Source organism: Rhinopithecus roxellana, chromosome 15 (assembly GCF_007565055.1).
Source record: "Rhinopithecus roxellana isolate Shanxi Qingling chromosome 15, ASM756505v1, whole genome shotgun sequence".
Lineage (NCBI taxonomy): Eukaryota > Metazoa > Chordata > Mammalia > Primates > Cercopithecidae > Rhinopithecus > Rhinopithecus roxellana.
The window spans coordinates 85,007,137-85,079,225 of NC_044563.1; the positions used below are offsets into that span (position 1 = coordinate 85,007,137).

Below are 72,089 nucleotides of genomic sequence, written 5' to 3' on the forward strand. Positions count from 1 at the left end.
GGAATCTGATATCCACAGGTTACTACTGAAACCCCAAGATACATTCCATCTCAAGGGAAAATAGTTAATACGGTTAGTCCTATCCCTTTTGTGGGAATAGAAAATAGAGGGGCTCTGATAACCTGTCATCTTCTGGGAACATGAGAAAATGCATAAATATTTTCATTATACCCCTTAATAGAATTTTCATCAGCCTAAAGCTTTTACTTGCATCCTTCTAAATAGATACTTCCTACTAACCCTGTGAACCAGAAGAAAAGACTTGAGCCCGGTAAGTAGAAAACTGCTGGCAATTAACAAGAAGAAAAACCCTACACTGCTACACTGGCTCTTTGATTTTTTTTTTTTTTTTTTTTTGAGACGGAGTCCCTCTCTGTCGCCCAGGCTGGAATGCAGTGGCCGGATCTCAGCTCACTGCAAGCTCCGCCTCCCGGGTTTACGCCATTCTCCTGCCTCAGCCTCCTGAGTAGCTGGGACTACAGGCGCCCGCCACCTCGCCCGGCTAGTTTTTTGTATTTTTTAGTAGAGACGGGGTTTCACCGTGTTAGCCAGGATGGTCTCGATCTCCTGACCTTGTGATCCACCCGTCTCGGCCTCCCAAAGTGCTGGGATTACAGGCTTGAGCCACCGCGCCCAGCCGGCTCTTTGATTTTGTAAAATAACAGAGCCTTTACTTTAATCAATGTTCAAATAGAGGTTGTGTCCTAGAGGACATGGCCCTGGGAGAAATAGGTTTTTATGACATCAATGATTCTATTATAAGGAGATAAATAATGGTAAGAGAATATTGATTTCACGTGTAGACCAGCTAATGTGACCAGTGGTGCAAAAGGGAACTCAGAAGAAAAGAGGGACTGGGTGTTGTGGTGCATCCCTTTAATCCCAGCACTTTGGGAGGTTGAGGTGGGTGGATTGCACCAGATCAGGAGTTGGAGACTAGCCTGGGCCACATAGTGAGACCTCGTCTCTAAAAAAAATACAACAATTTTCTAGGCATAGTGATACATATCTGTAGCCCCAGCTACTTGGGAGGCTGAGATGGGAGGATTGCTTGAGCCTGGGAGGCAGAGGCTGCAGTGAGCTAAAAGAGCTCTTTGGGTAGAAGAAATGAGATCAGAGTAGGATTTGACTGAACCAACAAACCTTAGTTTGGATGTTTTCTTGTGGCTTTCCTTCATAGTTTTAATAACTAGTTATTAATTTTTCTCACCTTTAAATGTATTCCCTGTAACCCCGGTGAAATGTGCTTCCTGTCTGGAGGCAGTGAATCAGTGCTCCAAGAAGCTGAGCTGCAAATTAGCATAAATTATAGAGACATTTTCTTTTTTTCACAGTTTGTTTTAGTCTACTACTTTTTAGACCACAAGAGATCATGTGACCACCAATTTAGGGAGGACTTCATGAAGACTCCGCTGCTATGTGTTATCCCCATAAACTGCATGCCAGTAGGAGTTCAGTCTGAATCAGACCAGGAGATGTAACTTGGAACAGACTTTCATTCAGAGGATTGACTTTTGGCAGTGAGAGCTAGTCACATGTCTCCTAGGAAAATATAATACGCCAACTTCAGCTAATTAATGACTGTCAGGGACAAAATTAAGGGAGGGAAGCTCACCTATGTAAAGCTTTGACTAGGGACTTGGCAGATGTCACTAAATCCGCTTGGGTTGATCTGCTCTTCCTTATGAAGAAGGCTACAGATCCTCACCAAACAATAATACAGAGCTGGCGTGATATTGCACAAAATCCACTCTTTCCTTAAAAGCTTTTTGAAGGACTTTGTAAATTTGTTGGGGAAGGTAAGACCCAAACCATGGCTTATGTTCTGGGGTGCCTCTCTAATGTTGCGGTTCCTGGTATCATGCCCCTGATTCTTTCCTTTTCAAAAGTACTCTATAAAATAGGTCACACTAGCAAAGTTAAAAGTCAAAGAGTGTTTTCAGTGCAAAAGCTGCCTTCAAGAGTGGGCTCTGTTTAGTACAAAGCTGGAGATTCTCACAGATGAGGTCCAAGCACTGGCAAGCCAGAACTGAAAACACTGGGGTAAAACTTCTTTTATTATTCTTTATTTCATCTTTAGAAGGTATGAATCTGCTCTGCTAGACTTTGCCTAGGACTAATTCCCTTGGTGTTTTCTGTTATGAAGGCATTGTCAGACTCACGGATAGGTAAAGTGGTCTCCTTTACTAACATCAGAGATCCTCCAGAGTTTAGGACATTGACTTTCAAGTCATAAATTATGCTCTGAACTCACTGCTCTCTGCTTGAGTCAGAGTAATGTTGTTCACTTGTCCCTTGTGTTTTCTGATACATACATTTTCTCATATTAACGTTCCAGTAAACATGCGCTCTGAACTATATTCCAATCCCTATGAAATGAAGTTCTACCAAAACACACAGCATTGGAATCTGCCTTTTCTTTTTTCTTCCCTTTTTGTTGATTTTTCTTTTGTTTTATGCACATTCTTCAGTTTATCAGACCCATTGTCTGAAACATATTTGCTCTATAAAAGTCAGTTGCTCCCCTTTTCTCAGAGCTCATCGTCATCCAGCTTGATATTTTAAATATTTTTATTATTCTCTCTCTCCCTTCCGTGTCTCCCTACTCCTTCTCCTTATACTTGTTTTTTTCCTGTCTTTAAAACCTGAGTCTATCCTTAATAATCTGCATTGAAAAAGAAAAATGGTTAATTATGTTTAATCATATGAAATTGCTGACCTACAAAAATAAAACCATTTCATAGATTTATTAGTAAATATCTAAAGAAATGAGGAGTCTGATGTCAAAGAGAAGGGCAAATGAGGGGTCTGAGGCCAAGAGAAGGGTCAGTTTTAGAGGTGCCAGCTCTTCCTGGGACAGGAGGTGCTTCAGTGTGGTTACACTGGATGTGACAGTTGCAGCCCCCAACAATGTTCAACACTGGCAGTGAACTGTAGGTTTCGCAGCCCATTCTGACAGCTGGTTTGTATTCAGGGCTCAAGAATCAGTGGATCCCAGACTGAAGAGACCATGTATAACTTGAGTTGTTATAACCCCAGTTCCTTTGTCTTTGTTGGAATACCTGGCCTGGAGAAGTTCCACATGTGGATTGGGATTCCCTTTTGTGTCATCTATGTTGTGGCTGTTGTGGGCAATTGCATCCTTCTCTACCTCATTGCAGTTGAGCACAGCCTTCATGAGCCCATGTTTTTCTTCCTCTCTATGCTGGCCACCACAGACCTCATCTTGTCCACTGTCACGGTGCCCAAACTACTCAGTAACTTCTGGATTGGCTCCCAAGAAATAACCTTTTCTGGTTGTCTAACTCAGATGTTCTTCCTCCACTTCAGCTTTGTGGTGGACTCAGCCATTCTGCTGGCTGTGGCATTTGATCGCTATGTGGCCATCTGCTTCCCCTTGAGATATAGCGCCATCCTGACTCCGCAAGTGATCATCAAGCTTATGGTGAGCATTGTTGTGAGAAGCTTCTCCATCATCCTACCACACGTTTTCCTGCTAAAACGGTTACCCTTTTGCAGGACACATATCATCCCTCACACCTACTGTGAGCACATAGGTGTTGCTCAGCTTTCATCTGCAGACATCTCCATCAACATCTGGTATGGGTTTGCTGTACCTCTCATGACTGTCATCTCAGATGTTATCTTCATTGCTGTTTCCTATGCCTTCATCCTTTGTGCTGTATTCCAACTCTCATCCCAGGGTGCCCGCCAAAAAGCCCTCAGCACCTGTGGTTCCCATGTCTGTGTCATCCTCATGTTTTACACCCCTGCCTTCTTCTCCATCCTTGCTCATCGCTTTGGGCAAAGTGTCCCTCAAAATGTGCTTATCCTGTTTGCCAACCTCTATGTGGCCATCCCTCCTGCTCTAAATCCTATTGTTTATGGAATGAAGACAAAGCAGACACAGGACAAATTTATTCTCCTCTTCTCTTTGAAGAAGTCACAATGAGTGGACACTGAAGGAGAAATGTATGTAAAATTGATCTGGTGAAATTTTGTGTAACATGGGACAACATGAAGATAAAGCTATAACTCTTATTAATTTGAAATTTCAGCATTCTACCTATGTGCAAAGTATAGGCAAGAGGGAGAGGGGAGAGAGAAAAATCTTACAAACTTCTAGAAAATAGAGGACTTTTTTTTTTTTTTTTTTTTTTTTTGAGACGGAGTCTCGCTCTGTCACCCAGGCTGGAGTGCAGTGGCCGGATCTCAGCTCACTGCCAGCTCCGCCTCCCGGGTTTACGCCATTCTCCTGCCTCAGCCTCCCGAGTAGCTGGGATTACAGGCGCCCGCCACCTCACCCAGCTAGTTTTTTTGTATTTTTTTAGTAGAGACGGGGTTTCACCGTGTTCGCCAAGATGGTCTCGATCTCCTGACCTCGTGATCCACCCGTCTCGGCCTCCCAAAGTGCTGGGATTACAGGCTTGAGCCACCGCGCCCGGCCAATAGAGGACTTCTTTGGTTTAGTTTTTTTCACCACTTTGTGAAGAAGCTGACGACGAATACAGTAGAGCACTAAAACTAAAGCTTGTATCTTTCCTAATGCTAATCTTAATATATTTGAAGGATGCATATTTTCTAACATGGAAATTCACCCCCGTGTTTCTCAGCTTGTGAATTAAAGGTAAAGCCTCTTGCCTTCCCTTGTTAAGTAGTTATCAATCCTCTCTACTATAATTCTCAAACATATGGCTTCACACTTCTTCAGTCCAGATTCTATACATTATTAATGATTCCTTCTGTGCCCTTTACTTTCTCCCCGTATCCATCTCTTATTATATAAAGTTGCTTATATTTTGTATATTTAATTGTATGTTCCAAGAAAATTCCAACCTTGGCTTTTCATAACCCTAGACCTGTATTTTATAAGTTTTATATATTTAATTAAGAAAATAATTATGAGAGGGTAATATTAGTTAATTTGGTTTACAGATGAAGAAGCCAAAACATAAAGATTGCAGAAAGGTAATTAATAATCCAGGTCTGAATGATTCCAGACTCTAAACTCCTTAGCCAATAACTTTCTGAGTATCTACTCACAAAAATGGTTTTCAAGCTCCTTAAACTTAATTTCTCCAAAATTTACATAGAAACGTACTATCTTCCTCTCTCTAAAAAAAATAAAAATAAAAATAAAAATAAAAAAACTCTTTCTTTTCTGTCTTCCTAAATGACACTATCAAAAACAGAAATTTCCAAGCAAGAAATCTATCATTTATTCTTTATTTCTCCTAAATTACTCTCAAAGAAAATTAAGTCAACATTAGGTTTATTATTTGAGTTTGAGGTGGTTATAAATTATTCCAGTGGATACATTCATAACATTCTTACCTTTATTATGGCTGTTCAGCTTGACTGGGCTCTAATCTATTATCTGTCTCTCCGAAAGTATTCCAAAATCTTTTTGAAGGTGTTCCAATCTTGCTCCATCCAATCCATTCTCTCTATAAAAGCCAGAGTGATCATTTTACAATTCACATATGATTATGACACTTTGTACCTTGAAACTCTTCAATGGTTCCATTGTCCTCAGGGTCGTGCATAAGTACTGTCCTTCCTTAGGGTCATTGTAGGGAATGCAAGACTTGAATGAAAAGAGCAACCTTCTGTAAAACTAACAGCTTTGCACTTTATTTACATTTATTTATATTTTATTTATGTTTGTTTACACTTTATTTGCACTCCCCTGACTCTTAGAGTGAATAATTCCAGAAATGATGTTTTTCTTTTATGTTATCATACTCAGTGTCCTGTTTTTGTTTTTGTTTTGTTTTACATAAAATAAAACTTGGTGTGGGTGGAGAATGTGTTGGGTGGAGTTGGATAGGATTCATTCAAGCTCCTGTTAGGAAACTATCCCAAGATAACAACACCTATTTCTTAAGATCTCCACTGCAAAAGAAGACATACATTGAATCAAGATGAACATATTAAATTACTTGAGAGGAAGAAGTAAAGAGTAAAATGGGCATTCTGAGATAAGATCCTGTGTGTATGTGAGTGTATGGTATGTGTGTGTGTGTGGTATATGTTGATATTTTCTTTGCTTCTGCAATGCCCTGTAGCCAGAAAAGACACATGTAGAGGCTGCTTTATTTATGCCACTATTAAAAATTGGCATATTTATTTGCTTATATCTTTATCTGTCCACAGCTATGTTATTGATGCAGAATTTTTCTCAGCCACTTTTGCCAGCTGGAGACCTCTGGATGGTGATGCCCCTGCCCAGGCCTTTCTCAGGCCAAGGTTTGCCAGAGAAGATGCCCTATACATTCAGTCTGCTGGGCCATTCCCGGCCTATACTCTGGTGCAAATCCCACAGTGGTTGTGACTGTGCACTCAGTCCCTGGCAGGAGAGGGTGGGTGAGCGAGAAAGTGTGGGATCTGGCCAGCTGTTCTGAGTGCCAGCACAGTAGCAGGGTCTGTGCAGGGCTTGCAGCCAGACCAGGGACCAGGAGTGTCACAAGCCACTCTTGTGGTGGACTTTGGCATCCAGACAAAGGGAATGTGGTGGCACCTAGGCAAGGGTGTCCATGACCCTGAAGCCTCAGAGGGGATGTTATAGTGTGCTAATTAGCTCTTTTAGTACTGTTATCTGCAGCGTGATGAATGGCAGCACTTTAACAGCTCTGTCAGCCCCTTACTTTGCTCCAGCCCACGGCTCTGGGTCTGGTTTGGCCCTGCTACTGCTTCCTGTTGCATGGGGTGGCTGCCCTCTGCCAGCAGAGGGCAGAGGGCCACAGTTCTTACAGCCTCCAGTATACCTGCATTCAGTGGGTCCCAAGTTCTTGTACCATGTCCGAGAAGAATGAGATCACACTGACAATAAATGGGTGAAGAGGTCAGGGAAGAATTTTACTGAGCAACAAAATAGCTCTCAGCAGAACAGGGATGTAAGGGTGGTCTCCCACCAGAAGTCACATGGTTTCTCTTTCTGTGTGGCTGGATCTGAGGCTTTTATGGGCTCAGAATGGGGAGTGCATGCTGATTGGTTTGTGAGTATGCAGAAAAGGCTAAAACAAAAGCACCACTCAAAGGTGGGCACAACAGTGTAAAAAACTAATTAGGGAAGGGAAGGTATATGTAAAATAGGTGAAGGGTGAGGATCAATCAGAGGAAAGTGTGCCATATGGAAAGAGAGGTTCTCAATCCAGTTGTGGATTTACCCAGGATTTTTAGCTTGGCTTTCAGGCTTTAAGCTGTCTTTGATTTGAAGGTAGGGTTTCACCAGGGACCTGCCCCTGTCAACCTAGGATTTGTCTGCCTCCTGCTGCCATCATTATGAGCTCCTCGAAGGCAGAAACTTAGTCTTAGGCACCTTCTTACACCCTGTCCAATGAAAATACCTGCCAAACCATGTGATTTCAATATGTTTCATACATAGTCAAACTTTATCAGAAATGTATTCCTTCAGGCTGTCATCCCTTTTTCTTTCTTCCTTCTCTAACCAGCTTCAATTCCAGAATGCATTGAGTCATTGTCTTATGTCCTAAACTCCCCTGTCTCTTCTACACACTCAGTTGAAAAAGTATTCCTAGAATCTTGTAAAGTTAGTTCTGTGTTTTGGAGAAGATGGCAAAAGTGACCACAAACTGTTACTACTGCAAGTGAATTACAATAGTACAGCTGTCATACTTGCCTAGTTTCAGCTTCTCAAATAAACTGAATGTTTCCTTGCTTCTTCTCTTTACTATTCTTTGCTTGACAACTCATGTTTAGGCTTCAGTTAAAATTCCTTCCTCAGATATTCCTTCTTTAATCCTGCACACTAGATTAGTATCACTTGCATACGTTTTCGTGACACAATGTACTTTTTATTTTAGACTATTCACAACTTGAATAAGGTGATAACTTATATTCTTAGTTTTTAATGTTTATCCCTTCCATTAGGTCATTGAAAACCAGTTTGGTGCCCACCTTGTTTATCACTGTTTTCTCATCCCCTGTAAAGTTTTTAGCACATATAAGTGCTCAATAAGTGCTTGCTGAATAAATGGGTTGAAACAAATGAGTTTTAATTAATTCATGAAATCTCTATTTTCCATGGTAAGAATCTGCCTGAATTTGTAACTCAGCCTAATCAGAAAGATAATTCTGAAGAGTCAACGAGAAAGGTTTATTTTCTTCATAGAAAGTTGATAATTGTTATTCCACTTATTCCTTGGTCCTTGTCTGTAATCATTTCCAAGTAATTTTATTTTTCACAGATGTGGAAACTAGTTTTCAAAACAGTTAAGTATTTTTCTGTAGCACAAGTGAAGGGATAAGGAAAACAAGGAAAAAATTCTAGATTTTTTTGCCACTTGACTTGGAAATTAGATTCCTCATTGGACTTATGGGAGGCTGTGTTTAGAGTTTTCCTAAGTACTCATGTTGGATCTATAATTTTTAGTCCTGTATGTAATTTGTGTTAGAGATTTACTCCACACCAATAGACTACTAATCTGTACTCTAAATAATGGATTAAAAACAAAGTTGATGTTGATTCAGCACCGAAGAAAGAGAATTATCAAGCAAGTCTGGCCATTGAGGAAAGTATCAGAAAAGGGAGGCCTCTGAATACCTGGGGGGATGGCAGCCTCAATGAGAAATATTTTCAGGATTTTGTCATCTAAGATTAGAGGGGGTTTCCTTTTAATTCAACAGGCATTTATTCATTACCCACTATGAAGTAATCTCTTCCAAAGATTGAGAAAATAAAACATTCCCTGCACAAGAAGTTTTAGGAGCTCTAGCCCAAGTCCAGGGACATGACAAACCTAACTCTTGCAAAGTTTCTTTATCAAGTTGCTGATAGAGCTAGATAAAAACCTTGCTGAGATTCAGTATGCTACTGTTGTGGCTCAGAACATGATAACCCAAAGTATGGTATCTTGGCACCCTGAGTGCTTTGAACTGAAGGAGATCAGGATTGGAAGGGCCTCCCAAGCAAGAAGTCTTCTCTCACTTTCTCCCACCCTCTTTTCTCCCTCTCTCATTCTCCCTCAAAGCAGGTCATGGAAACTAGACTGACTTACTTGTTCCCCAAGGCAGGTCATAGAAACTAGAACTCATCTCCCTCAAATCAAGCCGTAAAACCTAGAGAAGTCACTGTCTGATCTACCTCCACTGATAGTCTATAGACCCATATTCCAGAGGGTCTTGCCCCATAACTGGAGTGAAGGAGGGAAAGGGCTTCTCTACACAGAGAAGCCAAGAAGAATATGAACAAACAGGTCTTGCTAAGTTCTCCTTAGTTTGTTACCATTAGATCATACCCTTTTAGTCCAATCACATTTCTACACAGCCCTCCATGTTTCTTTGAACCTAAGCATTAGAAAAAACCCTGGGTTTGGGGGTTTTTATATTTGATGTCTCCTGTGTCATGTAAAACTTTGATTAAATAAATTTATTATACTTTTGTTAATCAGTCTTTTATCATAGGGGTGTTGGCCATGGACCTTGGAATAGACGAGGAAAGGGTATAACACCTTTTTACCATCACACTACCTTCTTAGATTCAAAAATTCCCAACTCACCACTAATAAGAGCAGAAGTATAGATTTTTAAGATGAGAAAGTGTTAATTTGGTTGAATCCTTGCTCATATCCTAGACTAACTTGGGGCCTTGGGACCTATGGATCCCCTGGCTCAGAGGCCCTCTGACCTAACCTGTCTCTAATCCCTGGAGAACATGAGGGGTGTACTTTTGTATGCCACTCCTGTAGGCTCTGTGTTTGTTCTTCCCTACTACAAGCATGATCCTATGTCTGTCCCTTCTGTTCTGTGTCTGTCCTTCCTGAGCCTGGGACTGCTTCTCCTGTCCTTTGGTCTGTATATTGCCAGCTGTGCTTCCACACACCCTACTTTTTTATCCTCCTTTTAGCAAAATACTGTTCCAGCACCAAGACCTCCAAGGTATCAGTTGGTGGAGAATAGTGAGGAACTATTTGGTAGTGAAGCTGGTGGGGAGTAGAGCGGATGAGAAATAGATCTGGTGAAGAGGACAGAAGGAGCTGGGAAAAGGGTGGGCTCCAGAAAACAGGAAAGGCCAAGATTAAAACTTTGAATGTAGTTTTTAGATCCTACAGTTATTGTAAGAGACTAGAGAAAAAGAGAAGTATCTACTTGGAGTTTCCTTCTGAGCCTTCCCCTCTGCTCTCTTCAAAATGTTTTCAAGTTGGCAGGGTGAGGTGGCTCACACCTGTAATCCCGGCACTTTGGGAGGCCGAGGTGGGAGGATCATGAGGTCAGGAGTTCAAGACCAGCCTGACCAATATAGTGAAACCCCCGTCTCTACTAAAAATACAAAAAAATTAGCCAGGCATGGTGGCGGGCACCTGTAATTCCAGCTACTCGGGAGGCTGAGGCAGAGAATTGCTTGAACCCAGGAGGCAGACATTACAGTGAGCCAAGATCACACCACTGCACTCTAGCCTGGGCGACAGAGTGAAACTCTGTCTCAAAAAAACAAACAAACAAACAAAAAAGCTATAATTGTTTAATAATAGATATAATTGTCCCATATAAGCACCATTTAGAGGGAGGTAGTCTCTGACAAGTTTTTCTTTTTAGGTTTTCTGATTATTCATAAATTGTATCTGTTATTTTTAAGTTTCCTTAATATCACTAATTTTAATTCAATTGTTAAAATGTTAAAATTGCTTTGTAAAATACCATCATTGTTAGAAAATATATTTTTCATTATTAGAAATTATATTTTTGTCTTTTTATCTGAATTTTAGTCATTGTGTTTATGTAATTTACTTGTGACATTAGAGATTCAATTCCACTAATTAACTAGACACTTTTTTCTTTTTAAAACAATTGATTTCCATTTTTGGATATTTAGTATATTTATATTTTTTATTATTAAATCAGTAATGTGATTAAGATTAAAATTTTGCATCTTATGCAGCTTCTATTAATTTTTGAAGTAATGCCATTTAGTGTGATAATTCAGGCTTTTTTTCAGTCTATATTTACAGTTCTGTCTTTCTACCTAACTTAGCATTTGTTGCTTATTTATTTACCTCAACATATTTCTTAAAAACCTTATCCTCATACAACTCTCAGTTAGATACTTTTTTTTAATACAATGTGAAAGTTTTCTTGTGATTTGATTTACATGTTTTTTTGATTCATGAGGAATTTTATGGTATTTAGCATAAACTATGGATCTAGCTACATTTTTTCTATAAACAATACTGAATTATTTCTATGCTATTTGTAGAATAATCCAGTACTTTTACATTTTTACAATTTAATTTTGATTCTTTCAATTACTACAATATGATAAAAATTACAGCCAATTTTGGAGCTATATATTTTGCTCTTTGAGTATATTTATTATTTTTTTCACACCTCACCTTCTTTAATGAACTTGTGGCTTTCATTTCTTTCTCTGATAGTGTTAGAGTGCTAAAACCTTTAATCATCTTCCAGCATTTCTTACTAAATGTTTACATGGACTCATTTTTTTTTTTGGTTCTCTATATTGAATCTGCTATTATAATCTAATGCTTCTTATTCACTTTTTTAGAGTAATGACATTTCTATTATATATTTAAGATGTAGAACATATTGTTTTCTCATATTTTTAGTTGGCACAATAATTGTACAATACTATTTATGAGTACAGAATAATAATATTCTGATACAATGTATAATGATGTAATTCGGGTGATTAGAGTATCTAGAACCTTAAATATTTAAAATTCACTTGTGTAAGAAGCATTCAAAATCCTCTCTTCTAGCTTTTTGAGCTGTACAATAAATTATTGTTAATATATTCACCCTACAGTGATGTAGGACTCTAGAATTTATTCCTTTTATCTAGCTGTAATTTTATAACTGTTAACCAATCTCTCCTTATCTTCCCCTTCCTTTATCTACCCTTCCCAGTTTCTGATAACCATAATTCTACTCTCTGCTTCTGTGAGCTCTTTGTGCTTAGCTGCCACATGTGGATGAGAACATGCAGTATTTACGTTTTTATGCCTGACTTATTTTACTTAACATAGTAATGTTCAGGTTCACCCATGTTGCCATAAATGACAAGATTTCATTTTTTTATGATTGAATAGTATTTCATTGTACATACATGCACAATTTTAAAAATCTTTGTTGTTAGGTACTTAGGTTGATTACCTATCTTGGCTATTATGAACAGTGCTGCAATAAACATGAGGGTACAAATGTCTCTTCGATATACTGATTTCCTTTCCTTTGGATAAATACCCAGTAGTGAGATTACTCAATCATATGATAGTTCTATTTTTAGTTTTTTGAGGACCCTCCACAGTTTTCTGTAATGGCTATATTAATTTACAGTCTTACCAACATCTTCACCAGCATTTGTTATTTTTGATTTTTTGATAATAGCCATTCGAACTAGGGTAAGATTATACCTCATTGTAGTTTTGATTTGCATGTCCCTTATGATTAATCATGTTGAGGATTTTTTTCATATACTTGTTGGCATTTTTTCTTTTTAATCTTTTTTTTAGACAGAGTCTCACTTTGTCACCCAGGCTGGAGTGCAATGAGGCATTCTTGGTTCGCTGCAACCACCACCTCCTGGCTTCAAGTGATTCTTCTGCTTCAGTCTCCAGAGTAGCTGGAACTACAGGTGACTGCCACCACACTCAGCTAATTTTTTTGCATATTTAGTAGAGACAGGTTTCTACATGTTGGCCAGGCTTGTCTCAAACTCTCAAGATCACTTGTCTTGACCTCAAGTCATCTGCCCACCTCGGCCTCTCAAAGTGCTGGCATTACAGGCATGAGCCACCGTATCAGGCCATATTGATTTTTTTTGAAAGAAAAAAGTGCAATTATTTTATTTGCACTTGATATGATCTTAGGTTCAGAAAATTATAAGAAATTTACTAAAAGTTATTAGGAATAATAAATAAGTTCTGTACAGTAACAGGATACAAAGTCAATGTAAAAATCAATTGTATTGCTGAACACAAAAAATAAATAATAAAAATAGCCTTAAAAATTCTAGTTACAACAGCATCAAAAGCAAAATACTTAAGAATAACCTCAACAAAAGTGTCAGCTTGAACACTGAAAATTCCAACACGAACTTGTGGCTTTCATTTCTTTCTCTGATAGTGTTAGGGTGCTATAACCTGGCTAGTGTTAGAAACACCGTATATCATCCCTGAGACTCCCTTCTTTCACTCTGGCAACTTGGCATTCCTAGGGGAAAAAAGGAATTGCATTCTAGGCCTTTATATTATTAGAGGTGGGTTTTTTAAAAAAAACTTAATCTGTTCTTTGTTCTTCAGACGTAATAAAGACCATGCAGTTTGTGTGTATGCCTCAGATTGCAATTCTTTCTTCTCAAATAAAATGTTACATTTAGAGATTCATTTCTACATTTCAATTTTGACTTTGGTGTATGTGGTGTCAGAAGTAGGATGCAGCTGGGTGTGGTGGTTCACACCTGTAATCCCAGCCATTTGGGAAGCTGAGGAGGAAGGATTGCTTGAGGATAGGAGTTCAAGACTAACCTGGGCAACGTAGAGAGACACTTTCTCTGTAAATTTTTAAAAAAAGTTAGCTGGGTGTAATGGGACACCCTTGCTGTTCTAGCTACTCACTGAGGTGGAAGGATCACTTGAGGCTAGGAGTTTGAGGGTACAGTGAGCTATGAGTGTCCCACTGTACTCTAGCCTGAGTTACAGAGTGAGACCCTGTCTCAAAACAAAAACAAAAACAAAAAACAAAAAAGCGGAAATTGAAAGCTAATTCAACTTAGGGAGAAACACCAGTCCCTGCAACTGTGGCATGAGATACACATATTGGGCTCCACAGGCTGCCTGTTCTACCCACAGAGAGTCTTGGACAGAACTTCCAGATTTGGTTTAAGTTATGTTTTATTTGGCATTTGTTTGGGGAGGGGTCTTGCCCCCTTTTGTTTGAAGAGAGATTGGTCCCCCACCTGTTTAGAAAATCACTTACTGGGGACTTGTTGATTATTTGTATATCTTCTTTTGAGAAATGTTTATTCAGATCTTTTGCCCATTTATACATGTTTTTTATTATTTTACCATTAAGTTGTTACCATTAAGTTGTTTTATTATTTTACCATAAAGTTGTTTATTATTTTACCATTAAGTTGTTTTATTATTTTACCATTAAGTTGTTTGTGTATATTGTCCCTTGTCAGATGAATAATTTGCAAATAAATTTTCCCATTTTACAGGTTGTTTCTTCCCTCTATTTTTGCTGTGCAGAAGCTTTTTAGTTTAATAAAGTCCCAGCTGTCTATGTTTCTTTTTGATACCTGTGCCTTTGTAGTTTTACCCTTAAATTCTTTGCCTAAACCAGTATCCTGGAGCACTTCCCTTATGTTTTCATCTAGTAGTTTTATAGCTTTGGGTCTTAATACATTTAAGTCTTTAATCCATTTTGAGTAGATTTATATACATGGTGAAAAATAGGGGTCAAGTTTTATTCTTCTGCATGTGGATATCCAGTTTTCCCAGTATCATTTATTAAAGAGGTGTTCTTTCTCCAGTGTGTGTTCTTGATACCTTTGTCACAAGTCAGTTGGCTGTAAATATGCATTTACTTCTGAGTTTTCTGTTTTGTTCAGTTTATGTGTGTCTTTACATGTGAGGTAAGATTCTTGTAGGCAGCACAGAGTTGAGTCTTTTTGTTGTTGTTATTGTTCATTCACCCAGTCACATATGGGGAGATCCAGTGTAACTTCCCTCTGTGGGACAATGCAGTCACATGGAGTCTAGACAGCCGTCTATTCTAGGCTCTCCTGTAGCTAGGATTGCAGACATCTTTATTGTGATCTGCTGGGAATCTTTCACTTACCTTTTCCCTGCAATGGTTAGTCCCTCTTGTCTCTGAGCCTATCCTGGTTGGCTGCTTTGCTTTCCCTTTTAAGGTGCCATCTTGAGTTCTGTGTCTCAGGGGTCTTTGTCCCTTTCTTGCTGATTGTGGTACGGTTTCTCCCTTTGATGCTCTCTTCAATGTGTGGTTATATATTTTCTATGTTTTCATCTTTCTTTGTGGAGGGAGCCAGTGCTGAGCATAGTCAGTCATCTTGATACATATTTATTCTTGAGTCAGCAATAAGCTACGTTATATATATTTTTAATTAATTTTATGTATTTATGCATTTAATAAATATATTTAAATTAATTATGCCATTTATCTTCAATACATAAAAGGGATGATCTTCTTCAATATCATTAAAAATACTTTCTTACATATTTTAACTTTTATTTAAACATATATGTATACAAAATATATTCTAAAATTGTGTTACCAGTTAAATTTAAATACTAGGTGGATTTTGATTAATGTTGCATTATGTATATAATGTAATAAAATGATGTATCAGTAATTATTAATATTTTAACAAATGCTCATTTTTTATTTTTGGGAATTTGTAATGTTTTTATTAATTTAATTTTTCCATTTCAACTTTTTTGTTTTGTTTTGTTTTTAAATTAAATTAAATTTAATTTAATTTCAAATTCCGAGATACATGTGGAGAATGTGCAGGTTTGTTACATATGTAAATGTGTGCCATGGTGGTTTGCTGCACTTATCAACCTATCACATATGTGTTAAGTCCCACATGGCTTAGCTATTTTCCTAATGCTACCACTCCTCTTACCCAACTCCCCAACAGGCCCCAGTGTGTGTTGTTCCTCTCCCTGTGTCCATATGTTCTCATTGTTCAGCTTCCACTTATAAGTGAGAACATGGGGTGTTTAGTTTTCTGTTCCTGTGTTAGTTTGTTGAGGATAATGGTTTCCAACTCCATCCATGTCCCTGCAAAGGACATAATCTCACTCCTTTTTATGGCTGCATAACATTCCATGGTGTTTATGTACCACATTTTCTTTATGCAGTCTATCATCAATGGGCATTTGGCCTAATTCCTTGTCTTTGCTATTGTGAAGAGTGCCGCAATGAACATATGAGTGTGTGTATCTTTATAATAGAAGGATTAATCCCAGTAACAGGATTGCTGGGTCAAATGATATTTCTGGTTCTAGGTCTTTGAGGAATTCCACACAGTCTCCCACAATGGTTAAACTAATTTACGTTCCCAGCAACAATGTAAAAGCATTCCTATTTCTCCACAGCCTTGCCAGCATCTGTTGCTTCTTGACGTTTTAATAATCACTATTCTGACTGGCATGAGATGGTATCTCATTGAGGTTTTGATTTGCATTTCTCTAGTGATCAGTGATGTTGAACTTTTTTTCATTTGTTTGTTGGTTGTATAAATATCTTCTTTTGAGAAGCGTCTGTTCATGTCCTTTGTGCACTTTTTAATGGAGTTGTTTTATTTATTTTTGGAAATTTGTTTAAGTTCCTTGTAGATTCTGACTATTAGACCTTTGTCCAATTGCAAAATTTTTCTCCCATTCTGTAGGTTATCTGTTCACTCTGATGATAGCTTCTTTTGTTGTGCAGAAGCTCTTTAGTTTAATTAGATCTCATTTGTCAATTTTTGCTTTTGTTGCAATTGCTTTTGATGTTTTTGTCATGAAACCTTTGCCTGTGCCTATGTCCTGCATGGTATTGCCTATATTTTCTTCTAGGGTTTTTATAGTTTCGGGTTTTACGTTTAAATCTTTAATCCATCTTGGGTTAATTTTTCTATAAGGTGTAAGGAAGTGGTCCAGTTTCAATTTTCTGCATATGGCTAGCCAGCTTTCCCAGCACCGTTATTAAACACAGAATTCTTTCCCCATTGCTTGTTCTTGTCAGGTTTGTTGAAGATCAGATGGTTGTAGATGTGTGGTCTTATTTCTGAGATCTCTATTCTGTTCCATTGGTCTATGTGTCTGTTTTTGTACAAGTATCATGCTGTTTTTGTTACTGTAGTCTTGTAGTATAGTTTGAAGTTGGGTAGCGTGGTGCCTCTAGCTTTGTTCTTTTTGCTTAGGATTGTCTTAACTATATGGGCTCTTTTTTGGTTTTCTGTAAATTTTAAAGTAATGTTTTTCTAAATCTGTGAAGAATGTCAATGTAAATCTGTGAAGAATCTCAAAGTTTTTTAAACAAAAGCTTATTTTTTAAACAAATAAATTACATATATATGAAGTTAAATGTTAAATTATATACTGTACATATTAAAGTTACAAAAAATTTAAACTCTCTCTATAAATATCCTTAGAATAGTTGATGCATATTTTTCTAGGCCTTTAAATGCAAATAAAAACATAAACAACAAATCAACACTAATAACAAATACTAGCACTGTGCTAATTTGTCTTTTTTTATTTAACAAATATATTTTGACATCTTTTGATTTCTGTACACATAGGTTTACCTCATTCTTTTAAAAGCGTAATTTTTTTATTTTTTTATTTTATTTTATTTTTTTTTGAGATGGAGTCTCGCTCTGTCGCCCAGGCTGGAGTGCAGTGGCCGGATCTCAGCTCACTGCAAGCTCCGCCTCCCAGGTTTAACGCCATTCTCCTGCCTCAGCCTCCCGAGTAGCTGGGACTACAGGCGCCCGCCACCTCGCCCGGCTAGTTTTTTGTATGTTTTAGTAGAGACGGGGTTTCACCGTGTTAGCCAGGATGGTCTCGATCTCCTGACCTCGTGATCCGCCCATCTCGGCCTCCCAAAGTACTGGGATTATAGGCTTGAGCCACCGCGCCCGGCCAGGGTAATTTTTTTTATGGAAATATACTGTAAATTTTAAAATCATTCCCCTATTAAAATTTAAATAGATGCCAACTTTTCAATTTTTATTATCCACATTATAATTTTACTCAAATTTTCTATTTCAATGATTGCAGCAATGGCTATTTACATACCTTTTCTATTTGCATAACTATCTTTGGAAGCATTTCTACATTTGGAACTTCTGTGACAATGGACATATTCATTTTATATTTTGATGCAGATTGTCAAATTAAACTCTAAGAATATTTTATAGTAAACCCTTCTAAAATAGCTATAACAGTTCTTAATTCCTCAAACCCTTCACAGAATTGGAGAGTTGACAGTACGTAGGATAGAATTGGATATCATCAATGAGATCATTGATCTTTAAAAATATTTGCTAATCTGGTAAATAATATCCTTTATTCATGTTTTATATAGAATTTATTTAAGATATTTAGAATATTCTATATATGTACTAAATATTAGAATTTATTTTTATATAAATTGCAAAATTTATTTTTATATAAATTTATTTTATATAAATTTTTATATGGTTGTTTGTATTCATTGCCAATTTTTCTACTTGACTCAAGGGCTTCACCTAAGTGATTTGTAAGAATATTTTAAATATTAATGGAATCATACATTTTTTATTTGAATTAGTTTTTAATTATGATACTTTAAAAATGGGATTTATTGTCTCCTATTTAATTATTATCTCTGTGTAACAGTTTATCCTTCCAATTTCCATTTTGACTTTTTTTTTCCCCAAATATATCTATGTGTATATGTGATAGGGGACATGGGATGTGGGGTAGCTTTTGTACAATTTTCTGATACTGAATAGAATATCTTAGATCTGGTATGCTAAACCTTAATTGAGGCTTGTCTATGCATTGACCTCTTCTGTAATTGAATCCATTGGTAATGAAATGAACCTTATCTAGACTTTAGCACAGACAAAATCCACTGCTGCTGACTACCAGCTTTGCCATTTTGTTCCATCTGGAATTGACAGGCTTTCTCCACTTTCTGTTTCTCTTAATTTGGGATACACCCTATATCACATCTTTCCTTCTCCAGGAGAAATAATCTTGTACTTCTGAGGTCAGCTTTAATAGCAGGAAAATCACAAAAAGTACATCAGAAAATATTTTTAAAATATTCTTTGCATTATATGTATATCATTTTGTTTCCTTTATCAACTTTTAATTGCTCAAGCAAAATGAATGCATTTAAGTTAGAAAAAATATTCAGAGGTCTTGATGAGAATTGGTGGCATGTAGGATAGAGCAGTCATTGTAGGAGTAGCAATAAGTGGATGTAACATGAATATTTACTAATTGAATACTTACTTATAGTACAATAATTATTTAGAAGATGAGAATGATGATTATGTGTGAGAAAGATTTAATTTAGGTAGCTTCAAGGTTTCTAGATTGAGAAATTGATTGTGTTGTACTGCCATTTGTTGAGTTGAAAACCATTGTAGGAGAAATGGTCTGGGGCAATAGAAAGACAAATGGGATAGTTTGGAACATACTGACTTAGATGCACCTGTAGGATTTCTAAGTAAAGATTACAAGCATAAGATAACTAATTTTTAAACTGAGAAGAGAGGAATTTTTTGTTTGTTTGTTTTGAGATGGAGTCTCGCTCTGTCACCCAGACTGGAGTGCAGTGACGATCTCGGCTCACTGCAAGCTCCATCTCCCGGGTTCACGCCATTCTCTTGCCTCAGCCTTCGGAGTAGCTGGGACTACAGGCACCCGCCACCACGCCCGGCTAATTTTTTGTATTTTTAGTAGAGACGGGGTTTCACCGTGTTCGCCAGGATGGTCTCGATCTCCTGACCTCGTGATCCGCCCACCTCGGCCTCCCAAAATGCTGGGATTACAGGTGTGAGCCACCGCGCCCGGCCAAGAGGAATTTTTAAAAAATTATACACTTCATAATCTTCAACATAGGGGCCACAGTTCAAACCATGACATTTGTGGAAATCTTGCAGGTACAGTTTTTCCACCAAGAAAGCAGCAGGCATGGATGCGTGGATAGAGCACTGTGGAATTCCAACCCTCGAAGGACAGAGAGAAAAAAAAAAGAGCGAATACTGAAGTTGGAGGAAAGGAGCCATCTATCATGTCATGAAATAACAGAGTTTTGGAAGAAAGATTCAACTGTTTCTATGAAGTCTCAAAACATGAATCATTAAACGGATTAAGCAGGGATAAGAATGCTGTTGCACAATACTGCCAGTAGAGTGGGCTTCCCCTGCTGGTATATGCCTTCTTTGTTGGATAAGAGGAGGCTTCTACCTTCTTTTCATGAGACAAATCTGACATAGTAAATTATTGGGGGCTGTCTTTTCTTGAAAATTTCTCCAACCTAGGAATGTCTGAAGGGGCAGATTAAACCACTTAAACCTTTTTATGGAGGAATGCTCTCCATTTCCTCTTTATGTTGGTGAACTTTTCTGTAAGAGTAATAGCAACCCAGGCAGATGTTTTAGTGGTTGGGGGAGAAGCAAGGAAGAAAGAGACAGCGTTGTCTACTTAGGTTTTAGAAACTGAGTCTGCTTTTGTTAAACCCCTTGTGATCCTCTAGAGTTGTTATTTCAGTTTCCCAGGAACAGGAGATTTCACAATGAATTTTGCTTCAAATCTCTGACTAGTAACAATGTTTCTCTGCCTAATGTAATTTTATGCATATGTTTTCTTAGAAAACTTGTTGGGTTGCTGAGAGGTAGGCAAGACTGGTTTAAATTACATGACGTATTTCTGCGAAATATTGCAATGACATTTTTATTATGGCTTAAAATTATAACTGAAAATTTGACAGATCTTTATTGTAAAGAGAAGAGAAGAGGGATAAGTTGTCATTTCCTAGAACTGAAAGTGAGGGGATAATATTGGAGAAGGGTCCTTCCGATCAGAGGCAGATTTTTGTAGATCACAGTAACAATCAGCCATACAACTTTTATTTTCAGTTCACGAGACACATCTAATCGATGACCATAATGACAACATTCAACTTGAGCAGCTTCAATCCAGGCCTATTCATCCTACTGCGGATCCCAGGGCTGGAGCAGTTTCACATCTGGATAGGGATTCCCTTCTTTATTACCTACCTTGTGGCACTTGCAGGCAATAGTGTCCTTCCCTACCTCATTTCTATGGAGCAGAGCCTCCGTGAACCCATGTTCTTTTTCCTTTCCATGCTGGCTGCTACAGATCTCATGCTGTCTAATACATGTTTACCAAAAACATTCAGCATCTTCTGGCTGGGTCCTCAGGAAATCACCTTTCCTGGATGTCTTACTTAGATGTTTTTTCTCCACTACAGCTTTGCGATGGATTCTGTCATCCTTCTGGCCATGGCGTTTGATCATTATGTTGCTATTTGCTTCCCTCTAAGATAACCACTATTGTCACTCATGAAATTATTACTAAGATTGTGGTGAGTATTATCAGCAGGAGCTTTTGTATCATCTTCCCATGTGTGTTCCTGTTAAAGCGACTACCTTTCTGTAAAACATTCATCATTCCCAACACATACTGTGAGCACATAGGCATTGCCCAACTTGCCTGTGCGGACATCTCCATCAACATCTGGTATGGCTTTGCTGTGCCTATAATGACTGTCATATCAGACCTGATTCTCACTGGCATCTCCTACACTCTTATTCTTCATGCTATCTTTAACCTTCCATCCTTAGATACCCGCCAGAAAGCCCTCAGCACATCTGGTTCCCACATTTGTGTCATTCTTACATTTTACACACCAGCCATATTCTCTGTCCTTGCCCACCGTTTTGGTCACAATATTCCTCACTCCTTCCACATACTATTTGCCAACCTCTACGTAGCTATCCCCCCTGCACTCAATCCAATCATCTATGGAGTGAAGACCAAGCAGATTTGAGACAAAATCATCCTCCTCTTTTTCTCTAAAGGGAACCAGTGACATGAAGCTGACAGCTTGGGAAAGAAATCAGGTAATTATATTGATTTTCTAGTATTTCTTATTTTTTGAAAACTGGAATCCTTACAACATTGACTTAAATGTATATGAAATCCTGTAAATCCACCATGTGTTATAGGAAACAGTGAAACAAGATGAATAGGTAGAGAAGCTAAATAAAAGTTGAAGAAAAAAGTTCATGTATAAAAGGATCAGAGGGAAATTTATATCTCATTTTCAGGTAAGATTCCTTAGCTATCAGAATCACCAGAACTGTTGAAGAATGTATAGTAAGCCCATTAAAGTAGGATAGAGCTTACTTGCATTTTTGCATTTGCATTTTTACCAAGATCCCCAGGGAACTGTGATGACCACTAAAGTTTGAGAACCACTGTCTCTTAGAAGATTTATTTTCCTGAAGGATTCTTAAAAGAGGGTAATTATTTGCTCTATCTTTACTGAATCTCATCTGGAAAGTGTCCTACAAAGGTATCTCAAATTGTGAGGATTTTACTTGTGTCTTTTAGCCTATTTATAAGACTAATCTGTCTACTTATATATGATCAACATGCTATCTTCTAAGTCTTGGAATTCTTAAACATTCATAAACAATTTGGAAATCATATTTAAATATTCTAATGGGTAGCCGCAGTGGAGATCCCAGCCAACAGCCAACAACAGCTAGCTATATCAGTAAGCCATCTTGGATATTCAGTCCAATTGAGACTTCAGACATCTGTAGCAATAATATGAAAAATTGTAAAGTATACTTAATAAACATATGTGTTTGGCTAAGGAGATTTTAAAGCAAGTACTGGAAGTACCAACACTATTTTTATGCTACATATGGTAATGTACGTATAAAGAAATATGAAGTAATAAATGAAATTGTTTAAGGTTCAAACAACATTTAGAGTAAATACAAAGGTGATGTATCTGGCTAGGTTCAAATAAAAAATTAACTCTCTCCACCCCTGGCTTCTCCAAATGACAAAAAATTCTCACAGTGAAAAATGGTCCCAGGGTGTAGTATCATCTCCAGAAAAAGGCTGTAAGATCCTTTGCTAACAATAGATAAATATTTAAGTTTGCATCTTATAGAGGCTTTCAATTAAAGAAGCTTCTAAGAATCTTTAGAAATTTTTTCAGAGTACTGTAACTCTCAGATAAAATCAGAAAGGTAAAAATCTAAAAGGTATATGTGGGTATGACTTTTGTCTAATAGAGTAAACTCAAATTTTTGTAGAGAACTCAGATTTTAAGAAAAATGTGCAGTTATAAGTACCATGAGCTTTGGTGGAAAATGACATAGTCATTGCAAATTAAAAGAAGTCTTTAGATTTTTAACTTTGTTAAGCAGGAAGCAGGCCGAGAAAGCTACTCACATGTATATACAGGTCATTTTTTCCAAAAAAAAAAAAAAGATGACGTAGAATATAGAGTTAATTTCCCCGCGGTTGTAGTCAAGCCATGGAGAATTACTCCCAGGGAGCAGGAGTGGGATTGGGTCCTTATTAGGAAAGTGGTGGTGTTTTTCTGGCTGTACTTTAGAATTATAATAGACAAGTGGCTGTTATATGCCTTTGCAACTATTTCACATGTGAGTATCTATTGTAGTTATTCTATCTCTGTATCACAATTGTATGTTGGCTGTATAGGAGACAGATAACTCATTTGATTTACTTCACAAATCTTCAGATTGAGAGAAGCTGCACTCATGGAGCTGTACAAAAGGAACTGAATCCAAGGGGTCTTATTCATACTTTGTCCTGATTTTCAGGCTGAGATTCTGGGCTTAGAACTAATCCCATAATGAGAATGAGACTTTGGGGTCTTCAAGAAGAGGTGAATGCATTTTGTATGTATGAGGATATGTGTATTATGGCCAGAGGATAGAATGTTGTAGGTTTTATTTTTCAAAGATGACAAGGCAACATCTTGCATCACATACACTTTTCTGCAATATTACCTCACCATTCTTCTAATAAGTAAAATCAATTTTCTTCCCCTATTTTTCTGGTCTGTCCTTAGCAATGTTTTTGAAAAATAGATGTGACATTTGGGGATATTTGAGGCAAGGTTATAAGAAATCTTACAGCTTTGTCATTGGTGTCTTTGAACATGTACTTTTTGGGTACTCTAGAAGACAGACATCATGCTGTGATAATCTAAAGCCATATGGAGAGGTCATGTGGTTGACAGTTTTGGCTGAGCTCCTGGTTAACAGCATCAATACTAGTCAAGTCTAGTGATGACTACACATGCATAAAATATCTGATTATAGACACATGAGAGAGATATCCCAAGTGAGAAATGCCCAAATGATCTCAGTAAACCTATAGCATTATAAGAGATAATAATAAATTGTTTTAAAGCTATTGTTTGGGAGTGGTTTGTTACGCAACAATAGTTAACTGGAATAATTAGAGTCTTAGATACTCTGATCTTTCTTCCAGAGATCTTGACTACCCTACTTCATCTACTTAATTCCTTGGAAATACTTTTGAATTTGTATTTAAAAAAATATGAAAATTATTAATAATTTAAAACTCAGGCAATTTGCTCCTCACCGATCACCTGCTATTTTTCAGCTCATTTTCTCTTGAATCTCAATTCAGCAATCTTTCAACTTAAGGACGTTGATGGCAAATTAATCTTAATATTTTTTCACATTTCATCATTTTCTTTATTTCTTAATTTCCCCCTTCCCATTATTAATTTTATGGTCCATTCCTTTAATTACTTTTTTAATACAAATATTCTCTCTCCCTCCCTCTTTTCCCTTTCCTTTCCTCCCTAACATACACACATACACTTTGTTGTGCTTGTTCAGCCACACAGTAACTCTACCTAAATGTAACTCTCCACAGATTTGTACCTGCAGCCATTGGCTCAGCAATTTTTTTCTCTTATCTTGAATTATCAATTTTCACTCTCTTTTGCATCTTTCTCTATTATTACAAGCACTTGATAATATTTATCTCATCTTAAAATTGTTTCTTGACTCCAGTTCCCTTCCAGCTGTTACTCCCAATTCTCTACTTTATTTTGCAGTGTAACTCCTTAAAACAGTTGTCTATGTTTACTGTTTCTAGTTCTTCTCTCTCATTTTCTCTTTAACTCAGTCCTACCCAAATTTCATATTAATATTGCATAATTCTCTTCTTGTTGAAATCTATCATAGCTACAATTTCTAAGAGCAGTGGTCTCAGTCCTTATTCCTTGACATATCTGCAGTATTTCATATACCTTTAAAATATTATATATATATATATCTTTAAAAAATTACTTTATTCACTAGCCTACAGTGGTTTTTCTTCTACCCTAATAGTGCTACTTATTTGTGTCCTTAACTTGTTCTTCTTAATCATATGACCTCTAATGTTAGCGTTTAGTCCCAGTGCTCTTGTAGGTATTCATTTTCTTTTAATCTCACTTAGATATTGTCATTATAATGATGATTAGCAAATGTGTATCTCCACTGTGGATCTTTTCTTTAATCTCCTGACTTGTATATCAACAACTGTCAATATATCATTTCCTCAGTGGATTATGAGAAAAGCATGTATCCTCACACTGAACTGTAACTAGCAGTACCTTTGATTAAGTAGCTTATCATCTGGTATAATTAGATGAAGAAAAAAAGACAATGACTTACCCTAATAAACACACAAGAATGTTAAAGTGAAATAAAGAATCAGGCTCAAGATCAACCTGGAGGAATTCAGATTAGACACAATGATGCTTTTTTTTGATAATAGGCAACATGTGATACTGGATTAGGCAACAACAATAACAACAACAACAACAACAACAACAACAACAACAACAACAACAGAAGCTGTGGAAATTCTAATCCAAGATATATGTCTTCCGACACTATTCTTCCGTGTTTCCTTCCTTCTCCCTGAATTGCTGTACCCAAGAATCTGGCACAGTTTGGTTACAAATTTTGTCTAAAGGTTAGGCAGCTATTAACCCCTTAGTGCAAGACCATGGTGACCGCTTCTCCTGCCTTAAAAAAAGTCTAGCCTTTAAAAGAAGACCCTGACATTCCTGATGTGTCTCCCCAGAGATCTTATTTGCAAATTAACCACTGTTTTTAGCAGTTTGGACCATCGATACTCTGAGCCATACCACAGCCTCTCTTGACCAAAAAAACCTTCCCAGAGTGGGAGTAAATGCAACAAGAAGACCTCAGACTCAGGAACTATGCTCTTGTGTTCGGTCCAGTCTTCTCCATGACTGTTGACTAATGAGTCTGGGGTGAGCATTATATGGATGAGGTAGGCAGAAAATAAGGCTGAGTACTGTTCTGTGAAGCCAGGAGCAGAGGTAGGTAAAGAGAGAATTGACAATCCAGATGTTCTGATGTATTTGGCTACTCTGGAGATCATCCAAACTTTCCCCTGGCTCCATTATAGAAACTGTAGTTCCTTGAATTTCTCAGGTTTTTTTTTTTTTTTTTTTTTTTTTTTTTTTTTTTTTTTTTTTTGAGATGGCGTCTTGCTCTGTCACCCAGGCTAGAGTGCAGTGGCGCGATCTTGGCTCACTGCAACCTCTACCTCCGGGGTTCCTGTGATTCTGCTGTCTCAGCCTCTTGAGTAGCTGGGACTTACAACAAGCGTGGGCTGCCACGCCTGGTTAATTTTTTTGTATTTTTAATAGAGACGGGGTTTCACCATGTTGGCCAGGCTGGTCTCAAACTCCTGACCTCAGGTGATCCGACTGCCTCAGCCTCCCAAAGTGGTGAGATTACAGGCATGAGCCACCATTCCTGGCCACTCAGGTATTTGAGTAGACTTAATGTGTACCAAATTATCATTAATAAATCCTTTACTTTGCGCTTGAATCCCTCTTCTTGCAGTTAGAGATTAGTCTCTTGCTGTTTCATTATGGGCTCAAGGCAAGCCAGTCAGATCTCTGGAGCAGACTTTCTTAAAACAATGATGGAGTCTGAATTTGTTTTTTTTTTTTCTTTTTAATAATTTTTATGCCTATGTTTAAGGTATAAAACATGATGTTATAAGATACATATAAATAATAAAATGGTTACTGTAGTGAAGCACAATAGTTGCATCTTAATCTCACTTGTATCTGTCAGGCTAGCCAGGCAGAAGTGAAGTTATATGTATTTGTTAGTAACTTTATACCTGAACAGATAGGACCTTAGTAGTGTTTTCCAAAAATGTATCTGTCTGATTTCTTGTCTTCTCAGTTTCTGAGCATACCTGGTATCCCCCAAATCTCATTTCCTCCACGTAAGTAATCCTGGAATTTTGTGTGCAGAAACTTTTGATGACTGCTAAGCTAGAAGTCCTTGCTGCAGCATTCCTAGGTCTGTTTCTATCCAGGGCAAAGTCAGGTGACTGCCTTATGAAGCACACTAACAGAACTTCTTCCTTTAATTAGATAAGCATTCCTTCATCCTTACTCTGCTCTTAATGGCAGCATAGAACACACTGGCTCCTTTTGTGTTGAAGAACCTCACAATGTCACAATAGTTCCTTGACCTCACGGGAAATTAATGAGTGGACATCAATGTAGTATTATATTGGTGTGATTGGGATTACTGGGGAGCCATCTCATTTCATATCCTGCGAGAATGCACCTCATTCAGCTGAGGACCAGTCTTGGATCTTTGAAGAGAGCATTTGACTTAGAAGAGACTGAAACCACACTGTCTTCACCTTTGTATTATGGACTCAAGCCTATGTGTTTTTCGACTTGAGGAACTAAATGCAGTTTCCTCTTTTGAGAGGTGAGTACATAGTTAGGGAAAGGGACTCAGAGATTTCAAAATCATGAGAAATAACAGCGAATATTTTAGTTAGTGCTTATGAAGTTACAGAGACTGTATTATACGCTTCACATGCTTTTTCTCAATTAAATCTCCATTAAACTCTATCAAGTATTGTCTGAATTTTATAATAGGAAATTGAGGACTATGGGGAATAAGGAAATTGCTCAAAGTAATACAGTTAGCAAGTTAATGTAATAGAGCAATATTTTGAACGTAGGAGGTCTGAACATAGGCGCTGATCTCGTATTTTTCAGACTAGACTATAGAAGGAGAGCTTCAGGAGTCGAGTCATACAAGAGTTGTTTGAAGCATTTGAGGAAGACTCAGATTTAGAGAAGAATTTCATTTTCTCAGGGAAACCTGCCCTAAGTAGAAACTGTCTCATGCAACTCTTCATCATAGCATATACTGGCATTTTATGCATGTATTGGGAATTATTTGATTAATTTTGTCTTCTTATTAGACTATAAACTTAATAGATCATTGAATATGTATGTTCTTACTCTTCAATGTGTATTTCAAACACCTAGAAGAATAACTGGCACATAATAATATTTCTTTGTCAAAAATATTTTGACAAGTAAATGAAAGGAAAAAGCAGCCTTCAAAAGAACATAAAATTGGAAGCTTAAGACAATGAAGAGAAATCATAGTGTTTAATGTGGGTTGTGGTTATAGACATTGACTCAATAAAAAGAAAAGCATTCTTAAGCTCAGAAAGTCTAAAGTTGAGAATGGCTGCCTCAAAAAGGCAGACTTATACACCACTAAATGATTCCCTGTCATTAGAGATGTATAAGCAACTTCCATGTAATCACTTTTCAGAAGATACTACATTTGGGAGTCAACACCATATAATTAGTGAACTACATATGCTTTGTAATTTACTTCCCAACTAGGTGACAATATTATGTTCCATTGGTTTATCAATAAAGTAAAATAAATAAAAAACAAATAAATAAAAAGAAAATATAAAAAACTTAGATATTGCCAGAAACCAAAAGCATTCATATTTTTAAAAAATTTTTGAGGATGTATCAAGTTAAAGTAAACAAAATAACTTTATAAGTAATCAAAACTTGTAATAATGTTATTACCTGTACAATTTACAGTGACCATTAATATAAAGTTAGTATAAATTTGCAGTAGTATATGAGAAATGCTTACTACAGTTACTAAAACAAAAATTATAATGCTATATGAATTTATTCATATGAATAAATACTGTATGAGTTGAAATGCTATATGAATTTATTTTCACTATATTCAATTGAGCAGGAGATTAAAATAAAAATATTCTTTTCTTAAAATTTTTCAATTTTAACTTCAGGGGTACATGCACAGTTTTGTTATATAGGTAAGCTTGTGTCTCAGGGGTTTGCTGTACAGATTATTTCCTCACTCAGGTACTAAGCTTGGTGCCCAATACTTATTTTTTCTACTTCTCTCCCTCCTCCCACTCTTCACCCTCAAGCAAGTCCCAGTGTCTGTTGTTCCCTAAAATAAGGATATTCTTTATAATTATTATAGAACTCTTTAATCCTATCTTAGGTTCTTCCACATTCTAAAATTCTTTTTAGGTGAGAATGACTGGATGAAGTTAACATTAATATCCCTTCTAGAAGCAAGAATCTTTGAACCCCTAAGACTGGACTTCAACAAGGTAAGAATGATGGTTCTGACTTCACCTACCGGAGTCCAGATTTTTTTTCTTATTTTTCTTTCCCATTTTCTTATTTTTCTTTCTATTGGCATAACCTCAAACCACAGAGCAGGCACTCTGAGAAACTCCCTGATTTAAGTCACCTGATTTAAGTCTCTCCTTTTCTTCTTTCCTTCCCATGGCATGCTTTATCTTCTTAAGTATATCCTGCAGCACACACTGTGTGGCTATTGGACTTACTGGTCCCAAAGTATCATTACCCTAAAGTATTATATTCTAAAGCTGGGAAAGCAGACTAAGACAGGTATGTTTTATAATCAAATTAATTCATTGGATTAATTAAAAAAGCAGATATTATACAGATTAGGTTATAAATCTGTATAAATGTATTATACAGATTAGGTTAAGTACTGAATCAGAGGTGATAAGGAGCACCTATTAGAACATACAGAATGAAAAGAACATGGGAGGAATCACAGATCCAGCAAGGGAAGATCTTGTCTGATTCATAAGGAAGGCTCCCAAGAGGGAACACTATTTTGCAAACATGGTCACTTACCCAAGTCTGTTAAGAAATTCAATTATTACCAGCCTGGCCAATATGGTGAAACCCCTTCTCTACTAAAAATACAAAAATTAGTGGAGCATGGTGGTGCGTGCTTGTAGTTCCAGCTATTCCAGAGACTGAGGCACGAGACTTGCTTCAACCCGGGAGGCAGAGATTGCAGTAAGCCAAGATCACACCACTGAACTCTAGACGACAGAGCAAGACTCAGTCTCCAGAAAAAAAAGAAAAGAAAAGAAATTTAATTACTGCATTTAATCTTTTATTAATTATTTATTAAATGCTATTTGTTGGCCTAATGTATATAAGGCATAGATGTTGAATACAGAGAACAAAAAATGAGACTCAGAAATTTCACAGTGTAATGGGAAGAGAGATATATACACACTTATTAAACAATTTTATATTTCCAAAGGGAGACACGCTGAAGACGCACAGTTCACTCTTCATAGGAGAAGGGATTATAGAAGGACTTCATAGAGAAAAATGTATTCAGCTGGTTTTTGAAAGACTGTTAGGAGCTATCCAGGTGACCAAATGAAAACAGCACTTCTATGCAGAAAAAACACCAAATAAAAATGAATACTGGTGTAAGAAAGCATGTTTTTAGACACTTCATGATGCATATATAATTGGAACATGAAATATATGGTGAAATGTGGTGCTAAAAAATACTAGTTAGCAAGAGCAATTGTATCAGATCCCCAGCAAGAGACAGATTACACAATGAAATAATTTGAGGAGAATGTAATACAGAAACCATTTACAAAGATGTGGTTATATGTAAGAAAACCACAAGTGCTTGTGACATTCCCTAGGTAAGTAGCAGTAGGCACTATTAAAACCATTGGATTAAAGACACAAGAGGAAGATATGATTGTGAGAGGGAACCAGAGCCAGAGAAGACTTAGATAGGGATGACATAAGCTTGCAACAGCTTTCTTGGAGAATACTGAAGGAATAAACATCTGACTGTTTTCTTCCTCCTCCCTCCTATCTCTTGTTGGTGTTTTCTATTGCCAAATTCAGCCAGAAGTGAGAAGGCAAGGGAACCTGTTCATGTAGTCCATAGAGGTCAATGTCTCAGAGCTCAGAACATGATAGAAAGTGGTGGAGAGTAGAATAGAGGAGGTTAATGTAAGATAGTCTGCACAACATACATGTAGAGAGATCATATTTATATTACAGTTGGTTATATTCACATGATAGAATATTTTGGCAACAATGCAGAGGCTTCACTAGAAGACGGAAATCCTGGAAGTGAACATATTAGTGACAAAGCTATTTTAATAACAGAGACAAGAAGTGAGGAGGGCATGAATTTGAGTAAAATTGGTGGGAATGAAGAAAGGCAAGAAATTGAATGAATAATTAAGAGGAAGAAATGGCTTCTAGGATGACGTTATTTAATTTTTAACCACTTTTAGGAAGATAAGGCCTCTGTTCTCTGCATTATTATGTTCTCTGCATCTATCCCCAATGACACTGCCCTCAACCCTTCAACATTTATTCTGCTTGGAATCCCAGGGATGCAAGACCAACATGTTTGGATTGTCATCCCCTTCTGCTCCATGTATGTCCTTGCTCTGATGGGAAATAGTACTGTCCTCTACATCATTGTAACAGACAGAACTTTGCACGAGCCAGTGTACCTTTTCCTGTGCCTGCTTTCCATCACTGACCTGGTACTTTGTTTGTCTACATTGCCCAAACTGCTAACAATCTTCTGACTTAGGTCTCCCATGATTTCCTACTATGGCCGCCTCACCCAGATGTTTTTTGTTCATGGAGTCTTTGCCACAGAGTCAGCTGTTCTGTTGGCCATGGCTTTTGATCGCTATGTGGCCATCTGCTGTCCACTTCATTATGCATCCATCCTCAATGCCACCATGATTGGGAAGGTTGGTGTAGCATGTGTGATTCATGGTCTTCTCTTTGTTTTCCCCTTTGTCATCTTCATTGAATGCTTACCCTTCTGTGGACATCACATCATTCCCCACACCTACTGTGAGCACACGGGCATAGCCAAGCTTGCCTGTGCCAGCATCAAGCCCAACACCATTTATGGTCTCACTGTGGCACTTTCAATCACTGGCATGGATGTGGTCCTCATTGCCACCTCTTGCCTCCTGATCCTGCTGACTGTGCTGCGCCTGCCCTCTAAGGATGCTCAGCTCTGAGCATTCAGTACTTGCAGAGCCCACATTTGTGTGATTCTTATTTTCTGTATTCCTGCCTTTTTTTTCCTTTTTCACTCACCGTTTTGGCCACCAAGTAGCCCCTCACGTCCACACTCTACTTGCAAATCTCTATCTCCTTGTGCCTTCTGTTCTTAACCCCCTGGTCTAAGGCATCAACACCAGACAGATTCGCCTGAGACTATTTGGCTTTTTTTATGAGGAGGAGGTAACTATACTCTCTACATGCACAGAGGATTAATGGAAAAAGTTATAATTAATCTTTTACTTTCTTTAGCACCTCTTATCCTTGGACTAGAGGTTTCTGCTTCTGCTAATTCTAGCACACCAGTATCATGTATTATTGGAGAGTTTTTGAAGTATTTGTGAGAACCCATCTATACCTGCTAAATATGTAGAATATCCTTTTTCTATAAAATTATCCTGTGACCTGTAAATGGGCCTATAGGTCTTGAATATTTCCAGGGAAAGGCAATGTAGTTCACTTGAAAGTAAAAGGCAAGGAGAGTTATTCCCTCCATGTACTGAAATCTCATATGCTAGAGTTGAGGAATTGAGAACACACACACACACAGACACACACACACACACACACACACACACACACACACACAATTAATTAATTATTGCCAGCATTTTCTTAGACCAGGAGAGTCTTCAGTGAGAGTTTCAGCCTAGGCCAGAGATTGCTGTGAGAATTCAACACCCAGGATTAGGTTGACAATACATGAGGAGGACTACAGGGGGAGAAGTCTGAAAGCACATAATTCCATGGGAACCCCATCATACTAGTTTCTCAAGGAAGTAGTCCAAAATATGTCACTTTTGGCCAGATGTGGTGGCTTCTATCTGTAATCCTAGCATTTTGAGAGGCCAAGGTGGGAGGATTGCTTGAGCTTAGGAATTCAAGACTAGCCTGGGCAACATGGCTAGACCCTGTCTCCGCAAAAAATTAAAAATTTAGCCAGGCGTGGTATCATGTGTCTGTAGTCATAGCTACTCAGGAGGCTGAGGTGGGGGATCACTTGAGCCTAGGAGGTTGAGGCTGCAGTGAGCCATGTTTGTGCTACTACATTCCAGCACAGGGAACAGAGTGAGACCCTATCTTAAAATAAAATAATAATGAAAATGTCACTTTGTAGCTAATATAGTCACCTCCTGACTGATGACCTTTGCATTTTTCCTGGCATTTTAAGTGTGATGGACTTATCATGTAAATTATTCTGAGAGGCACTGTGAACTTGATCTAACCTTTTGTTTCCTCCATTAGTCTATAGCATTTTGGATATACAATGGTGCCTAGGACATTGAGTTTCCTATTAATGCTATCCAGACTGATTGGATGACAGTAAACCTTTCCCAAACAACTGGCTGCCATGTTTTTAGCACAGGCTTACCTTCCACAAGAACTGATGCTCCCCCACTTGGAAAAAATAAATGCGAGTAACCAGTCTATTCTCCTATATAATGCAATAATATTCTCCAGCATCAATTTTTCATCATATATTGTTTATTACCAGAAACTCTTGATCTTTTAAGGCATTCATTCTACTTTTCAACTTCAGTATCTAAGTTTCTTTTTTTTTAAGAGTCTGAGATTGATCCCACCCACAGTTAACTTGGTTTGTAATGTGGTGTTTGATAAATAGGATCCTATAAACAGAGACCACAGTTTCTTTTATTATGTTATAGTAAAATATATATAACATAAACTTTGTTATTTTAATCATTTTTAAGTATATGATTTGTGACATTAATTACATTTACAATCTTGTGTGACTATTACCATTATGTCCAAGACTTTTTATCACCTCAAACAGAAACTCCATAACCACTAAGCAATAACTCCCCATTCCTCCTTCTATTCATGGCTGGAAATTTCTAATCTTCTTCTTGAAGAGAAAAACCCTATGCAGAAAGTTTAGAAATACTCTTCACTTATTTTTTCTTATAGTTGAACATCTATTCAGAAATATTTCTTGAGGATCAACTATATTCCAGACAATAACATAATTTCACAGGTGACTAAGGCCCAGTGTCAGACTTTAGGAAACCCATGATCTAGAAAGAGAGGAAATAATGTAATAACAACAAAATATGGCATTTTCAGTGATATAGTATAAAAGATACTATGGGAGTGAAGAGGAAAGTATGCATATGTTAAATAATGATATTTTGCACACTGAAGTAATTATCATTTTATGGATTCATCTTAATTCTAGACCCTTTTTTCCACTGGGCTGAAGCAAAAAGGTGCCACGTGTCCATAACATGAGATAATTTTTTTTTTTTGAGACTGAGTCTCCCTCTATTGCCCAGGTTGGAGTGCAGTGGCACAATCTCTGCTCACTGCAAACTCCACCTCCCGGGTTCAAGCCATCCTCGTGCCTCAGCCTCCTGCGTAGCTGGGATTACAGGTGCCCGCCACCACGCCCAGCTAATTTTTGTATTTTTAGTAGAGACAGATTTCACCATGTTGGCCAGGCTGGTCTTGAACTCCTGACCTCAAGTGATCCACCTGCCTCGGCCTCCCAAAGTGCTGGGATTATAGACGTGAACCACTGCTCCCAGTGAGAGAATATTTTTCATCTTCTCATGGTTCTCATGTTGACTAAGTAAGCCGTTTCTATGGAAAATTTTGTATCAAAAATTAATTATAAAAAGCTGCTGCTTGCATATTAAGGAAAGAAAAATTAAACAACTATGAAGACTATCTCCTCTGTTGGAAGTTATTAAAACTCACTTACTTAAGACAACAGGAAATATATCTATACTCAAAACTTAGGTTTATTAATCCTGCTACAGCAAGCAAGAAAGCATTCCAAAAGAGCCCCTGGGTAACTCAAACGAGTTGGGAGGGGATTCTTACATGATGTGAGCTTGTTGTGCTTGATAACTTTAAGGAGAAATCTTGGAAGTTTGAGAGGATTCCAGTTTGGATGTGGTCAAGCAATATGGGTAATTTGGAATTGTATATCAATATTTTTTAAATCTAGGAAATGTGAGAACAAAAGTGGGCTAGAATTAACACTGGTAAAGCAAAAGCAGTTACCCATGTTAGCAAGAAGAGTAATTCTGATCGGCTTTCTCTCAATCTTCTTCCAGACTTTGTCACAGAATGGCCTGTCTGTATTGTTCATATTCTTCAGGCTTTGTTTATGTTCAACAGGGGACAACATGTACTAAATTCTGGTGGATTTATTTTTTTAATCTTTCATTGTCCCCTTTTGGCCAAAAGCAGATGAGAACAGCCTTCAACACATTAATTTGTGCATTCCAGTTAACCATTGTCAGAATTGTACTGATAGAAGGTTGCTCAGAAAACAGCCTGTAGTCCTGCATGTTTCTTTTGTTAAATGATAATCTATTGAATAACATAATATGACAATGACTATGCAGTAGTTTTTAAGACTTCAGATTGGTCTTGTATTGTACTGAACAAATGCCATACAGACTATGACCAGCAAGTCAATGATTCGTAGTTTATGTAGTAGGCTATGGAACCAGAGACCTAGATCACCAAACTCAGGCCACATAAAAACATAATCAAATTCCGTTTCAGTTTATTTTTGAGATCCAGGAGACTTTCCTTTAGCTTAACGACACTGTTTCACCTAAAAGGTGGTATTCGCATGGGTACTACAGAAGGTCTTAAGTGTGCCAAATGTCTCCTTGGCTAGCTAAGAAGAAAATGGTTAGTGTTTTTCTGACTATGGGAGGAGCAGTCTGAGACAGTGGACAGGAAGAGGGAGTTAGCTCCCTTTCCAGGAACTTCCTGACTAACCCATACCTACTCATTTTGGAAGTCCATCTAGATGTTCTTCTCGGGAAAATATAGTTCACTAGAAGGCTATAGGTTTTAAATATTTGAAAACCTGTAGGCATTACTCCTTTGTTGCAAGAGAGATTTATGTGTGTCAGGTACGCAGAAGTCCACCTTTAGAACACAAACATCATTGTTATTGTATCATTTATTACCACAAGATTGGAACAATTTTTTATTTTTTTCAAAAGGAGGAAATTATCTTTGGAATGACGTCGAACCTGTAAAACAGACTAGAGATTACATGAAAATACTACTGTAATAAAAATTGTCCCAATATTTGTCACTACCTCTACTGACCTTGAATATACTGCAAATGATGAAATAAATTTAGCTTATGTATTGTGTTGACTCTAGGTCCGGTCTAATATTTAAAATATTAACGATTGAGGTCAGTGACGTGAGGAAAGTATGATACCAAAAGGAACTTGAGGAAGAAAAATTGTCTTCTTGAATATTTGAAGGAAGAGTTAATAATTGTTTGGGGGATGACAAATCCAGCATTCAGAGGAGTAGCTGTGGTCACACAGATGTGGTCACACATGCCCCCCCAACCCCAGCCCTATCCAGGTATTATTTTGCTTTAAATAGCAGTGAAACACATTATGAGATTAGGCTGTGATTACAGTTAAAACATGTTTAAATGCATTTAGAAACCCTTAGGCAACCACTAAGATATATCAAATTAAGATGATAAAAAATTTTAGCAATAAGGCAAAAAAAAGGAGAACAGAGATACAAAAAGTTAATCTTGGTCTGTTGTCTTGGCATGAGAAAGTACACTTCACACCATCATCTGCTAATCAGAAAATTTCGGGTTAACCTTTGCCGTGTAAGGGTCATCTGCTTCTGGAAGATCCTGAAAAATCTTCAGTTTAAGGTTCCAATAAGTATGTACTTACTAACAGTTTTCATTGAAAAAGGCCAATAACATTGTGAGTTGGAAACATGTATGTAATAATCAATCCTTTGAGGCTTTACTGCTTTGCTGGTTGTTAACAGTACTTGAGAAATTTTCTCCAGTGTGAATCAATGTTAATATTTTTCTGGTGTTTCTAAAATATCTAGTTTCCTCTTTTACCATTATTTGTAGAAAATAAATAAGTGGCAGGTGAGGAAAAGTGGTTCTTATATGTCGATGATAAGCTTAAACAACTCCAGTCAGTGTATCATGTTAACCCACATTATCAAAATCAAGAAGTAAATTCCCAATTGATACAAAACACGTAATTAACTTTTAAGAATTTTTCATCTGTAATCATTCTGGCAATAAGAATATATTATTGAAAATGAAGCCACTAATATTTAGGCCTCTTATTTATTCCATGATGTATATCATAAATACAGTTTCTGTGTCTATATTTGAACATAAACATAAATATGTTTTATTTAATGTAAAAAGTAAACAGTCATTAAAATATGTAAATTCTAATTTGGAAAGAGAAAAGCACTTTCACAATAGAATTAATTGAAATTTCGGGAAGTCTTCAGGATTTTCTAGGTATAGAATCACATTGTCAGCAAAGAGAGAATTTGACTTCTTCTTTCCCTATTTGGATACCTTTTATTTCTTTCTCTTGCCTAATTCCTCTGGCTAGAACTTTCAGTACTAAGGGAATGATGAGAGTGAATAGGAATGATGAGTGTGGGCATCCTTGTCTTGTTTCAGTTTCAAGGGGCGTGGTTTCAGCTTTTGCCTGCTCAGTATGATGCTGGCTGTGGGTTTGTCATTGATGACTCTTAATATTTTGAGGTGTGTTCTCCCATGCCTATTTGATTGAGGGGTTTTAGCATGGAGGAATGTGGGATTTTATTAAAATCTTTTTCTGCACCTATTGAGATAATTATGTCGTTTTTGTTTTTAATTCTGTTTATGTGGCAAATCACACTTATTTATATGTATATGTTGAACCAACCTAGCATCCTAGGAATGAAGTCTACTTGATGATGATGAACTAATTTTTTGATGTGCTGCTGGATTTGGTTTGCTAGTATTTTCTAGAGGATTTTGGCGTCAGTGTTCATCAGGGGTGTTAGCCTATAGTTTTCCTTTTTCATTGTGTCTTTGCCAGGTTTTGTTGTCACGGTGATGGAGGCTTCATAGAATCAGTTAGGGAGGAGTCCCTCCTTGATTTTTTTAGGATATTTTCAGTAGAATTGATACCAGCTCTTCTTTGTATGTCTGGTTAAATTCAGCTGTAAATCTCTCTGGCCTGGAGGTATTTTTGGTTTAGGTTTTTTGTTTGTTTGTTTGTTTTGTTTTTTTATTAGTGGTTCCATTTGGAACTCAATTTTGGTGTGTTTCAATTTCTTCCTGATTCAATCTTGGTATGTTATCTGTTTCCAGGAATTTATTCATTTTTTCTATGTTTTCCAGTTTTTGTACATAGAGGTGTTCATAATACTCTCTGAGGATCTTTTGCATTTCTATGATGTCAATTGTAATGTTGCCTTTGTCATTTCTGATTGCACTTGTTTGTATCTACATATGGTTTGGCTGTATCACCACCCAAATCTCATCTTGAATTGTAGCTCTCATAATCCCCACATGTCGTGAGAGGGACCCAGTGGGAGGTAATTGAATCATAGGGGTGGTTACCTCCATGTTGTTCACTTGATAATGAGTGAGTTCTCATGAGATCTGGTGGTTTTTATAAGGGACTTTTTCCCCTCATTGCTCTCATTCTTCTCTTTGCTGCTGCCATGAGAAGAAGGACGTGTTTGCTTCCCCTTCCACCATGATTGTAAGTTTCCTGAGGCCTCCCCAGCCATGCTGAACTGTGAGCCAATTAAACTTTTTTCCTTTATAAAATACCCAATCTGGGATATGTCTTTATTAGCAGCATGAGAATGAACTAATACAGATCTTTATTTTTTCTTTGCTAGTCTAGCTAGTGGTCCATCAATCTTATTCAGCCTTTCAGAGAATCAACTTTTGGTTTTGTTTATTCCTTTTATGAATTTTTCTGTCTCACTTTCACTCAGTTCTGCTCTGAAAATGTATTTCTTTACTTTTGTTAACTTTAGGGGGATTAGTTTGTTTTTATTTTTATAGCTCCTCTTGGTTTTGGCTTGTTAATTTGAAATCTAAATATGTGAGGTAGGCATTTAGCACCATAAACTTTTAACACTGCTTTTGCTGTATCACAGATTTTTGTATGTTTTGTCTCTGTTTTCACTTACTTCACAGATTTTTTAAATTTCTACTTTAATTTTACTGTTTATTCAGAAGCCATTCAGGAACAAGTTGTTTAATTTCAACTTAATTATGTGGTTTTGAAAGATCTTCCTGGTATTTATTTCCATTTTTATCCACTGTGATCCAAGTGTACGGTTAGTATAATTTTGATTTTTTTGAATTTATTCAGACTTGATTTATGGACCAGCATGTGGCTGATCTTGTGGTATATTCCTTGTGCAGATCAGAAGAACGCATATTCTGTGGTTATTGGGCGGACCAATCTGTAGATGTGTATTACATCCAATTGGTTCAGTGTCAAATTTAAGTCCAGAATTCTTTTGTTAGTTTTCTGTCCTGATGATCTAACACTGCCAATGAGGTATTGAAGTCCCCCACTATTATTATGTGGCTGAGAAGTAGACCCTAATCCAATAGTAGGGAGCTTCAACACCCCACTTTCAGCATTGGACAGATTAGGCACAATATCAATAACAAAACATAGAACTTAAACTGCAATATCAACCAAGTGTAACTAACAAACATTTAAAGAATTTTTTGTCCAATAACTTCAACTATTCGTTTTTTTAATCAGGACATGGAACATATGTTTTAGGATATACCATATTGTAGGGCAGGAAACATGTTAAAATTTTTAAAAATTCAAAATCATATCAAGCATCTTTTCATACTACAATGGAATAAAGGTAGACATAAATAACAAGAGGAAAATCAGAAACTGTACATACACATAGAAATAGACAATGTACTCTTGAATGACCAGTTAATTTCTTTATTGAAAATGAAACTTTATTGAAAATGAAACAAATAAAACTAGAAGAAAAATATACTAAAACCTATGGGATGTAACAATAGCTGTACTGAGAAGAAAGTTTATAGCAATAAATGCTTACCATTAGAAAAGTAGAAAGATTTTAAATAAACAACTAATAATGAACCTCAAGAAAGGAGGAAAGCAAGAACAAACAAAATCCAAAATTAGTAGAAATAAAAAGTAATGAAGAGCAGAACAAAAATAAACAAAATAGAGAATAAAAATGCAGTACTAAAGATCAACCAAATGAAATGTTGGTGTTTTGGAAAAATAAAATTGACAAACCATTAGCTAGACACAGAAAAAGAGAGAAGATGCAATTAATAAAATTAGAAACAAAAAAGTAGACATTGCAACGGATATCACAGACATACAAAAGATTATTAGAGACTACTATAAACAACTCTAAACCAACAAATTGGAAAACCTAGGGAAAACTGATTAAATTCTTTGGCATATATAACTTACCAAAAGTGAACCGGGAAGAAATAGAAAACCTGAATAGATCAGTAACAGGAAATGAGATTAAAATTTTTTTTTTTTATTATTATACTTCAAGTTCTAGGGTACACGTGCACAATGTGCAGGTTTGTTACATATGCATACATGTGCCATGTTGGTGTGCTGCACCCATTAACTCATCATTTACATTAGGTATATCTCCTAATGCTATCCTTCTCCCCTCCCTCGACCTCATGACAGGCCCCGGTGTGTGATGTTCCCTATCCCAATAACAGAGAATGAGATTTACTCAGTAATACAAGTCTCCCAATGAAGGAAAGCCCGAGACAAGAGGACATCATTATTAAATTCCACAAAACGTTTAAAGAAGGACTAACACCAATTCTTCTCATACAATTTCAATAATTTGAAAAGGAGAGACTTCTTCCTAACTCATTCTACCAAACCAGCATTACCATGATAGCAAAACCAGATTAGCACACAACTAAATAAACAAGCAAAAACCAACAGGCCAGAATCCTAATGAACATAGATAGAAAAACTCCCAATAAAGTACTAGAAAATTGAATACAACAGCACATCAAATAGATTGAACAACATGATAAAGTGGTATTTACTTCAGAGATGCAAAGATAGTTCAACATATCAATAAACACAAGAAATCAATAAACATAATCTATCACATCAATAGAATAAAAAACATAGAATTATCTCATTAGAGAAAGAAAAGCATTTCATAAAATTTAATATCTTCCCATGATAAGAACTCTCAACATATGTATACCAGAAATGTACCTCTATGTAGTAAGGGCCATATATGACAATCCTACAGATAACACCATACTCGATGTGGAAAAGCTGAAAGTTCTTCCTCCATGAAATGTAACAAGACAAATATGCTCACTTCCACCTCTCCTATTCAACACAGTGCTGAAAGTTCTAACCAGAGAAATCAGGCAAGAAAAAAAACAAAGGGCATCCATAATGGAAAAGAGGAAATCAAATTTTCCCTCTTTGCAGATGGTATGATCTCATATAGAAAAACTTAAAGACTCCACTGAAAAACTCCTAGAACTGACAAATTCAGTAAAGTTGCAGGATATAAAATCAACATAAAACAATCAGTAATGTTTTTATAAACCAATAGTGCACAAACTAAAAAAAAAAAAATCAAGACAGCAATCTCATATACAGTAGCTACAAAAAAAACCCAACTTTTTTGATCTTTTAATAATACCCATTCTGACTGCTGTTAGAGAATATCTCATTGTGATTTTGATTTGCATTTCTCTAATGATTAATAATATTGAGCATTTTTATATGCTTGCTGGCCACATGTATGTCTTCTTTTGAAAAATGACTGTTCATGGTTCTTGCCCTACTTTTTAATGGGGTTGTTTGGTTTACTTGTTAATTTAAGTTTCTTATAGATTCTGGATATTAGACCTTTGTCAGATGCAGATGCTGGAGAGGTTGTGGAGAAAAAGAAATGCTCATATGCTGCTGGTGGGAATGTAAATTAGTTCAGCTATTGTGGAAAGCACTGTGGCAATTTCTCAAAAAACTTGAAAAAGAAGTACCATTAGACCCAGCAATCACATTACTAGGTGCATACCCAAAGAAATATAAATTATTCTACCTTAAAGACACATGCACATGTACGTTCTTCACACCACTTCTTACAATAGCAAAGTCCTGGAGTCAGCCTACATGGCCATCAATGGTAGACTGGATAAAGAAAATGTGCTAAACATACACCATGGAATACTGTACACTCATGAAAAATGAAATCATACCCTTTGCAGCAACATGGATGCAGCTGGAGGCCATAATCCCAAGCAAACTAACACAGAAACAGAAAAATAAATACTGCATATTCTCATTTATAAGTGGGTGCTAAACATTGAGTACATGTGGACACAAATAAGGGAACAATATAGATACTGGGGCCTACTTGAGGGTGGAGGATGGGAGGAGGGAGAGGATAAAAAAGCTACCCATCAGGTACTATGCTTATTACCTGGGTGACAACATAATCAGCACACCAAATCCCTGTGACATGCCATTTACCTGTGTAAGAAACCAGCATGTGTATCCCTGCACGTAAAATAAAAGTTAAAAAGTTTTTTTTTTCTTAAAGAAAAAGGAAGAGAGAAAGAGCAGAGAAAATGCTTTGAGATATTTGGAATTTGGCTAACTACACTTGTGAGTTCTAAAAGGGCAAACAGAAGAGGTTTGATTTGAGAGATGAAAGAGATTGGGAAAGGAAGCAAGATAGACATTGTATTACAGAATATGTGGAAAGTTCTCTTCAGTTTTAGTTTCATTTAAAAAAGTGGAGAATTGAAACCATTAGCTAAATGATTCAGTTGTTTGTTCTGCTCAGAATTTTAGATTATTATGTTAATTTTACTGTTTAGCTTGTATTGTGCAGTTATAATTTCATATATTATCAAAGATGAAACATACAATAATAAAGAGAAGAGATAAAAACTGAAAAAATAATAAAATAACTAGGATTAAATTTAACCAAGCAGGTGAAAACTTCTACAATGAAAACTGCAACACATTGATAAAATAAAATGGGAAAAACGGGAAAGGTATCTCATGTTCATGGATTGAAAAAATTACTATAGTAAGTAGTATAGCATAGTTATACTGTCCAATGTAATTGACAGACTCAATGCAATCACTGTCAAATACCAAAAGCATTCCTCCCATGAATAGAAAAAACAATCCTAAAATTTGTATGGAACAAAAGGCCGTGAATAATCAAAGCAATCCTAAGAGGGTGAAAGAAGCTAGAAGTATCATACTGCCTGACTTCAAAATACAATATAAGTCTAGATTAACCAAAATATCATGGCAATTGTATTAAAACAGACACATGGACCAATGGAACTGCATAGAGAACCCAATAATAAATTCCCAAACTTACAGCCAAGTGATTTTCAACTAAGGCACCAAGAATACACGTTGGGAAAAGGAAATTCTCTTCAATGAATGGTGCTGGGTAAACTGGATATTCATATGCTGAAGAAAGAAACTAGACCCTATCTGTCATCATATATTAAAATCAACTCAAAATGAATTAAAGACTCAAATGTAACACTTAAATCTATAAAAATACTAGAACAAAATATAAGGAAAAAGCTTCATGACATTGGAATGGGTGAAGATTTTATGGGAAAGACTTTAAAGCACAGGTAATGAAAACAAAAATAGGCAAATGAGATTATATCAAGTGAAAGAGCTTCTGCACAACAAAGGAACTGACAGAATGAAGAGACAACTTGTAGAATGGGAGAAGGTATTTGCAAACTATCGATCCTACGAGAGATTAATATTAAGAAAGTACAGGGAACTCAACAGCAAAAAACAAATAATTTGATTAAAAATAAGCAAAGGATCTGAGCAGACTTTTTTTTTTTTTTAAAGAAGACATACAAATAGCCAAGTATGTGAAAAAAAATGTTCAACATCGCTAATCATCAGGGAAATGCAAGTCAAAACCACAAAGAGAGATAATCTCATTCCAGTTAGAATGACTACCATCAAAAAGGCAAAAAGTAACAAATGCAGGCAAGGATTTGGAGGAAAGAGAACTCTTTAATTTTTTTTTTTTAATTTTACTTTAAGTTCTGGAATACATGTGCAGAATGTGCAGGTTTGTTACGTACGTATAAATGTGCCATGGTGGTTTGCTGCACCTATCAACCCATCGTCTAGGTTTTAAGCCCCACATGGATTATGTTATTTGCCCTAATGCTCTCCCTCCCCTTGACTCCCACCCCCCGGCAGGCCCTGGTGTGTGATGTTCCCCTCCCTGTGTCCATGTCCATCTCATTGTTCAACTCCCACTTCTGAGTGAGAACATGTGGTGTTTGGTTTTCTGTTCCTGTGTTAGTTTGCTGAGAATGATGGTTTCCAGCTTCATCCATGTCCCTGCAAAGGACATGAACTCATCCTTTTTAATGGCTGCATAGTATTCCATGGTGTATATGTGCCAGATTTTCTTTATCCAGTCTATCATTGCTGGGCATTTGGGTTGGTTCCAAGTCTTTGCTATTGTAAGTAGTGCTACAATAAACATACACATGCATGTGTCTTTACAGTAGAATGATTTATAATCCTTTGGGTATATACCCAGTAACGGGATTGCTGGGTCAAATGGTATTTCTGTTTCTAGATCCTTGAAGAATTGCCACACTGTCTTCCACAATGGTTGACCTAATTTACACTCCCAACAGTATAAAAGCATTCCTATTTCAGAGGAAAGAGAACTCTTACACGCCATTAGTGGGAATGTAAATAAGTAGAGGCATTATGGAAAACAGTAAGGCATTTTCTCAAAAAACTAAAAACTAGAACTACCAGATATGACCTAGCAATTGTAGTGCTGAGTATTGAAAAGAAAAAAATCAGTAATGTCAAAAATATTAATACATCTGAACTCCCATGTTTTTTGCAGAATTATTCACAATAGCTAAAATATGGAATCAACCTAAGTGTCTATCAACAGATGAATGGATAAAGAAAAGATGGTATATAGACAAAATGAAATACTGTTTAGCCATAAAAGTAAATGAAATTCTGTCATTCATGGCAACACAGATGAGGTTGGAGGACATTATCTTAAGTGAGATAAACCAGGCACAGAAAGATAAAAATCACATGTTTTCATTCATATTTTGCAGCTAAAAAGGTTGCTTTCAAGCAGAGTAGAAAGATGACTATAAGGGGCTATGAATAATCAGTGGAGCACAAGATAGGAATATGTTGGTTAACAGATACAAACTTACAATTTGATAGAAGAAATACATTCTATTGTTCTATAGCACTGTAGGGTGACTATAGTTAACTCTAATTTATTGTATATTTTCAAATAGCTAGAAGAGAGATTTTTGGATGTTCTCAACGCAAAGACATAATAAATGATTGAGGTGATGGATATAATAATTACCTTAATTTGATTAATATACGTTGTATACATGCATTGAAATGTCATTTTCTACTGCATAAATATGTACAGTCATTGTACATCAATTAAATATAAAATAAAAATTAAAAATATGGAGGTATTTAAATATCATTTTTAACTCAATTTGGTATTTATGTAAGGTTTTAATGATAACTAAAATATGTAAATTATTATTTAATTTGTTACATGAAGCCCCTATCATTTGAAATAGTGTAAGACTTTGGCAAGTAAGATCCTTTAAAAAGATACCAATTATTAGAATTTTATGGAATTAAACATCACTTTATATTTTTATAATCTTTAAAATAAAATGTTGATATATTAAAAAATATAGGACATTTAGAAAGTTTAAATTATGAGAACTTAACTCAGTTTTGTATAAACTAGTATATTGTGTTAACATCATCATGGCTTGGTAAAATCAAAGAGAAAATGTAGAGTTGAGGTTTTTAAAAAATTAATAATTTAATGTATCCCCAATTTATCTAGTCAACAGAAATATTGACCAAACTTTTAAAAACAAAATTCATAAACCACTATGTTTATGAAACAATGTTAAGACCTCTTTAACTCATGTAGAAAATCTGCATCTTGCTGCAGAAAAGGCCTTTGACAAAATTCAACAGCCCTTCATGCTAAAAACTCTCAATAAATTCGGTATTGATGGATCATATCTCAAAATAATAAGAGCTATTTATGACAAACCTACAGTCAATATTATACTGAATGGGCAAAAACTGGAAGCATTCCCTTTGAAAACTGGCACAAGACAGGGATGCCCTCTCTCACCACTCCTATTCAACATAGTGTTGGAAGTTCTGGTCAGGGCAATCAGGCAGGAGAAAGAAAGAAAAGGTATTCAATCAGGAAAAGGGGAAGTCAAATTGTCTGTGCTTGCAGATGACATGATTGTACATTTAGAAAACCCCATCATCTCAGCCCAAAATCTCCCTAAGTTGATAAGCAATTTCAGCAAATTATCATGATACAAAATCAATGTGCAAATCATGAGTGAACTTCCATTCACACTTGCTACTAAGAGAATAATATGCCTAGGAATACAACATACAAGGGATGCGAAGAACCTCATCAAGGAGAACTACAAACCACTGCTCAATGAAATAAAAGAAGATACAAAGGGAAGAACGTTCCATGCTCATGGATAGGAAGAATCAATATCATGAAAATTGCCATACTGCCCAAGGTAATTTATAGATTCAATGCTTTCCCCATCAAGCTACCAATGACTTTCTTCACAGAATTGGAAAAAACTATTTTAAAGTTCATATGGAACCAAAAAAGAGTCTGTATAGCCAAGACAATTTTAACCAAAAAGAACAAAGCTGGAGGCATCACACTACCTGACTTCAAACTATACTGTAAAGCTACAGTAACCAAAACAGCATGGTACTGGTACCAAAATAGATATATAGACCAATGGAACAGAACAGAGGCCTCAGAAATAGCACCACACTACCTCAGAATAACGTCTACAAGCATCTGATCTTTGACAATCCTGACAGAAACAGGCAAAGGGGAAAGGATTCCCTATTTAATAAATGGTACTGGGAACACTGGTTAGCCATATGTAGAAAACTGAAACTGGATCCCTTCCTTACACCTTGTACAAAAATTAACTCAAGATGGATTAAAGACTTAAATGTAAGACCTATAACCATAAAAACCCTAGAAGAAAACCTAGGCAATACCATTCAGGACATAGGCATAGGCAAAGACTTCATGACTAAAATGCCAAAAGCAATGGCAACAAAAGCCAAAATAGACAAATGGGATCTAATTAAACTGAAAAGCTTCTGCACATTAAAAGAAACTATCATCAGAGTGAACAGGCAACCTACAGAATGGGAGAAAATTTTTGCAATCTGCCCATCTGACAAAGGGCTAATATCCAGAACCTACAAAGAACTCAAACAAATTTACAAGAAAAAAACAATCCCATCAAAAAGTGGGCAAAGGATGTGAACAGACACTTCTCAAAAGAAGACATTCGTGCAGTCCACAGACATATGAAAAAATGCTCATCATCACTGGTCATTAGAGAAATGCAAATCAAAACCACAATGAGATACCATCTCACAGCAGTTAGAATGGTGACCATTAAAAAATCAGGAAACAACAGATGCTGGAGAGGATTTGAAAAAATAGGAACGCTTTTGCACTGTTGGCAGGAGTGTAAATTAGTTCAACCATTGTGGAAGACAGTGTGGCGATTCCTCAAGGATCTAGAACTAGAAATACCATTTGACCCAGCGATCCCATTACTGGGTATACACTCAAAGAATTATAAATCATGCTGCTACAAAGACACATGCACACGTATGTTTATTGCGGCACTATTCACAATAGCAAAGATTTGAAACCAACCCAAATGTCCATCAATAATAGACTGAATTAAGAAAATATGGCACATATACCCCAGGGAATACTATGCAGCCATAAAAAAGGATGAGTTCATGTCCTTTGCAGGGACATGGATGAAGCTGGGAACCATCATTCTCAGAAAACTATCACAAGGTCAGAAAACCAAACACCACATGTTCTCACTCATAAGTGAGAGTTGAACAATGATAACACATGGACACAGGGCAGGGAATATCACACATTAGGGCCTGTCAGGGGGTGGGTGGCTGAGGGAGGGATAACATTAGGAGAAATAACTAATGTGAATGATGAGTCAATGGGTGCAGCAAACCAACATGGCACATGTATACATACGTAATAAACCTGCACGTTGTGCACATGTACCCTAGAACTTAAAGTATAATAATAAAATTACCTACTGTGTACTATGTTTACTACCTGGATGATGGTATCCATATTCCAAACTTCAACAACATGAAATATACCCATGTAAGAAACCTGCTCATAAACTCCCTGTATCTAAACTAAGAGTTGAAATTATTTTAAAAAATAAAGTATAAATAAGAAGTGGGCAAATAACCTGAATAGACATCTGTCAAAAACAGAAATACAAATGGCCAATAAGTACATAAAAAAGTTCAATATCACCAGTCATTCAGAAAATGCAACTGAAAACCACAATGAGCTATCATCTTAGCCCAGTTAGAAGACTGTTATCAGAAAGACAAAACAATAACAGTTGCTGCTAAAGATGTGGAGAAAAGGGAGCTCTTATATACTGTTGATGAGAATGTAAATTTAGCCATTATGAAAAACAGTATGAACATTTCTTTAAAAACTTATAATAGAAATACTGTACAATCCAGAAATCCCACTACTGGGTATTAATCCAAAGGAAAAAATAATTAGTGTATCAAAGGGATACCTGCACCACATGTTTATTGCAACATTATTTATAATAGCAAAGACATGGCATCAACCTAAGTGTATCAACAGATGAATGAACAAAGCAAGTGTAGTATGGTGGTATGTGCACAAAATGGAATACTATTCAGCCATAAAAATGAGTGAAATCATGTCATTTGCAGTGACAAGAATGGAACACTGTGTTAAGTGAAATAAAGCCAGTCAGAAAAACAATTATTGCATCTTCTCACTTACATGTGGGAGCTAAAAGTATATGTGGGAGTTATTAGAGGTCGGGAGTAGAAGAATAGTTACCAGAGGTTGGGAACGGTGTGTGTGGGGTCAGGGGAATGACAGAGGTTGGTTAATGTTACAAACAAACATTTAGATAGAAAGAATAAAATCTCACATTTGATAGCAGAATAAGATGATTATATTTAAGAACAATGTATTGTATATTTCAAAACAGCTAGAAGAGGTAACTTAAAATGTTCTCAACATGCAGAAATGATAAATATACAAGGTGTTTGATATCTTTTTTTTTTTTTTTTTTTTTTTTTTGAGACGGAGTCTCGCTCTGTCCCCAGGCTGGAGTGCAGTGGCCGGATCTCAGCTCACTGCAAGCTCCGCCTCCCGGGTTTACGCCATTCTCCTGCCTCAGCCTCCAGAGCAGCTGGGACTACAGGCGCCCACCACCTCGCCCGGCTAGTTTTTTGTATTTTTTAGTAGAGACAGGGTTTCACCGTGTTAGCCAGGATGGTCTCGATCTCCTGACCTCGTGATCCACCCGTCTCGGCCTCCCAAAGTGCTGGGATTACAGGCTTGAGCCACCGCGCCCGGCCGGTGTTTGATATCTTAACCACTGTGAATTGATCATTATACATTGCATACATTTTAAAAAGTGTCACATGTACCCCATAAATATGTGCAAATATTATGTAAAATGAAAAAACAATAACAACAAAAAAAAGCTGAGAAAGAATTTTTACAGAATTCTTATTTGAATTTTAATTGTGCTTGTGTTGAATTACTTTTGGGAAGGTCAGGGAAACAGGTGATTCTAGTTTAGGAGTATTGGAATGACTATATATCTTTATCTAGATATTCAGTACTATGTATCCAATTTGCTTTAGAAGATTTTAAAAAGTAAATGATATCTGTGGGAGATAATAAAAAGATGATTACATAAATATGTCTTGTCCCTCATGATCCTCTTACAACTTTATCTTGTCACTCCACTGAGAGGTTCAGGCTATGTCCTCGTGCCTTAAATATGGGCTGGCCTTAGTGATTAAATTCTAGTAAATAAAATGTGGTGGAAGTGACACTAAGTGATTCTGAAGCCAGGTAACAGAAGAAAATACTGTCTGTTTTTTCTCCTCTCCTTCCCTCTCCCTTTTTTCCCTCTTCCTTTCTTTCCCCTCACTCCTCCTCCTCTGCCTCTTTCACCTGCCTCTTCCTCCTTTGCCTCTTCTTCCTTCTTCTCTTCCTTCTGCCTCCTCCTGCTCTCCCTCCCTTCTCCTCCGCTGCTGCTGCTGCTTTTTTCCTCCTCTTCCCCCCTCACCCTCCCTCCTCCTCTCCCTCGTCCCTCCTCCCTCCTCTTCCTTCCTTCCTCCTCCTCCTCCTCTTCCTCCTTTTTCCTCCTTCTTCTCCTTTTCCTTATTCTTCTTTCTCAGTAGCCTTTAATTCACATGTAAAACATCTAGCTTCCCTAAAGCTGCCATAATGTTATACTCAGAGGGAGAGAGATGAATGAGGATTCCCAGGTACACCAGGCTTTAGCTATTTGAATCTTTCCAGCCCAGGCACTAGACTCTAATGAATTAACCTTCGGATGACTCAAGCCCACAGCCTTTGAACTGCCCTGGCTGATGCCAAATAGATCCAACCTTGAAGCTGTCCTAGTCAGCAACTTAGGAAAAAAAAATCTCAGCAATTTTAGACTGCTGGGTTCTGACTAAATTTCAATTTGTGAGCAAAATAAACATTGTTTTATGCTGCTAAGCTTTGGAATGGTTTATTATGCAACAATAAATAATTAAACCAATGTTTAGCACAGTTTTCCTTATGACTAATAATTATGTAGTGAAACAAAGAAAATATTTTTCAATTCAGTGATTATAGTTACCTGGAGTTAACCAAATGGCAAGTTCTGAGGAAACAACATCCCTCACAAGAGTACCTTTACTTCACATACCACCTACAAATTTGGGGGCTTCCTGCACCACCATTACTTCAGAACAACTGACTACAAATTTTGGGGCCATCATGGCCATCTTCAGATTCAATAGCTTGCTAGAACAATTTCACAAATCAGGAAAGTGATGTAATTGCAGTATTACAGTAAAAAGTTTCAAATTAAATTTGTCAAAGAAAAGAGAAGCATAGAGCAGAATCCAGAAGGAGTTCAGATGTGGAGCTTCCAGTCATCCTTTCCCTGTGGAGTCATAGATGAGTGCTGTATTAGTTTGTTTTCACACTGTTGATAAAGACATACCCAAGACTGGGTAATTTATAAAGAAAAAGAGGTTTAATGCAGTCACAGCTCCATGTGTCTAGGGAGGCCTCACAATCATGGTGGAAGGTAAAAGGCATGTCTCACATGGCAGCAGACAACAGAAGTTGTGCAGGGAAACTCCCCTTCAAAAAACCATCAGATCTCATGAGACTTAGTCACCATCACAAGAATAGCATGGGAAAAGCCCACCCCCATGATCTGATTACCCCCTACCAGGTTCCTCTCACAACACATGGGAATTGTGGGAGCTACAATTCAAGATAAGATTTGGGTAAGGACATGACCAAACCATATCAAGTGCCATCTGTTCCTCTTGGTCATGAGGTGTTGCTATATGCACACAATATTGGTAACCAGAAATTCTCACTTGAGCCTTTGGTGTCCAGAGACTTTACAGAGGCTCGATCCCATACAGCTAACATGACTGACTTTTAATCTCTGGTCCCTGCAGAAGGTTGGGCTAACATTTATAGTCTACAGTTCCTTTTCAGGTTGGAACTAATATGACAGGGCCCAAAAGACCATGTCATATTGCTAGACTGTCTGGTGGTCAAAGCCCCAGGCAAAAGCGAAGTCGTTTTCATCAGGCAGCACGACAGGCCAGGGGGCTTGGAGATCACCTCCCAGTAGCAGAAGGCAAGGGTCAAATGTTTCTTTGGGAAACTTAATTTTTCAGTACATAATAACAATTCTAAAATGTTTTGTTTTGTCATTTACATTGTTTCAATTTATTTTGTTGTAAAGAGGGAAAGAATTTTCTTTAAGACATGGACAGACATTGTATACCTTCTCCTACCACTGCTATTCAAGAAGGTATTGAAAGTTTAAAATGACGTAGTAACACATTAAAAAGGACTGGGATTTTAAGAGTCACAAAGGAAAAAGAAAGTTTCATTGCTAACGAATGATATGAATTTTCTACAGGGAAAACCCATGCCACTCTAAAGATAGATTTTTGTAACTAATTATCTTTTAAGAAATTTGCTGAATTTGAGGTAAATCATCAAAAAACACAATTAATTATACTGTTATATAAAGTAGCCATTGGATATATAGATTTTAAAAGTTATAACTGATTATAGTGACAAAATATATAAGATACTTACAATGAACAGAAACAAAATGTACATGGAACCTATGTCAAAACAGGAAAGCAATTGAAATATATTTGCTAAAGATCTATTAAATAAATGAAAATAAATATTAAATATGTATTTAATATGTATTGCAAATTTGAATCAACTACTTTTGAGATTGAATTATTAATATTTAGGAAAGTTAGACATATGCATGATCTTCAGCCCAGGAATTTCACCCCTAAATATATGCTCTAGAGACATGCCTCAGAAGTAAGGAAGAATTTAATAACGTTACAATTAATTGTAAATAACCTAAAAATTCTTCAAAAGGAATTAATAAACTAAATATGGTATCTTCATTTAAATAAATGAATGAATTAAACATAGTGCCTTAACTCAATAAAATACGATATCTCGCATATAGTAGTAATAAATACACTGTATAGAAGCAACAAGTACTTACCCAGAACTACATGCATCAACATGAATGTATCTCACATAATGTTGAACAAAACTTAACATGCAGAAAAATGACATGACATAACGTCATTTAAATAGAGAAATTATTCTCTAAATCACTATGCATTATTTTAGGATTTATATATGTAGTAAAAGTAAAAATAAGTACAAAATGTTATGGCAATGATGATGCAATTCATTTCTAAAGGACTAAGAAACCAAATATGCCACCCGTACAGAAGGTTTTCCTGCTTTTTTTGGTAATATCATGTATCTTAATATACATTATGTATACCTGGATGTATGCTATATTATTAGTTATAATTTTTGTGTGTTCAAAATATGTTAGAATAGAGGTAAACTAAATTTGGCATTGGTAGACAGGAAAATATCATAAGTGATATAAGAAGGCTCCAAACAAAATGAATTATTGACATTCATTTGGACTTTCTCTGAATTTATACACTCATTTAAGGAGCAGATATAGCTTTTGCCACTTAGTTATGTTTTTGATTTTTATATATAAAAGAAAAGAAATATGAGTAAAGAGCTCATGAAGTAGGATACACTTTTTGATTATTTTTACTTGAATTTATGTATCTGCTTATTTATTACGTAGTTACTTATTTAACACTATATGTGTACTATGCACCCAACATATTAGTGATAAGAATACAGGGTTTGGGGATATGGTCTATTATCCCAGATTGGTGTAATTATACAAATGGTGAGGTTAAAAATTTCTGATGGAGAGGTAAGTTAGAGGTATGTTATACCATATCTGTATCAGTAGTATATATATGTTCCACTATAGTGGAACAAATTAACATATTCATCATCTCTCATAGCTACCCATTTTTTCCCCATGTAGCAAAAGCAGCTACAATCTACTCATTCAACAAAAATCCTGAATACAATATACTGTTATTAGCTATAGTGCCCATGTTGTACATTAGGTGTTTTGATTTGTTCATTCTGCATGGTTGCTATTTTGTATCTTTTGACCAATATCTTTAGTTCCTCTCTGTGGCCCCAACCCTGGTAATCATTTTATTCTCTACATGTTTGACCCCCCTTTTTCCAAATTTCACATGTAAGTGAGATCATGTGGCATTTGTCTCTCTGTGACGAGCTTATTTGATTTATTTTCACCTCCTCCGGGTACATTTATGTTACATCAAATGCAGGATATCCTCTTTTTTTAAGCTTGAATAACATTCACATTGTACATATACTCCACAGTTTACTTATTTATCCATCCATCCATTGATTCAGTTTTAACTTCACCCTCTCTCTCTTCAAACTCCTCCAAGATTGGCAAAGACTGGAACATTTCCTGAATTCCTAAGATTAATTACCCTCATCTCTTGGGAGCTCAGGCAACCTCCAGGGTCAGTTTTACACATAATAATAGTTGTGCCTTGTGTGTTGGGAGGTGGAAGATTGGGGTTGGCAGAAGTAAGTAAAGAGCTAATGCTGGACACCCTGAGGGCCTTTACTTAGGTTATTTAAAGGATCACACCATGGATTCTGGGTGCCCAGAAGTGAAGTGTGGAGAGATGCAGGGCCATGAGTGTGCCCTCCAAGAGTCATATGGGTGTTTAAGATATACCTTCATACACATGTACTCATACACATGTACACACTCACACATACACATTCTCAGAAGGTGTCTGGAACCAGCTGCCTATCCTCCCATCGCCTTCCTTTCAGGTAAGTGTTCTAGATGAGGGTGAGCTTTATGTTCAACACCCGTTGCCTACTTCATTCTTCCTCATCATTGCACCATTCTCATCAATAAGGTTCCCACTTCCTCATATCCTGTATCTGCTGAAAATGTGTATTCCTTCATGTGTATTCCTTAATTTTTGGATGCAGAATTCTATTATAAGCTTTTAAATTATCTTAATTTTTAAAAATCTGTTTTGTTGAAAACATTTCATCTTTTGGTTTCCGAGAGGGGTATATTGCATTTTGTCAGCTTCTCTTTGTATTCCTTGCATTTTTGCTGTACGTACTTCAAGTTCTGTTCTTGAAGTTGATACATGTTTATTTCTTAATATATTAAAATTTATTTAATATGACATTTTATTAATGAATCATGAATCATTTTGTCCTTAATAAAAACATTTATCATAAAATATATCCTGTTGGATATTAATGCAGTTATACTTCATTATTGCTACTGTACTATTACAACTATACCCTATGATACATAACATCATGATTTCAGAATCATTTTTGTGTATAGCATTTCAATCTTTGTTTTCCATGTTGAGACTCTTTTTTTAAATTGAAGCTCATGTAGCCTCTTTATTGTTCTCCACAGGTACTTCAGCAGGGTGCCACCATGACTGCTTGCAATGCCTCACAGGGCCACCCTTCTTTCTTCATTCTCCAAGGCATTCCTGGCGTGGAGGACAAACATAGATGGATATCTATCCCCTTCTCCTCCATGTATTTCATTACGGTGCTCGGGAACTGCACCATCCTCCTCACTGTCTCCACAGAGCGCTCCGTGCACAAACCCATGTTCCTGCTCCTCTGCCTATTGGCCCTCACAGACCTGGGCATGTCCACTACCACCATTCCCAAGGTGCTGTGCATTTTCTGGTTTGGCCAAAGTGAGATCAGCTATGAAGGATGCCTGGTTCAGCTGTTCTTCATCCACTCCATCTCTGCCATGCAGTCAGCTATCCTGATGACCATGGCCTTTGACCACTATGTGGCCATCTGCAAGCCCTTGCACTATGCCACCATCCTTTCCAATAGTCGCATTAGACACATTAGCTTAGTGAGTTTGGTGAGAGCTATTCTCTTTATTTTCCCCATGCCCATCCTCCTTCAGCAAATGCCCTATCATGCCAATCATGTCATCCCCACCACCTACTGTAAGCACATGGCTGTGGTGAAGATGGTTTGTGTAGATATTACAGTCAACAGGATATATGGCCTGGTGGTGGCCTTGTTGGTTGCTGGGCTAGATCTCTCAGCTATTGCTTGATCATATGTGCTAATCATCCAGGCTATAATGTGTCTCTCTTCTAAGGAAGCCCACCACAAAGCAGTCAACACCTGCACCACACACATCTGTGTCATGCTTATTTCTTATACTCCCTCACTTTTTTCTTTTCTCACTCACCGCTTTGGCTGAGGCATTCCACCCCATGTCCACATCATTCTTGGCAGCCTCTACTTCCTTATACCTCCAATGCTCAATCCTATAATTTATGGAGTGAACACTAAGGAGTTCCGGGACAAAGTGACCAAATATGGTTGCTGGAAAAGAGAATCCACAACCACTGTCCGTGGTCAGAAACTTGTCTGGTAATCCAGCAGCTGTGAGGATGAGGAAGGAACGTTAAGTAGATGCAATTCCTCGGGGAATCAGCTAGTGGTAGAAATATGTCATGTTGGCAGATTTAGCTGCCAAGATGTTTAGCCTTGGGCAGAGAAGCTGAGGGACAGGAGACCTTCTTGATCTCAGTAATTCCGAAGCAAGGAAATTATCCTCACTGTGAAATGAAAATAATGAAATTTGCTTTCTGTACCTGACAGAGGGGTTGGACAAATTACACGTTATAATGTCTATAAAAGCACTTTGAACAACACATGCTGAACACATGTAAGATGAGGTAGAATGTTTCCATGTGGAGAGAACATATGAGCACCCAATAATTTGCCCAACATCAAATCAATGAGTTGTAGAATGCTACTTACTTTGCCAAGATAAGGCTAAGTTGTGTGTGTGTGTGTGTGTGTGTGTGTGTGTGTGTGTATTTTTGTGTTCAAGGGGAAGGTAAAATGGAAAAGATTGCTTAGGGGAGTCAAAAAGGACAATGAATGTTCAAAAGTGAGTTTCGTCACTACATTATCCTTACTGCAGAAGCCTTACACTTGAGCAACGGAACTTACTGCTTCCTTTTAAGCCTAGGGAATATGTACAGAAAACAATAAAATCTGAAATTCCCAGAGAAATTTCAAAGGAAAAGGAGAAAATGGGAAACTCTTACTCTTAAAAGGTGGATATGCATTCTAACAAATTGTGTATTTGTAACAATTCCTAGAGTCAACTGTTCTGCTTGTCTCAACTAATTCCAGCATATGACAAGAATCTTTAGCAAAGAGAAAATTCTGAGAATGTTCTGTGAAGGGTCACAGTTATAAAAGTCAGTTTTATATTGGAAATCTTGGTTACAGAATTCTGCCAGGCCATTTCTCTGGAAATCCAGGAAGAAATCATGAACAAGCACTTGGGGTGGTGTGCAGAGTTCAGATCGTGTGCCAAGATATGTGAAGACATTAAGTTCAGGAGATATTGTTTATCACTTCTAGACATTGATTTAGAAATATGGTGGCAAATATTTTAAGACACGTGAAGTTTGTAGCCTGAAATAGTTTAGGGTTTTTCATCATATCGTATAGCTAACATGTAAAGGCAGAATTCAGTGAAAAAGACACCTACTTTAAAAGCCACATGACCACTATTTAAATGAGACTCTTAAAATGGCAGGAAAATAAACGAAACTTCTCCAAAGTGTTCTAGTTATACTAATAGTTAAGGCTTGAAGTAAACAAAAAAATTAATAACATGGGCTGAGAAAGGTGGGATATCTCAGAGCTTGAAACAAACAGTCCAACCTTCAGGAGGAAAAAAAAAAAAAAAAAAAAGAGAGAACTAATAAGAAGTGCCTTTTCTATAAATGAAAGACCAGAGATCAAGGAAAATTTGCACGAGCATTAATGACTGAAGAACAGAGTACTGCTTGTCTGAAATAAGTACTAAGTACATATCTAAGCCACCACAAACCTACAAAGAAAAAAACGTTGTCAGCAAAATGTTGTGGTTAACAATTGAAAACAGCCTGAGGGAATCATTAGCCTGATGATATGGCAGCATACAACTTCCTTTGTGCTAAAATCTCTCCAGTGAATTTGTTTGTTTGTTTGTTTATTTGTTTCATTTTGTTGAAATAGGATTGCGGGACAAAAGCAGAGCGTTCAAGTGCTATATGATGTTATGATCTCATATATTTCCTTTTTCTTCCATTTTTTGATATTTTAAATAAAAATTTGAAGACTTTTTTCCCCGAAATTATGAGCAAAAGATTTATTTACACCTGAGCACAGTATATATTGAGAGAATTATGCCACAAAAGCTGGTAGCAACAGCTAATTCTGGGGAAACTGAGGAACTGAAGAAAATCAGAGAAAACACAGGAAGAACAGCCTGATTGGTCTGCTCTTTCTTGCTTGAGTTCTTTTCTTTCCGCAAAAGTTTCGTTAATCTATCTTGTTAGTAGTCAATATATCTTGACTTTTTACTGCAGGATGAGTTTGATTCTTCTCTTTTTGGCTTGCTGGAAATGTGACAGATGACACTAATATTAACCTACTATTTTTCTTTTTGTGTCTGACATGGTTTGAATCTGTGTCCCTGCCCAAATCTTACTTTGAAATGGAATCCCCAGTGTTGGAGGTGGAGACTGGTGGGAGTGAATCATGGGGGTGGATTTTCCCCATGGTACTGTCCTTGCAGTGGTGACTGAGTGCTCAGGAGACCTAGTTGTTTAAAAGTGTGTGGCACCTCGCCTCTGCCTCTCTTCCTCCTGCTCTGGCTATGTGAAGTGCCTGCTTCCCCTTCACCTTTTGCCTGGATTTTAAGTTTCCCCAGGCCTCCCCAGAATCTGAGCAGATGCTGCCATTTTTCCTGCATAACTTGGATAATCATGAGCTAATTGTATCTCTTTTCTTTATAAATTACCCAGTCTTAGCTATTTCTTTATAACAATGTCAGAGTAGACTAATAAAGTGTCTGCAGAATTGTTCCCAGCTATGGAAAAGCTGGAAAAATGTTCATGTGTCTGATCTCTTGGTCAAGGTTAAATCACTTTCTAAGTGTCTGTTAGGTATTTGGATGTTGAATTAATGCGCAGTCCACTTCTCTATCACTGTCTCCATCATATTTGGACAACTTGGGTCTTGAAATGGTCACAAGGCTCCAGATAAAAATATTATAAATAATTATATGAGTAATTATATATAATTACATATCAGTGAGAGGAGGGGCCATCTGGGCTTCCTGGGTTGAGCAGGGGCTCAGAAAGCTGTGAAACTCACTCATTTCCTGCACCAGGACTTACTTCGGTCTTGGATGAATAATATTGAAGATACATGCTTACAATATTCCTAACACCAGGATTCGTGCATATGTTTTCTTCCCTAAGAAAGCTATAAACAGCGAAAATGTTGCTGTACGCTTCCGTGTGTCCTCTCTCCCTTTCTCCCTCTCTCCCTTCCCCCTCCCCCAAAACTAAAAGGCATGTTAACTGCCCATTTTTCTGTGACCAGCAGACCTTACCTATACTCCCAATTCCAATTCCTTGTGAACATACTTTGTAAAGTCCTGTGAGATCCTGCCTCCTTTGCTACGCTGCTGCAAGGTCATAAAGTAGATAAAACCTAAGTTGCAGTTCCAGTTTTTCTCAAAATCTAAGACACGTCACAAAGTAATTCACTGCCTTTGTTTCTCACTCTGGAAACATCTTCCCGCCACACGTATTTCCTGCCTTAAAGAGTTTAAAAGGCAATTGTATAATTTAATTCTGGCTACCCGTTCAGGATCCCTTCCACGCTGTGGAAACTTTGTACTTTCACTCTGCTCAGTAAAGCCTACAACTTTTTCTCTCTCTTGGTCCGTGTATCTATCACTCGCCATGGTCAGTCACCACACCAATTCTTTGGCATGGTTAGGCAAGAACCTTAAACATTACATTAGTCATTATATAAATAAATAACTTCTAGTAAATTATTAAGGAGGTATCACCTTTAACCAGAAATGAAGGGATAAGGGCAGATTTTTCAGCATGGGAGAATCTAAGCCTGGTTCCCCAGAAAGCAGAACCTAAGGCAAAAGTTTGTATATTGGCTGCTTATTTGGAAATATGATCACGTGGGGGGAGTGCAAAACAAGCAGAGTGAATTAGGGAAGGAGGAAAAGCCAATGCAGGGATTTCTCATCTAGCTGATCACTGCTAGTGAAGACAGGTTTCCAATCTTGGGATGACCATCTGAAGAGCCGTATAAAACACATTTCAGAGGCTTAGTGTGGTGGCTCATGCCTATAATCTCAGCACTTTGGGAGGTCGAGGCAGACAGATTGCTTGAGGTCAGGAGGCCGAGACCAGCCTGGCCAACATGGCGAAACCCTATCTCTACTAAAAATACAAAAATTAGTCAGAAATGTGATGGTGTACACCTGTATTCCCAGCTACTCAGGAGGCTGAGGCACGAGAATCACTTAACCCAGGAGGCGGAGGTTGCAGTGAGCCAAGATCGTGCCACTGCACTCCAGCCTGGATGGTAGAGCGAGACTCTGTCTCAACAACAATAACAACAACAACAACAACAACAACAACAACAACAACAACAACATATTTCAGAAATTTTTTCCCAGGTACTGAAATAATTTTATCTACTAGCTTATGTGGGACTCAGGAGCTGCTTGACAGGTGTTAACTCTTTCATACTTCCAGGTTGTGTATGCATCTGTGCAGAGCTCGTTGCTGGAAGTGCTCCATCCAACAGAGTTAGGAAAGCCCCATGGCAAGCAGCTGTAGGTACTAGGCATGACCTGAGGTGGATTCTCAGATTATATCTGCATGGAAATCGTCACAGCAGCAGTGGCTGAATAAGAAATATTGTCAAAGGGACTATGAAATGGTGTGTAATAATTGTCTAATGTAACAGTCCATGTGATGGAATTCTTACAGTACACCGTGGGCTTTCTTTGTGATTAATAGGGGGCTCACACCTGGAGCCCACTTCGTTGACTTATTTGTTTAATTTTTCAGCTATGAATACCAAAATCATCAGTCTTCTTTATTTATTAAGATAATTTAATTCCACAAACAATAACAGCCAATTCGGGTAACCTTAGAAAATAGTCTTTTAAAAATACTTAAAGGACACTTCGAGAAAGAAAAGGACACTTCTATAGATATGCATAGTCCTCCTCAATCCTTATTTCATTCTCAGTCTTATTTTTCACCTAGAACTAAATAAGAACGATATCATTATTATTCTGCTGTTTATTTTTTGTCATTATTATTAAAGTATTTATGTGTCCTTGGTAAAGCAATCAAATGCGATAGGAGACACAATGTAATGTAAAAGTCTTCCTTTGTTTCTACATGGTTATATTTTATAGGTTTATGAAAAAGCTACAAATTTGATTCTTTGTAAAATATGATCAGGACAAAGGACTGACTTTGAATATTTAAATATTAATTCAAATGGTTAATATCAGAAGAATGGGGAGTGCAGTCAAGATCACGCAAAACACTACTGATTATAATGGAAGAAAACTTCACTGGAGCTTAGGGGATTTTTATATGAACTGTGGACTGTTGATATCAGTTGTCATATGGGAGAGCTATACTTAAAAAACGGTTTGGTTTCAGGGAACTTTAATCTTGGACTGGTGAAATATACTTAGAATTTAATCAGAGAAAGTTTAAGCAATTGTTGGCAAATGATAAATGAAAAATATTTTAATTTGTATCAGATATCCTCCCATCTGATTTTATTTGAATTGTCTGTCATTTGCTTAAACACAATACTAATGATAAAATGAACCAATGTTGCTTATTAGAGATTTTTAAAAGTTTATTTCTGTTGTTCTATGGTTTAAAAACACAAAGAGTCCTGACACTCTTGTCTACTGTCATGCAACCGAACCTTGTGGTTTAGTTAACCAGAAATCCTAAAAACTAGGCCTAGGCCATTGACATATGGATGGATGTTCCAGCTTGGGACCACTTTAAATTTGGTAGTAGAGTATTCTAATTTTTAGCAAATTACTAAGTGTAAATTTAGGAAAAATGCATCCTTAACACAATATAAATGTCATTACCTGTCTTCCATGGAACAAGATATATAGTGAAGGTTAAACAACAAATAACTTCTGTAGGCAAAATAGAATTATAGTTTTAATTCACACAATAGAAATAAATTATTCTACTTTTTTGGTTTATTTATTTATTTAATAATATCTCTTAGTGACTGTTCTTTATCACCCAAACAGACCTATTTATTATTTATTATTTTTCCATGGTTTATAGCATTTCTTTGTATGTTGGTCAACATTCATTCAAGCAGTCACCTATCAACAGACAGATGTTTGTTTTTAGGCTTTAGTTGTTTGAAAAAGTTCTAAGATTATCTTTTTACATTGACTTTTTTTCTTTTTCACAAAGTATTATTGCACAATAAACATAAAAAAATGAAATTATTAGAGCAAAGGGTATGTACACTTTTTACTTTCTTATTGTAGCATATTTTACCTGATTACCAAAATACACAACATAAAATTTAAACACTAAAATATAAAATGTAGAATGTAAACATCTTCCCCAGTGATAACTGATAATATTTGGACATATGTATTAGTTTCTTAAGGCTGCTATAACAAATTACCACAAACTGGGTGCTTAGAACAGCAGAATAATTTTTAACAGTTCTGGCCACTATGAGTCCAAAATGGTGTCAGCAAGGATATGCTCGTTCTGAAGTTCTAGGAGAGAATCATTTCTTACCTCTTTCTCAGTTTCTGATGACTGCTGACAATTCTTGAAATCTCTTGGCTTGAAAACATATCACTCTAATTTCTGCCTCTGACAACACATGTCATCGTCCCTGTGAGTCTATTCACATCACCCTCCCTTTGTGCCTGTCTGTGTCCAAATTTCACCCTTCTTAGAATGACACCAGTCATTAGATTAGGTTACACCCTGATCCAGTAAAATCTCATTTTAGCTTGATTTACATCTGCAAAGACACTAGTTCCTAATTAAGGTCACATTCTGAAGTTCTAGGTAGACATAAATTTGGGGGAGGGGTCACTATTCAATAACAATACAACATGTATCTGTTCATACCTATTCCTTATGTAAACAAAAATCTACAAATATTGTCACTATAAAATGGAATTGTGTTTACACGTGGTATTTTGATATTTATTGTTTAACCTAACATTGTTTGATATTAACCCATGATGGTATATATAAATTTTCAGCACTTAAAAAATTGTCTCATAGTATTTTTTAACCAATCCTGTATTAGTAGACATGTGCATTGATTCCATTTATTCATTTTTATAAACAATACCATTTCTATAGACAGGGATTAGAAAACTGTGGTCTGTGATTTAAGTTTTGTGTGCTGCTTATTTTTATAAATAAAGTTTTATTGGAATACAGCCAGACTCATTTACTTACATAATAATTTATAGCTGCTTTTGCACTAGAGTGGAAATACCAATTAGTTGGGACAGAAGCCATATCACCTGCAAAGCAAAACATGTTTACTCTCTGAAACTTTACAGAAAAATGTTTGCTCTGGCTTAAAGGAATAAAGGAGTCAGAGACAAAGAGAGTGTGGGGAATAATTATTCATAGTTCCCTCTTCTCTTGCCCTCAGAATTCTTTTCAATGTCCTATCATGGCCATATGAACATGCTGCAGAGGCCTCCTATTACTACAGGGAGCCTAATTGACTGAAGTGCCTAACTCCTGCAATTTGAAATCTATCATTGAATTTGCACCAAAGTGATGCCTCACATTGGCTACTCTCCACTATGACTGAGTGTGGCAAGGATGCTGACGGAAACCCATTACTGGGGAATGTGGGACATGTTGGTAGGCTCCTTGGTCCTCTGAGTTTGGCTTTGCATCACAATCTAAGATACTTTGGCCAAAACTTCCCTTCCTTTCTTTCTTTCTTTCTTTCTTTCTTTCTTTCTTTCTTTCTTTCTTTCTTTCTTTCTTTCTTTCTTTCTTTCTTTCTTTCTTTCTTTCTTTCTTTCTTTCTCTCTCTCTCTCTCTCTCTCTCTCTCTCTCTCTCTCTCTCTCTCTCTCTCTCTCTCTCTCTCTCTTTCTTTCTTTCTTTCTTTCTTTCTTTCTTTCTTTCTTTCTTTCCTTCTTTCTTTCTTCTTAACTTGGGATTGAACTTATGTTGTGATGTGACTGCTCTCCAAACTATGATGGTTTTCTTCCTTACTTTCTTTCATACATTGTTTCTTTGACTAAAATTCTTTTTTTTTTTTTTATTATACTTTAAGTTCTAGGGTACATGTGCATAACGTGCAGGTTTGTTACATATGTATACTTATGCCATGTTGGTGTGCTGCACCCATCAACTCGTCAGCACCCATCAATTCATCATTTATATCATGTATAACTCCCCAATGCAATCCCTCCCTCCTCCCCCTTTCCCCCTCCCCATGATAGGCCCCAGTGTGTGATGATCCCCTTCCCGAGTCCAAGTGATCTCATTGTTCAGTTCCCACCTATGAGTGAGAACATGCAGTGTTTGGTTTTCTCTTCTTGTGATAGTTTGCTAAGAATGATGGTTTCCAGCTGCATCCATGTCCCTACAAAGGACGCAAACTCATCCTTTTTTATGGCTGCATAGTATTCCATGGTGTATATGTGCCACATTTTCTTAATCCAGTCTGTCACAGATGGACATTTGGGTTGATTCCAAGTCTTTGCTATTGTGAATAGTGCCGCAATAAACATACGTGTACATGTGTCTTTGTAGTAGAATAATTTATAATCCTTTGGGTATATACCCAGTAGTGGGATGGCTGGGTCATATGGTACATCTAGTTCTAGATCCTTGAGGAATTGCCATACTGTTTTCCATAATGGTTGAACTAGTTTACAATCCCATCAACAGTGTAAAAGTGTTCCTATTTCTCCACATCCTCTCCAACACCTGTTGTTTCCTGACTTCTTAATGATTGCCATTCTAACTGGTGTGAGATGGTATCTCATTGTGGTTTTGATTTGCATTTCTCTGATGGCGAGTGACGATGAGCATTTTTTCATGTGTCTGTTGGCTGTATGAATGTCTTCTTTTGAGAAATGTCTGTTCATATCCTTTGCCCACTTTTGGATGGGGTTGTTTGTTTTTTTCTCGTATATTTGTTTGAGTTCTTTGTAGATTCTGGATATTAGCCCTTTGTCAGATGAGTAGGTTGCAAAAATTTTCTCCCATTCTGTAGGTTGCCTGTTCACTCTGATGGTAGTTTCTTTTGCTGTGCAAAAGCTCTTTAGTTTAATTAGATCCCATTTGTCAATTTTGGCTTTTGCTGCCGTTCCTTTTGGTGTTTTAGACATGAAGTCCTTGCCCATGCCTATGTCCTGAATGGTACTACCTAGATTTTCTTCTAGGGTTTTTATGGTATTAGGTCTAACATTTAAGTCTCTAATCCATCTTGAATTAATCTTCGTATAAGGGGTAAGGAAAGGATCCAGTTTCAGCTTTCTACTTATGGCTAGCCAATTTTCCCAGCACCATTTATTAAATAGGGAATCCTTTCCCCATTTCTTGTTTCTCTCAGGTTTGTCAAAGATCAGATGGCTGTAGATGTGTGGGATTATTTCTGAGGACTCTGTTCTGTTCCATTGGTCTATATCTCTGTTTTGGTACCAGTACCATGCTGTTTTGGTTACTGTAGCCTTGTAGTATAGTTTGAAGTCAGGTAGCGTGACGCCTCCAGCTTTGTCCTTTTGACTTAGGATTGTCTTGGCAATGCGGGCTCTTTTTTGGTTCCATATGAACTTTAAAGCAGTTTTTTCCAATTCTGTGAAGAAACTCATTGGTAGCTTGATGGGGATGGCATTGAATCTATAAATAACCTTGGGGAGTATGGCCATTTTCACGATATTGATTCTTCCTATCCATGAGCATGGTATGTTCTTCCATTTGTTTGTGTCCTCTTTTATTTCACTGAGCAGTGGTTTGTAGTTCTCCTTGAAGAGGTCCTTTACATCCCGTGTAAGCTGGATTCCTAGGTATTTTATTCTCTTTGAAGCAATTGTGAATGGAAGTTCATTCCTGATTTGGCTCTCTGCTTGTCTGTTACTGGTGTATAAGAATGCTTGTGATTTTTGCACATTAATTTTGTATCCTGAGACTTTGCTGAAGTTCCTTATCAGCTTAAGGAGATTTTGGGCTGAGACGATGGGGTTTTCTAAATATACAATCATGTCATCTGCAAACAGGGACAATTTGACTTCTTCTTTTCCTAACTGGATACCCTTGATTTCTTTCTCTTGCCTGATTGCCCTAGCCAGCACTTCCAACACTATGTTGAATAGGAGTGGTGAGAGAGGGCATCCCTGTCTTGTGCCAGTTTTCAAAGGGAATTTTTCCAGTTTTTGCCCATTCAGTATGATATTAGCTGTGGGTTTGTCATAAATAGCTCTTATTATTTTGAGGTACGTTCCATCAATACCGAATTTATTGAGCGTTTTTAGCATGAAGGGCTGTTGAATTTTGTCAAAAGCCTTTTCTGCATCTATTGAGATAATCATGTGGTTCTTGTCTTTGGTTCTGTTTATATGCTGGATTACGTTTATTGATTTGCGAATGTTGAACCAGCCTTGCATCCCAGGGATGAAGCCCACTTGATCATGGTGGATAAGCTTTTTGATGTGCTGCTGAATCCGGTTTGCCAGTATTTTATTGAGAATTTTTGCATCAATGTTCATCAGGGATATTGGTCTAAAATTCTCTGTTTTTGTTGTGTCTCTGCCAGGCTTTGGTATCAGGATGATGTTGGCCTCATAAAATGAGTTAGGGAGGATTCCCTCTTTTTCTATTGATTGGAATAGTTTCAGAAGGAATGGTACCAGCTCCTCCTTGTACCTCTGGTAGAATTCAGCTGTGAATCCATCTGGTCCTGGACTTTTTTTGGTGGGTAGGCTATTAATTGTTGCCTCAATTTCAGAGCCTGCTATTGGTCTATTCAGGGATTCAACTTCTTCCTGGTTTAGCCTTGGGAGAGTGTAAGTGTCCAGGAAATTATCCATTTCTTCTAGATTTTCTAGTTGATTTGCATAGAGGCGTTTATAGTATTCTCTGATGGTAGTTTGTATTTCTGTGGGGTCAGTGGTGATATCCCCTTTATCATTTTTTATTGCATCTATTTGATTCCTCTCTCTTTTCTTCTTTGTTAGCCTTGCTAGCGGTCTGTCAATTTTGTTGATCTTTTCAAAAAACCAACTCCTGGATTCATTGATTTTTTGGAGGGTTTTTTGTGTCTCTATCTCCTTCAGTTCGGCTCTGATCTTAGTTATTTCTTGCCTTCTGCTAGCTTTTGAATGTCTTTGCTCTTGCCTCTCTAGTTCTTTTAATTGTGATGTTAGAGTGTCAATTTTAGATCTTTCCTGCTTTGTCTTGTGGGCATTTAGTGCTATAAATTTCCCTCTACACACTGCTTTAAATGTGTCCCAGAGATTCTGGTATGTTGTATCTTTGTTCTCATTGGTTTCAAAGAACATCTTTATTTCTGCTTTCATTTCGTTATGTACCCAGTAGTCATTCAGGAGCAGGTTGTTCAGTTTCCATGTAGTTGAGTGGTTTTGATTGGGTTTCTTAGTCCTGAGTTCTAGTTTGATTGCACTGTGGTCTGAGAGACAGTTTGTTATAATTTCTGTTCTTTTACATTTGCTGAGGAGTGCTTTACTTCCAACTATGTGGTCAATTTTGGAATAAGTGTGATGTGGTGCTGAGAAGAATGTATATTCTGGTGATTTGGGGTGGAGAGTTCTATAGATGTCTATTAGGTCTGCTTGGTGTAGAGATGAGTTCAATTCCTGGATATCCTTGTTATCTTTCTGTCTCGTTGATCTGTCTAATGTTGACAGCGGAGTGTTGAAGTCTCCCATTATTATTGTATGGGAGTCTAAGTCTCTTTGTAAGTCTCTAATGACTTGCTTTATGAATCTGGGTGCTCCTGTATTGGGTGCATATATATTTAGGAGAGTTAGCTCTTCCTGTTGAATTGATCCCTTTACCATTATGTAATGGCCTTCTTTGTCTCTTTTGATCTTTGATGGTTTAAAGTCTGTTTTATCAGAGACAAGGATTGCAACCCCTGCTTTTTTTTGTTCTCCATTTGCTTGGTAGATCTTCCTCCATCCCTTTATTTTGAGCCTATGTATGTCTCTGCATGTGAGATGGGTCTCCTGAATACAGCAGACTGATGGGTCTTGACTCTTTATCCAGTTTGCCAGTCTGTGTCTTTTAATTGGAGCATTTAGTCCATTAACATTTAAGGTTAATATTGTTATGTGTGAACTTGATCCTGCCATTATGATATTAACTGGTTATTTTGCTCGTTAGTTGATGCAGTTTCTTCCTAGCCTCGATGGTCTTTACATTTTGGCATGTTTTTGCGATGGCTGGTACCGGTTGTTCCTTTCCATGTTTAGGGCTTCCTTCAGGGTCTCTTGTAAGGCAGGCCTGGTGGTGACAAAATCTCTAAGCATTTGCTTATCTGTAAAGGATTTTATTTCTCCTTCACTTATGAAACTTAGTTTGGCTGGATATGAAATTCTGGGTTTAAAATTCTTTTCTTTAAGAACGTTGAATATTGGCCCCCACTCTCTTCTGGCTTGTAGAGTTTCTGCCGAGAGATCTGCTGTTAGTCTGATGGGCTTCCCTTTGTGGGTAACCCGACCTTTCTCTCTGGCTGCCCTTAAGATTTTTTCCTTCATTTCAACTTTGGTGAATCTGGCAATTATGTGTCTTGGAGTTGCTCTTCTGGAGGAGTATCTTTGTGGCGTTCTCTGTATTTCCTGAATTTGAATGTTGTCCTGCCCTACTAGGTTGGGGAAGTTCTCCTGGATGATATCCTGAAGAGTGTTTTCCAACTTGGTTCCATTTTCCCCCTCACTTTCAGGCACCCCAATCAGACGTAGATTTGGTCTTTTTACGTAATCCCATACTTCTTGCAGGCTTTGCTCATTTCTTTTTCTTCTTTTTTCTTTTGGTTTCTCTTTTCGCTTCATTTCATTCATTTGATCTTCAATCGCTGATACTCTTTCTTCCAGTTGATCGAGTCGGTTACTGAAGCTTGTGCATTTGTCACGTATTTCTCGTGTCATGGTTTTCATCTCTGTCATTTCGTTTATGATCTTCTCTGCATTAATTAGTCTAGCTGTCAATTCTTCCACTCTTTTTTCAAGATTTTTAGTTTCTTTGCGCTGGGTACGTAATTCCTCCTTTAGCTCTGATAAGTTTGATGGACTGAAGCCTTCTTCTCTCCTCTCGTCCAAGTCATTCTCTGACCAGCTTTGATCCGTTGCTGGCGATGGGCTGCGCTCCTTTGCAGGGGGAGATGCGCTCTTATTTTTTGAATTTCCAGTTTTTCTGCCCTGCTTCTTCCCCATCTTTGTGGTTTTATCTGTCTCTGGTCTTTGATGATGGTGACGTACTGATGGGGTTTTGGTATAGGTGTCCTTCCTGTTTGATAGTTTTCCTTCTGACAGTCAGAAGGACTGTCTGTTGGTCTGTTGGAGATTGCTTGAGGTCCACTCCAGACCCTGTTTGCTTGGGTATCAGCAGCAGAGGTTGCCGAAGATAGAATATTGCTGAACAGCGAGTGTACCTGTCTGATTCTTCCTTTGGAAGTTTCCTCTCAGGGGTGTACTCCACCCTGTGAGGTGTGGGGTGTCAGACTGCCCCTAGTGGGGGATTTCTCCCAGCTAGGCTACTCAGGGGTCAGGGACACACCTGAGCAGGCAGTCTGTCCGTTCTCAGATCTCAACCTCCGCGTTGGGAGATCCACGGCTCTCCCCAAAGCTGTCAGACAGAGTCATTCGCGTCTGCACCGGCTCCCGCTACTTCCCCTGTTGGTCTTCAGCTGTGCGCTGTCCCCAGAGGTGGAGACTACAGAGACAGGCAGGCTTCCTTGAGCTGCTGTGAGCTCCACCCAGTTCGAGCTTCCCAGCGGCTTTGTTTACCTACTTAAGCCTCAGCAATGGCGGGCGCCCCTCCCCCAGCCTCGCTGCTGCCTTGCGGATAGATCGCGTCAGACTGCTGTGTTAGCAGTGAGGGAGGCTTCATGGGCGTGGGACCCTCCCGGCCAGGTGTGGGATATATTCTCCTGGTGTGCCTGTATGCTTACAGCGCAGTATTGGGGTGGGAGTTACCCGATTTTCCAGGTGTTGTGTGTCTCAGTTCCCCTGGCTAGGAAAACGGATCCCCTTCCCCCTTGCGCTTCCAGGTGAGGCGATGCCTCGCCCTGCTTCAGCTCTCGCTGGTCAGGCTGCAGCAGCTGACCAGCACCGATTGTCCGGCACTCCCTAGTGAGATGACCCCAGTACCTCAGTTGAAAATGCAGAAATCACCGGTCTTCTGTGTCGCTCACGCTGGGAGTTGGAGACTGGAGCTGTTCCTATTTGACCATCTTGCTCCGCCCCCTGACTAAAATTCTTATATGGTAAATCCTATCTTGGCATCTGCTTTGCTGAAGAGTCATACTAATATTAGTAATACTGACAGTGATACAAGTAGTCAGATAAGGAACCGGGACTTTCTGTCTGGCAGGCAGAGGACACTCTCTTGATTGAGGTGGGGCAGGATAGTACCTGATAAGAGGTGGTGGTTCAGTTGCTATTTCACCAGTGGAAGTAAATGTGGTAAGTGCAATGATAAAGCCATTTGAAATACATGGAGGAAGACTTGCCTACAAAAACAATAGAGTTTACTGATTATTGGTGACTTATTTTGGTGTTGTTTTGAAAGATGAGAGACAAACCACTAACATTTAATAGCCAATTGTAAGAACCAGAGAGCCTCGGTGGTGGTAGTATATGAAGAGGCTTTTATCACCCTTAGTGGAAGGGCAGACACAGTCAATGGCAGGCTGAAGGCTTACTTGGAAGACTCACAGGGATCCAGTGAAGCCTAAATGTTCAACTAAAGTGGTTCTATAATGTGTAGGTCAAGATGGTGGCAAAGAAAAACTAGAATTTTGAAAACTGAGACAGAGTCATTATTATCTAGATGGGTGCTTCTGAAGATTTTTACTCAATAATGTTTTTTTGGACCTTCTAGACATGCAGAAATCTCTGCAGAGGTCTAGTATTATTTCTGTGCTAGATGATGCTGCAGAAGCTAATGCCCCAAAAGACAACAGGCACTTCCTCATGACATGCTTCTTCCCCTTCTCCTGGTTGCCAGGCTTGTAACTAAGGCAACATTACGTGTAACACAGGTAGGTACACTCTAGATCTCATTAGAGATGCCAGGCTTATAACTAAGGCTACATTACTGCATAACACAGGTAGGTACACTCTCAACAGAGAATAAAAGAGATATGCGTCTAAATAATTACAACAAGTAGCTGGCATGTATTGGCAGGAGGCAAAGGCAACCCTTGGGTTTGGATTTTGAGGATGCTTGATTGAAAGTGCTAGAACATAAAGGCTAGATGAGCAAGAATTAACTTACTTTCTCAGAGATAGAATGTTAAAACTTAGTATCATCATTAAAGGCTTAAAAGGTATAAGGGTCATAGTGCCTATCACATATCTGTTTAATCTGTTTAATTCTGGTCCATGCAGAATGTAGATGAATCCTGAAGAATAACTATGGACTATTTTACACTTAATGTAGAAACTGATTGCAACTATTGTGCTAGATGTGGTATCATAGATAGAACAGTATACTTAAGCCCTGATGTACATAGAATGTAGTCATTGATTTGTAAAATGCATTTTTCCTATTCCAATTAGAAAAGTGAATCACAAACAGCATTCACATGGGACAAACAATTTTCATTTACAGTTTTGTTTCAAGACTATGTTAATTCTACTGCCCTGTAACATGACAGAGTCCACAGAGATCTAGATTGCTTGACATCCCTCAAAATATCACGTGGATCTGTAACATTGACAGCATCATGTTGAATGGTTGGACAAGATGAGCGAGATTGCCTAAATAATATAGGACTTTCTCAGATACATGCACTCCAGAGGTAGGAGACAAATCCTATGAAGATGTAAGAACTAGCCACTTTAGTAAAGTTTTTAAGGATGCAGGGATCAGGGAAATACCAAGATACCCCTCAAAAACAAAAGTCAAATTGATGTATTTTGCATACTCTCCTGCACCTCCCTGAAGAAAGAAACACAGAGCTTTACAATACCCTTTAGAGTGTGGGTGACACATCCCACACATAGGAAAATTGCTTGAGTTCAAATAGTGGGTGACATAGGAGGCTGTAACTTTAACTGGAGGCCAGGAGCAGCAGGTCCAGGCCATTGTGCAATCATCTCTGCTGCTTGGGCCACATGATCTGGCAAACCTGTTACTGGGTATCAGTTGTGGGACAAGATGCAGGATGGAACTAATGGCAAATTCCAGTAGCAGTATCACAGTGAAGAATCCTGGGATTTGGGAGTAAGACCATACTAACTGCAGCAGAGGCTTGCTTGTCTTTTGATAAACAGCTCTTGGTGTATTACCGAGACTTGGAAGAGAAAAAATACTTGAACATAGACACTTTGGTAACCAGATTCCGTGATGTCACCCAGTAATTCATGCTTCCTGGTACACAAGCCCTTTTTTAGTCCGGTTACACATTGTATCAGGGTTATTCTGCATGGCCAATAGAAAATAGCAGACATGACACTAGATTGTATCTGAGAATAGGTCATTAAAGGTTTTGTAGCTTTTTCTCTCTTCTTGGATTACTAACTCTTGGGGAAACCAACTTCCACGGGCATACTGCAGTAGCCTCATGGAGAGATTTATGTGGTAAGAAACTA

The 72,089-nt window shown here is 37.4% G+C and overlaps 2 protein-coding genes and 2 pseudogenes across 2 annotated transcripts; all 4 read left to right on the forward strand.

The window, feature by feature from the left end:
- Nucleotides 1-2,607: 2,607 nt before the first annotated feature.
- Nucleotides 2,608-4,111, forward strand: LOC104663395 (olfactory receptor 52H1-like). The gene has a single exon (XM_010364555.2). It carries the CDS (start codon nt 3,011-3,013, stop codon nt 3,950-3,952), a length of 942 nt encoding a protein of 313 aa, XP_010362857.1. The 5' UTR covers nt 2,608-3,010; the 3' UTR covers nt 3,953-4,111.
- Nucleotides 4,112-20,645: 16,534 nt separating this feature from the next.
- LOC115893666 lies at nt 20,646-23,958 on the forward strand (annotated as a pseudogene).
- LOC104663407 lies at nt 20,966-57,546 on the forward strand (annotated as a pseudogene).
- LOC104663406 (olfactory receptor 52D1-like) lies at nt 31,383-31,999 on the forward strand. Its single transcript, XM_030918860.1, has one exon. It carries the CDS (start codon nt 31,383-31,385, stop codon nt 31,818-31,820), a length of 438 nt encoding a protein of 145 aa, XP_030774720.1. The 3' UTR covers nt 31,821-31,999.
- Nucleotides 57,547-72,089: the final 14,543 nt, after the last annotated feature.

Coding starts and splice junctions, on each gene's coding strand:
- LOC104663395 (XM_010364555.2), top strand. CDS start 3,011: ATGTATAACTTGAGTTGTTATAACCCCAGTTCCTTTGTCTTTGTTGGA.
- LOC104663406 (XM_030918860.1), top strand. CDS start 31,383: ATGATTTCCTACTATGGCCGCCTCACCCAGATGTTTTTTGTTCATGGA.